This window comes from Acomys minous (assembly GCF_964271855.1).
Source record: "Acomys minous genome assembly, chromosome: 4".
NCBI lineage: Eukaryota > Metazoa > Chordata > Mammalia > Rodentia > Muridae > Acomys > Acomys minous.
In genome coordinates, this window is record NC_140486.1 from 72,241,264 (window position 1) to 72,312,443 (window position 71,180).

The 71,180-nt window shown below is 46.5% G+C and overlaps 1 protein-coding gene and 2 long non-coding RNA genes across 5 annotated transcripts; 2 read left to right on the forward strand and 1 right to left on the reverse strand.

The window, feature by feature from the left end:
* Positions 1 to 7,438: 7,438 nt before the first annotated feature.
* On the reverse strand, positions 7,439 to 54,654 carry GATA6 (GATA binding protein 6). Of its 3 annotated transcripts, none has more exons than XM_084780725.1 (8): positions 54,247 to 54,654; positions 41,343 to 41,453; positions 38,879 to 40,023; positions 34,696 to 34,862; positions 30,714 to 30,839; positions 29,359 to 29,446; positions 29,177 to 29,280; positions 7,439 to 8,760 (listed from the first exon to the last, which is right to left on the reverse strand). In XM_084780725.1, exons 1-8 carry the CDS (start codon positions 54,333 to 54,335, stop codon positions 8,593 to 8,595), a joined length of 1,998 nt encoding a protein of 665 aa, XP_084636851.1. In that variant the 5' UTR covers positions 54,336 to 54,654; the 3' UTR covers positions 7,439 to 8,592. The 3 variants fall into 3 exon arrangements, with proteins under 3 accessions (XP_084636851.1, XP_084636853.1, XP_084636852.1); XM_084780727.1 differs by lacking the exon at positions 54,247 to 54,654 and adding an exon at positions 42,637 to 42,641; XM_084780726.1 differs by lacking the exon at positions 41,343 to 41,453.
* Positions 15,238 to 17,319, forward strand: LOC311596872. Its single transcript, XR_014779015.1, has 2 exons — positions 15,238 to 16,422; positions 17,183 to 17,319. It is a non-coding gene; the product is annotated as an uncharacterized lncRNA (long non-coding RNA).
* LOC311596867 lies at positions 41,771 to 46,357 on the forward strand. Its single transcript, XR_014779011.1, has 2 exons — positions 41,771 to 42,869; positions 45,745 to 46,357. It is a non-coding gene; the product is annotated as an uncharacterized lncRNA (long non-coding RNA).
* Positions 54,655 to 71,180: the final 16,526 nt, after the last annotated feature.

The following is a 71,180-nucleotide window of genomic DNA, read 5'->3' on the forward strand; positions in this document are numbered from 1 at the left end:
AAACTCACAGACACTAGAGATGAAGATCACAATGTTTGATAACTGGCTCATTTGACTAAGAGAAAACAGACACTCCTGCGCACTGCAGGCAGGAATTTGAGCTGGGTAATCTCTGTAACAGCAACTTGGCAGGACAAGGAAAGGAAAAGTCAGGCTGGGATGTGGCTTGGCTGGCTCAGTGCCCCAGCTAGTGTGCAGGAAGCTGCAGGCTCCAGCGCCAACAGAGCAGCCCTCGGAGGGTCAGCCTCTGCTACGTGGCAAGTGCGAGGCCAGCTTCGCCTACCTGAGCCCCTTCCTCAGTGAATAAGCAGATGGGAGCCTCGACCCAGCAGCCCTGCCTCCAGACGCGCATTTTGCAGTCCACTTGCATATTGTGAAATGACGAAAATGGAATATGGATCGCAGCATTGCCTGAGAGCGCAAGGGCGGGAAACTGGTCAAATAATGGCCGCACCAAGTGAAAAAAGAAAAATGTGAAACATGCTTTGATGCGCTGCTGTATGCATCACTAACCAGTGACTTGCTACATGTGGCAAGTAAGATGACCACAGGACAGGCATGGGGAGGAGCAGAAGAGGAAAGAGAAGGGAAGGAGCGAATAAAAAAGGAAAGTGTTCCAGAAAAAAAATAATAAATTTTTGACACAACAAAGCCGGAAAGACTTCACACCACTGAGGTGTTCTATGATCTCTGGTGTTTAGTTTGGGGGTTGGTTGCTTTGGGTTTGGGGGGCTTGGTGTCTTCATTTCGTGTGGTATGTGCTTTTTGAGACAGGATCTCACAAAGCCCATACTGTCCTCTAACTTGACAAGGTTGACTCTAAATTTTGTTTTGTTTCTGTTTCTCCAGACAGGGTTTCTCTGTGTAACTATGTCCTGGACTTGCTTTGTAGACCAGGCTGGCCTTGAACTCACAGAAATCCACCTGCCTCTGCCTCCCGAGTGCTGGGATTACTGGCGTGCGCCACCATGCCTACCTGACCTCAACTTCTTGAGCCTGCCTGCCTCCACCACTCAAGGGCCCGGTGGTGAAAAGATTAAATTAAATGAAGGCACACAAGAACCAGACTGTAGGCCTGTGGGGGGGGGGGTGAACCTTGGCTTGCCTGTCCCTCAGGAGGCACATTCGTACAGCAGGGACTGTGCCTCTAGTTTATTTAGTCGGAGACACCTTGGTTTACATGCAGCACTCAGTATAGAAGTCAGCACACAGGCAGGGGAGATAGTTCAGTTGGTAAGGTACCAGCTCGCATGAAGACCTGAGCACAGACAGATCCCGGTGTCCACATAAAGCTCGGCTGTGTGCGTAACCCCAGCATGAGGCCAGCAGACAGATCCCAGAGGGTTGCTGGCAGGTAAATTTCAGGTTTGATGAGAGAGATACTGCCTCAAAGCTAAGATGCTTTCATAGGTTGTTCCCTCACAAGAAAGGAAGACACCTGAAGATGCTCTCCAGCCTCCTGAGTGTACAAAGCAACAATTGTACAGCCTCCCACATGCATGCACCACCCAAATACACACACACACACACACACACACACACAGGGGGGGGGGGAAATCATCACTATCAAAATGCCACATAAATTTACTATTTCCTCAGGCTGGTGTCTTGGAATGTTAATGGAAAAGAATTCACAGGAATATAGCTAAGAAGGCTGCTATATATCTCAGGAGGTAGAATACTTGCCTCTTGTGCACAAAATCTGGCTTTGACTTGCGGCACTGCAAGCTGAGTTTGGGGGCACAAACCTCTTAATCCTAGAATTCAGGAAGTAGAGGCAGAAAGAAGTGTCAGGTTCCAAGCCTCTACTACATGGGCAATATCAGGCCATGAGGCCATCTCAAAAGTGATTATATAGTGGGCATAAGAGGTGTGGTGCTCGGTGCTGAAACTGGAACACAGAGAGTGCTTTCCGAGCAGAGGCTTCTAAAGGAACAACAACCACATAGACAGAGATGGGGAGACAGAGGAAACTGCAATAGCTCAGGAGACACAGACAGGACACAATGAAAAGTTGGCTGCTTCTAAGAAATAAAGAGCTCACTAAAAGACACTGAAGCCATGAGCCAAGCCAAGCAAAGCTCGTTTTTCCTAGTTGGGCAGACCCTGTGGCTGCCAGACTTTTCCGCTTTCCAGTCTGGGTCTATATGGATGTGTACATTTTCTGTGAAGAGCCCACGACCAAACAGGTTCAAGGTGAGGGGCAGTGGCAAAGCTTACCAACCCATGCTCCTGAGAGCGAGAGAATAAGACCAGCGCCTGGGGAGGAGGCAACAGAGGGGAACGGAAGGACAGTCCAGTAATGAATGGGTCCTTGGCTTGGGGCCCTTCAGACTTGGAGACCCCAAACTGGGCTATTTGCTCACTATCGCCTCAGATGTAACCTTCCATGGGATGGTAGGACCCAAATGCAGAGGGAAGGAACCATGAAGACCCACTGCCACTTTCACTCGAGAAAGCAACTCAATCCAAAGCGGGAAGATGGCCAGATGATTATTTTAAGAGGGGTGGCCATTACTAACTGAAGTGGATGCGCTTCAACTAAGCAAATAATTTTTTTTTTTTTTTTTGGTTTTTTGAGACAGGGTTTCTCTGTGTAGCCTTGGCTGTCCTGGACTCGCTTTGTAGACCAGGCTGGCCTCGAACTCACAGCGATCCACCTGCCTCTGCCTCCCGAGTGCTGGGATTAAAGGCGTGTGCCACCACGCCCGGCTAAGCAAATAATTTTAATTGCTTTAGTTTAGCCACTTTTACAATACTTTTTTTTAAAAAATATAAATAAATAAATAAATAAATAAATAAATAAATAAGCCAAACAAAAATCTCTTTAACTAACCTGTGACAGCCATGGAAAAAGTGTGAGGCAGATCCCTGCTGCAGATGTAGGAAGCACTGCAAGGCTTTGCGGAGCATGGGTGCTCCCCTGAGAAGATTCAGCTTCGCCTGTGATGTTCTGTTCTTGAGGCGGGAACAGCAACCAGGATCCATTTATCCTGAGTCCCTGTGAACTTTCCCTGAGCCTTTGCCTTCCAGAAGCTTGTGCTGTTGAGCCAACCAGAATACTACATCCTCTCTGCTCTGTGTGACCCAGTGTCCAATGCCTCCTTGTACCTGACTATCACCACTCAGGTCACAAGTAAGGTCACCTGCTTAGAGACCAGCTGCTGAACAGTGGCCCGCACGATCCATCCAGAAGCCTCTAGCAAAATGTAGGTGCTAAATTTTGACTGACAAACTGTTTTCAGAAGATTTGGGCAGGAACTGGTAGCATAGGCAGGTAACCTCAGCTCTTCTGGAGACTGAGACAGGAGGTTTGCAAGTTCAAAGCCTGCCCGGGCAACTTAGTGAGGCTTTGTCTCAAAATAAAAAGAAAACAAGACAAAAACAGAGATGAGATGGGAGTGAGGGAAGAGCTAAGAGAGCCAGAATTGGCTAGAGCAGTTGCTCTCAACCTTCCTAATGCTGTGACCCTTTAATCCTCATGTTGTGGTGAACCCCCTAGACATAGAATTGTTTTGTTTTGTTTTTTAAATATTTTGTATTTAATTTATGTGCATTGGTGTGAGCGTGTCAGATCTTGGAGTTACAGACAGTTGTGAGCTGCCATGTGGGTGCTGGGAATTGAACCCGGGCCCTTTGGAAAAGCCGGCAGTGCCCTTAACCACTGAGCCATCTCTCTAGCCCCGACACAGAATTGTTTTACTGCTACTTCATAACTGTAATTTTCCTACTGTTATGAATTGTAATGAGACACTGTCTGAAAAGGGGGGTTAGGGGACCGTGATGTAGCCTGGTGGTCACTGGTAGAGCGCTAGCAGAACATGCACAAGGGCCCAAGTTCAATCTCAAGTACAGCCGATGTATATATTTGTTCTAGAACATTTACTAATACGTGTTTACCATTTGAAATCATCAAACTCCCACTACCAGTGATGGCTCAGGAGTTTAAAAATACTTAGTGTTCTTGCAGAGGACCCAGGTCCAGTCCCAGCAGCTCACAACCGCCTGTGACACCCGCCCCAGGGGATTTGATGCTCTCTTCTAGACTCCTGGGCACCAAGCGCAAACATAGTACGTATACACATGTGCAGGTAAAACATGAACACACAATAACTCCTTAACCTTCCATTCCGCAGACAGCGGGTGCTGCCAGTTGTCAGTATTTCAACCCAGGGGAACCTGATTATGATTGTGTGTGTCCGGTGCCTTCCCAGCCTCCCTTCACCCACCGGGGTCCACAGAACCCACGGACTCAATGCACCAAAGCCACACATCGTCTCAGACACGGAACTGGCAGAGCCACTGTGGCCCTCACTGTGCTGCCTCCCAGGAGCTAATTTATCTGAGATCTGAAACTGCCCAAATGTCCACGGCCTGTGGAAAACATTTCCCTTAAGCAAGAAGCTAATTTATTTACCAGGAGAAGTGAATGGCTGCTTTGCTTTACTGACCCTCCTCCCATCAGCACCAGGAAACGACATTAAGTGACCCTGAAGATAGACCCCAGACAGAGGCTCCACTTGTACAAGACAGTCTAAAACCAGCCAAGGGTAACAGGACATAAATTCTGCAACTTATGGTAATGAGCCTAGGGACCTTTTCAGCTAAGGAGCAACATCTATTTAAATTAATCCCCTATTGCAAACAAGCTGAGCTTGGTAGTGCACACCTGTAACCCCATCACTTGGAGGCAGAGGTACATGGGTTAAGAGGCCAGACTAAGCAAGCTACACAGAAATTCAAGGCCAGTCTGAAGATTATAGACCCTGTATTATTATTGTTGTTATTATTATTATAGTCTGTATTATTATTATTATTATTATTATCATTATTAATTTATTCAGATTACATCTTAATTGTTATCCCATCACTTGTATCCTCCTGTCCCTCTCTCCCTCCCTCTTTCACCCTATATGTCTGTGACAGAAGGGGACCTCCTCCCCCACCATACGGTCTCAGCCTATCAAGTCTCATCTTGGTAGCCTGCTTATCCTTTCTCTGAGTGCCATCAGGCCTCCCCACCAAACGGAAGTGGTCAAATACGAGGCACCAGAGTTCATGTCAGTCAGCCCCCACAGCTGTGGAGAACGTCCTGTCAATTGGCTAGATCTGAGTAGGGGTTCAATGTTTACTGCATGTATTGTCCTTGGTTGGTGCAGTAGTTTCAGCAGACCCCCCTGGGGGTCATGTTCTTTTTGTAGGTTTCTAGGACCCTCTGGATCCCTCTATTTCCCCATCTCCTATATTTCTCTTACCTAGAGTCCCAATAGGAAAACCCCACATCTATCCCAATGTCCTAGTAAGTGAAGACCTTCATGGGACATGCCTTTTGTGCTAGTGACCAATTATAAGTGAGTGTATACCATGTGAGTCTTTCTGCTTCTGGGTTAACTCACTCAGTATGATCATTTTCTAGTTCCATCCATTTGTCTACAAATTTTGGGATTTCCTTGTTTTTAATAGCTGAGTAGTATTCCACAGTGTAAATGTACCACAGTTTCTTTATCCATTCTTCTACTGAGGGACACTTAGGCTGTTTCCATGTTCTGGCTATTATGAATAAGGCTGCTATGAACATGGTGAGCATATGTCCTTGTTGTGTGCTGGAGCATCTTCTGGGTATATTCCAAGGAGTGGAATAGCTCGGTCTTGAGGTAGCCTTATTCCTAGTTTTCTGAGAAAGCACCAGATTGATTTCCAAATGGTTGTACAAGTTTGTACTCCTACCGGCAATGGAGGAGTGTTCCCCTTTCTCAAAAAAAAAAAAAAAAAAAAAAAAAAAACCCACTGTGTCAGTCATCAGACTTGAGGAGAACATGGTAAGACTGTATATTTGGAAGTAAGGGATTTCTACTATATAGGGTCTAGGTAAGATAGCATCATTTTAAAGGCCCAGATTAGCACTATTTTTTGTTTGTTTATAAAGACAAGGTTTCTGTGTTAGCCTTGGCTATCCTGTACTTGCTTTTGTAGACCAAGCTGACCTCAAATTCAGAGATCTGCCTGCCTCTGCCTCCCGAGTGCTGGGATTAAAGGCATGTACCACCATACCTAGCCAAGATCAGCACTATTAATTGTACTAAAACAACCTGCAAGAAATACCATCCCTTTCATCTACCTCTTGTTATTTATTTCTTGGTACCTAGAATTTTTTCCACCTTCTAAAGGAGGGGCCAGCAATTCTGTTGCATTTTAGAACTGGAAAGGGGTGAGACCCCCCCCCACCTCATTTGGAAACTTATGAACTTGAATTCCCAATTATCCAGAAGGCACTGGAAGTAATGAGACTTGTACAAGGAACAGGAATAGATCAGTGGCCAGGATAGTCACCCACAGCCTCCCCAATCTATAAAGCAGTTGGCACAAGGTGGACTGGACTTCACATATGCTCTGCCTTCTCCACCACAGCCCTAGGTTAGAGGTGAGGAGAGTACCTCCACCCTCTTTCTTTTGTTGCTTGGTTGCTTGGTTACTTGTTTTGGTTTTTCAAGACAGGGTTTCACTGTTCAGCCCTGGCTGTCCTGGGACTCTCTGTAAACCAAACTGGCCTTGCAGAGATATGCCTGCTTCTGTCTCCTAAGTGCTAGGATCAAAGGCATGCACACCCAAGGAGAGAGAGAGAGAGAGTTCTTGCCAGCTTCCTTTAAAGTCAAGTTAACACTCAATACCAGGCACTGTAATGGGAGCATTGCATGAACTGTCTCACAGCAATCCCACAAAGTCTAGGTGACAATTGGATAATTTATTACAGAACAAGTGACTGAGCAGAGACTTGAAGCCCGTGGTCTGGCTTTATACCCAGCACTCTTAGCCAGTAGTCTAGCCTGTGGGGCAGGGATGCTTCTGTGAATTCCCCAGATGGAGAAACCAACCCTGAGTCCCTACCAGCATTGTCTATATGTTTTCAACCATAAAAATTCATCTACCACCACCAAGGTACCACTACTGTTCTCTTACTCAACTAAGTCCTATAGAATATCTGCAATAAACTGGAGAAAAGAAGTTCAAAATGCCAGACAGTCAAAAAGACAAAGTTAAACACCACCATTTCAAGCTGTACTAACAGCCTCATAACTTCAAGAGAAAGAAGGTCATCTGGTGGGTGTCAGATCTACAACACTGAGTGTGCTTTGAGGTTTTTATGGCACTTCGTAGAAGGGAGGAACAGAGTACATTCATTCACACAAGGAACTCCTGAGCTGGCTGGGATGTCTCCAAGCAGTGATTCTACACAGAATGCTCAAAGTCTTGCCAGCCCAAATGGGCAGTGCTAAGTCACTCCATGTGCCAATTTCAAGTAAACCAAGGTTCACAATGGCCCCCAAAGGACAGCTCTTGTCAATGCAGGTCTCAAGGCAGTCTGCCACACCAAGTGCACTTGTTTTATGTCTAGCCATGCACAGCGGCAAAATTAAGATAAGAAGCAAAGAGCTCACTGTACAGAACACAAAACAATACCCTTTTTATTTAAAACTCTGGTGAAATAGGTTTCCATAGGACATACCATTAAAAAACTAACGTAAACCAACCTGTGGGTTAGTCACACAGTACAGACTTCAAGAGTGTTTACATATGCTCACAATATTTACAAATGCTACTCTTTAGGTAGTAAAGGTTTGTTGCAATTTCCAGCATTTTTCCTCAATAAAAGAAAGGGGGCTGTGTCGGTGTTCTTGTATAAAAATTCATAAATGGAGAAAAGGCAATTTTCCTGAGAGAAGATTTGTTCTTGAAATCTTTTTTTTTTTTTTAAACAATTGGGAACACAGAAATGGGCTGTGGGTGTAAGAAGCGTATGTCTAAGTTAACATTTTTTTTAAATTATTTTAAGTACCATTAAGTTAAAATGTTTACATTCATTATAAAAATGCTGTTAAATCTTATGCAAATGATTTAACACTGATTGCTGCAACGCAAATTGCACTTAAAAAATTATTGTGTACATGGAAGAAAAATATGTTTGCTACCCTGTTTACAAATTCCGAGTGACCCTCAGATCAGCCACGTTACAATGAACGTTGAGAAAAGTCAGTCAGCGTCTGCCATAATGCGATCTTGCAAACTAATATTCTTGTCGAGACCCCCAGGAACGCACTCAGCCTCTGGGTCGGTCCACATGGCTCCAATGCTCCTCTCCATGAGTGCTCGTGAAATGTGCACGGAGATCAGTCAGGTAGGAAGAGATTCTGGGAGAACTGAGGATGATCACAAGAAGCACGTGATTTGGGGCAAAATGCATATAACATTTTTTTTAAATCTCTCGGTATCTCTTAGCAGACAAGGCCCCAGTCATTGTCACAGTGTCTCCCACTGGTGTGGGGTGGACACAGAGGCAGGCCGGCGGGAAGCAGCCGAGGCTGGCAGGAGCAGGCCAGGTAGGTGCCTGCTGTTTGGCCCTTCATGCAAAAGCCCACCTCCTCTTACTTCAGTTAGCTTCTTGGGATATATATATCTCTTTCCAAACAAAGGCACAGAACCACCTATTGAAGGAATGTAGTGTCTGCATTTTTGTTGCCATCTGGGCTGCTGGACAAAATCAGACAAGGGGTATGAAGGCCTCAGGAACCCTCCTGGTCTCGTGGCAGCACCAGCTCAGGCCAGGGCCAGAGCACACCAAGAATCCTGTCGCACAGAGGATGTGACTTCCGCAGGAGAGGACAGACTGACACCTATGTAGAGACCATCTTGACCTGAATACTTGAGGTCGCTGTTCTCAGGGTTGGTGCTCTCTCCCACGGCAGACATCACTGAGGCACCCCCCTGGGAGAAGAAGAGAAAGGAAAGGCGAGATGGTTATACATCACTTTGTAAGCTGGTCCAATCCTCCTGCCGCAACACTTGGGAACAAAAGATATGGTTGGCAAAACTTAAGCCAGAGTTGATGGAGGTCTTGGGAGGAAAAAATAAAGCCAGCTTTTAAAGCAAGGGGCGTCTACAGACCCAAGCACTGCTAGCCAGTGCCACCCACCTGGTCCTGCTGACATTCTTAGAAGAACAGTGACCTTTAGAGCTCAGTGACCACCCAGCAAGATGCAGAGATGGATGGAGGAAGGAGCCCTGAAGGACTCCAGTGGAAACAAGCCATGCTGGAGAGGCCAACGCCACAGAAATCTAGACTAACATTTCCAGAGCATCAAGTAACTGAAGTCTGCTTAAACTGTAGTTTTAGGGACTTGTCACATGTGGAAGGCTTCCTCAAAACTCCAGCCACTTACTCCCTCCTCGCTTAAACCCAACCACCCACTAGTCCCCCATCTTTCTCTTTTTTAGCAAAAACTCAGGTAGACAAAAAGCTAGGAAGAAGTTGGCCTGGCGGCGCGGGAGGCCAGACGTCTGGGAGTTTAAGATCTGGAGCCAGGTATGGGAGTTAATGCTTGGAACCCAGCACTCAGGAGACAGTGAAGAAATTGACTGTGTCTAAGGCAAGCCTGGGCAACATAGTAGTTCTAGGCTAGCCCAGATTATAAAATAATACCCTGGAGAGAAAGAAGAGAGGGAGAGAGCTGCAGTTAAGGAAAGCCAACTGTAGCAACTTAGCAACAGCCAAACTCAAAAGTAAACATGAAAAAGAATAGAGTGTAGAGAGGAAAAAGAAAAGAAATCCTTACTCAAATTTTAGTTTAAATAGTATATGCATAAAGACTAAAACTGATACATTACATGCATCAGGAAGAATCGTGTGGGGAGGGAAGCAAGCTTCACAGTCATTAAGAGGTTAATTTTTTGGTTTTTGTTTGTTTTGTTTTGTTGTTGTTTGAGACATGGTTTCTCTGTGTGGTCCTGTCTGTCTGTCCAAGACAGACAGTCACTCTGTAGACTAGGCTAGCCTTGAACTCAGAGATCTGCCTGCCTCTGCCTCCCATGTGCTGGGATGAAAAGTGTGCGCCAACATGCTGACTCCAGATGTTTAAAATGTCATACAAATTCTTGTGAAATTCTTGAAATAACAGCAATAACGCTGTCAAACAATTAAGTGCTGCCGATACTCAGACTTGAACTCTGAGTAACTTTAGATCCTAATTCCAGAAATTCCATTATAAGCACATCTAAGGACAGAGTGACATACTAACAGTAGCTTCGGTAGAACAATTTCTGTCACATTTGACTTGTCAATCCACTTATTCCAGAAAGAGCAAATGTACTGTTTTCTGACTGTGTCCGGCTTCTCTGAAGCAAGTGTTATCTCTGAGAAATGTAGACTGTGCTTGGATTGCCCCGACAGCTAGTACAGCAGAGAGCTCCGTGCACTAAGGCACCCCACAAGGAATGTCACTACAGAAGCCCTGGCTAGGGTTGGGCCTAGCTCCCAGGAGCCAGGATGAAAGGCTAGCTAGCAAGTAGCTCACCGCCACTCTCAGCTGATGGCTTAAATGGTAGGGCAGGCTGGAGTCACAGGGGCCAGAGGTTTCTGGATTAGGACCTAGAACAGCCTGCTTGGTGAGGGCAGGTTGAATTCCAAAGTTCTGGGTGGGTCACCTAGGGTGCAGTCACCTCTGCATACTGGTTGCCAGACTTAGGCATAGCTCAGGAGAGTATATCCTATCAACAAGATGCCTTGCCAAGTAAGCATTCTAAAGGGGAAGCTATGCTATTTATATCAGGGTGTGTATGTGTGTGTGTGTGTTTGTGTGTATGTATGCATGTGCACATGTATGTAAAGGCATGTGGAAGTCAAAGGAGGAGGAGTTACAGGGAGGAGTAGGTTCTCCCCTACTACCCTGGGCCTTTCCTCACTTTCCCACCCACTACTGTCATCAGTGACCTTTAATCCCAGCACTTTGGAGACAGAGGCAGGTAGATCTCTGTGTGAGTTCGAGGCCAGCCTGGTCTACAAAGCAAGTCCAGGACAGCCAGGACTCTGTCTGTTACACAGAGAAACGCTGTCTCAAACAAAACAAAACAAAAACCAAAGCGAATACCTAAATTCACCCATGTTGGAACATTATTATCAACTAACATGCCTGTATCTAATCTGTGGTAAGTACCTGAACATAGTAAGGGGTTAATACACATGGTAAGGACCAACATGCCTGTATCTAATCTGTGGTAAATACCTGAACAGGTATTTACCTGGAGAGGGCCAAGCCAGCCTGAATTACAAAATGAGGTCCTTTGTGTGAGTGAGTGTGTGTGTGTGTGTGTGTGTGTGTGTGTGTGTGTGTGTGAGAGAGAGAGAGAGAGAGAGAGACAGAGACAGAGAGAGACAGAGAGAGAGAGAGAGAGACAGAGAGAGACAGAGAGAGACAGAGAGAGAGACAGAGAGAGAGAGAGACAGAGAGACAGAGAGAGAGACAGAGACAAAGACAGAGACAGAGACAGAAACAGAGACAGAGAGACAGAGAGACAGAGAGAGATTAAAGCACACACAGTTAGAATAGGCATGGCCCCATAGAATGTTTGGCCTATAAGGAGTGGCACTATTAGGAGTTGTGGCCTTATTGAAGGAAGTCCGTCACTGTGGTGGTGGGCTTTAAGGTCTCCCATTTTTAAGCTACACCCAGTGTGGCGCACCCCTCCCCCTCCTGCTGCCTGCAGATCAAGATGCAGATCTCTCAGCTCCTTCTCTCAGCCCCAACTAAATGTTTTCCTTTATAAGAGCTGGCATTGGAGCTGGGCTCAGTAGAGAGCACTTGGGAGGGGCAGAGGCAGGCGGATGGATGTGAGTTTGAGGCCAGCCTGGTCCACAAAGTGAATCCAGGACAGTCAAGACTACACAGAGAAACCAAACACCCCTGCCCCCCAGGCAGTGATGGGACACATCTTTAATTCAAGAACTGGGGAGGCAGAGGCAGGTGGGTCTCTTGAGTTCGAGGCCATGCTGGTCCAGGATAACCAGGGCTACACAGAGAGACCCTGTCTTGAAAAACAACAACCAACGATGAGCTGCCAGTCATGTAATCTCTGCATAGCAATGAAGCCCTAACTAAGGCACTAAGTAAAAGCCAAGTAGGCTGGCAGTAAGCCCAGATCTAGGAAGATGGAAGCAAGAGCGTTAAACCCTACGCACTGAAGTCCACACGTTCAAGTATATGCAAACACACACATAAACATGTGATACCACATACTGGGCTACAGCCCCATTCCAGGGAAGTGTTAATGCCTTTAGTGTTCTTCCAAGTTTCTGAGAAATAACTATCTTCTACATGAGTATGAAGCTGTACAGGCAAGCTCACCGTCCTACAACTATCTTCTCCATGAGTATGAAGCTGTATAGGCAAGCTCACTATCCCACAGAGGGCCAACAAACCCCAAAGTGCAGAAGACGTGCTCACCTGAAAACAGTCCTTTGGGAATTAAAAGAAGCAACTACATCTCTGGAGAAATACAAAAGAATTTTGTGTCCAAGACTTCATAACATTTTAATATGACTATGTGTGAGGGGGGGAGGAGTGTGTGTGTGTGTGTGTGTGTGTGTGTGTGTGTGTGTGTGTGTGTGTGTAAGAGAGTGTATATGTATGTGTGTGTGAGAAAGGGAAAGTGTGTGTGTGTGAGAGAGAATGTGTGTCCGAGAGTGATTGTGTAAGAGAGTTTGTGAGAGAGTGTATATGTGTGTGTGAGAGGAAGGTGTGTGTGTGTGTGTGTGTGTGAGAGAGAGAGAGAGAGAGAGAGAGAGAGAGAGAGAGAGAGAGAGAGAGAAAGTGTGTGTGTGTGTGTGTGTGTGTGTGTGTGTGTGTGTGTGAGAGAGAGAGAACGTCGTATATGTGTGTGAGAGAGATGGGGTGTGCATGTGCCACAGCATGTATGTGGGCAGACTCATGGAATCGGTTCTTTTTTTTTTTTTTTTTTTTTTTTTTGCTTCTTTCCAACTTGATATACTTCCTAGGCTCGAACTCAGGATGCCAGGCTTGTAACGCAAGCCCCTTCACCCACTGGGCCTTTTCACTGGCCCTGAGTACATGATATTTAAACATGAAACACAACAGAAGACATCTGGGGCCCTGCACATGTACCCGAGTGGAATATGCTCAAGGTAACACTAAGACTCTGGGTTTTCTCTATCACCACAGAAGAAAAAATAAATTTAAAGTCTTTACAATGCTACAAAAGGACGGTATTAGGTAAATATGCCAGTCCCTTTGTCTATGGCCCATATGCTATATTTTATCTTTTTTTTTTTTTTTGATGAAAGGCAATTAACATTAGTGTCCAAGGCCACTGAGAAGCTTATGCCCTGTTGAACTCTGTGATTTCACTTCTGGAAATGTATTAAAAGGAAATAATCCAAAAGAAAGGAAAGGTGCCACAAGGGAAGTCATCCATTACTAGGGTGCTTTAAACAGTTGAAACCATGGGGACAATCTACTATGGAATGGTCTGGAAAAGCTGGGTCATCCGCTCCATGAACTATTATGCAATTATTAAAAAATAATAAGATCATCAACCAAGATGGAAAAAACCACACAATACAATGGAGAGTGAAAAACATCAGGACACGAATACTATGTCTTTCGCATAAGCAGTATCAGGGCAGGAGAAGGACATTTTCCTCAGCTGCAGACCGGGTTAGAGGCCAATCTGCACTATGATGAGACACTGTTTCACATAAATGCAACAACAATAATACAAATTATCTGGAGACAGAGGCAGGTGGGTCTCTGAGATGCCATCATGATCTGATCCCTTAGTTATAGGCCAGCCGAGGCTACATAGCAAGACCCTATGTCCAAACAAACAAATCCAAGAATTTCCATGAGGTAACGTTTTCTCATATCTAAGTGAGCCCTTCAAAGGACTTTATCAAATGGCAAGCCTCTCAGGGACTGCAGAAAAGAGCACTTAGAAGCAGCCTTCCTCCCTTCCCCAGGCAGACAGGCAGCTCAAGCCTGGCAGAAACCCCCTCCTCTCTCCAGATCAAAGTGCGATGAGGGTAGAGTAGCAATCTGTTCTGTGTTTCCATTCACAGCTTATCTGCCCTACACCCTCCCACAGACAACTGAAAATGGAGGCACTTCCTGTTGAAAGAATGTGTTATCAGCACCAGACTCAGGCTGGGCTTAGCCAGGGTGGCTGGGAGACAGCAGTACTGCCAGGTGGGACGCAAGATGCCCCTGGAAAGGAAGGAGGGATTCCAGGGAGAGGGAGTGGTGGAAGACGCCCATTTGCCTATGAGGCAGGCACAAATCCCTCATCACCCAGTTACTTCCCTTGAGACTAAGCCCGCTGTCTCTGGACATGACTAGCTAAGTTAACAGATTCAGATTTGATACACTCAAGCAGCCAGATGCTTGTCTCTAGCGGCTAGCTCCCAGCAGTAACACTCTTCTTGCCCCGGTCTTGAGGTCTTCCAGGAATGGAAAACTAGCATGCCCCCATACAAACTGAAGGCAAGCAACACACCAGAGGAAAGAAACTCGAAGACGGTCCAATGGAAAAAGGAAAACATAACTACTCAAAGTTGTCCTCTGCAAGTTATGTGAGTGTGTGCTTACACACACACACACACTTTAAATAAGAACACAATGCTGAATTTGGTGGCACGTGCCTTTGGGGAGGCAGAGGCAGGAGGATCTGTGAGTTCGAGGCCAACCTGGTCTAATAGTGAGACCCTACCTCAAAAAGAAAAATGAATAAAGTAGAACAAAAACCAACAGTTCATGAAATTGTGTGTGCGTATGTCTACACACACACCACACACACACACACACACACACACACACACACATGAGATGGGGCTATGCTATGAGCCCAGGCTAGCCTTGATCTCACTCACCATCTTCCCTTCCCCACTTTACAAGTGCTGGTGTCACAGCTATGTGCTATTATATATAGCATAAATTTTAATTTTGTAAGAAAACCCAAATAAAGAGGTTGACTAGACAGCCCAGTTGGTAGAGTGCTTGCTAAGCTGCAAGAGACCCTGGGTTCAGCCAAGCGGTGGTGGCGCACATCTTTAATCCCAGAATTCTGGGAGGCAGAGGCAGGCGGATCGCTGTGAGTTCGAGACCAGCCTGGTCTACAAAGTGAGTCCAGGACAGTCTAAAGCTACACAGAGAAACTCTGCCTTGAAAAGCCAAAAAAGAAAAGAAAAGAAAGCCTGGGTTCAATCCCTAGCCCCACCATGCCCAGTGTATGTGGTGCTGCTGACAAGCCAGGGCGGGAAGAAGCAAGATCAGAAGAAGCTACAGACCAAGCCACAGCCAGCAGAGCTACAGCCTTCCCCACCCCCCCCACCCCCGCCCCCCGAATTAAACAAACAACACAGAGCAATGCTGCTGGTAGGCCACCTCCACTCTTCCTGTGTCCAGGCCGGCTGTAGAGCATGTGGTCATGCTCTGGACTGTGGCTCTGATGGAGAGCACACCCCTAACTTCAGGACTCTGATCTGCCTCCCCATGCACGAAGGAGTCCTGGGTATGAGGGAGAGCCAGGCATTCCTTGGCAGAGATCGCTTTTGTAACCTCTAGGCTGAGTCTAGCTCTGCTCCGCAAAAGACAAAACTTATTATGAGTCCCAGTAAAGGGGAAATGCTTGCATGGAAACTTTCGCTTCTGCTTGAAAAGCAAGGCTCATTTTGACTCACATAGAGACAAAATAGGAAGAGAGTCAATAAGTTTCCACGTGAAAGCTACAAGAACACATATTCCATGAGGATGTCTGAGAATGTCCCGCACCTCAGAGGCCGCAAATGCTTCCTACCAGCATGTCTGTCTGAACACCTCCCCTCATCTAGTCAGTCACCTTAGCTGATGGCCTTCCTGGAATCTCACTGCCTGTCCCTGGCATCCCTGTTACAACCATGCTCTGGCCTGCTGCCCTTTCCTAGGAAAAAAGCCGCAATCCATCCTGGGCAAAGGAGCACGCTGTTCTCTGCCTGCCTCCACTCTAAAGGTGGGCATGAAGTAGGGGAGGCAGCCAGTTCAAGACTATGTGGGCAGGCAAATAAAAAACTGCCAGGCTCTGTCCGGAAACACTCTAAAGAAAAGGCTCGTGAAGTCAGAAGGGATTAGTCTATTTTAGTAATCAAATGAAGCTCTATGGGACCCTGAGGCAAAATTTTTAAACCCTGTGAGTCACCATTTTCACGGGCTTCTCATGAGAGACGGGTGAGCATCCTAAATGCTGAGCTTCATTCAGCGTGAAAACACGAGCCAGGTCAGAAGAGCAGACACACAGCCACCACGGCGGGAACTAAGGAAACGCGGACTGTAAAAATGCTACCAGAGAAATAAAAGTCTTGAAAATATGGCTGCTTCATACAACACGGGACCCTACATCTTTACGTTTCCCTCTTATAAAAATAAAGAGTTATTTCCAGTGTCTTTGGGGGAGGGGCAGGAGGGTTAGAGTGCCATGAAGAGAAAACAGTCTATTAACATTCAAGCTTCTATTTAAGCAAGGCTCTTGCTCTTGGGTTTCAAAGTAGTCTGTGGCATCTCCCATCTACTCTGCACAGTACTCGAAAGGACCAGGTGGGAGGAATCAGTCTTCCCTTGCGGGAGGACAGGCCTGGCCGGCTCCCTAGAGTCGCAGGGAGATGCAGCTAGCTCTGGGCTCCTGAATCTGGGTCCCCGCCCCCCCCCTCCCAGCTGCCAGCCCAAGGACCCCAGAATAAACTTCAGATTACACTCAGGCCTCGGTGCAATTCAAGCACTAAATTCAACGACAAACAGTAAACAAACTCTTAGTGCTTGATACAATAAAATACAGCTTGTAACTCTGGTGAAAGCTGGCCATGCCAGCCCACTGTTGGGCAGCAGCAGGAGTTGACACCCCGCTTCCCCCCCCCCAAATATCTTGGAGTTCTGTTTATCACATGACACCGACATGGTGTCAGATTCCTGTCACAGCTCTTACTAGGTAAAAGCACGGAAAAAAAGAGATCCTGGGCAGCGTCAGCTACACAGCAAGTCTGAGGCCAGCCTGTGCTGTATGAGGTTCTGTGGCAAAAAGACTCAGAAACTGAGTACTAGGCCATCCTAAAGCCGCGTGTGATGGTAGCTGAATTATGAACCATTAAGCCTGACAACACCTGCCTTCCAAAAGTATTGGCATTTAAGAGAAAAGCAACAGGTAACGCTAACCCTGAGCAGGGCAATCAGACTGCGTTTAATTAATTTAGTTCATTTTGCTGGTAACCCTTTTGGCACACACCCATGAAATACATAATAAATTACTTCAATTCCAGGAACGGAATTCATTTTCTTCAAAGATTCATTTAGCATTTCAGATCATCCTAAGCCAGTCTTCTTGTATTTAGCATTGTTTTCCTGTAACATTATTTCATGTTTTGTGACAATTTTGTGTATTTTTATAGAGGTGGGAATTAAAAAAAAGACAAGTTGAGTCTTTAATTTGAGCCAGGCATGGTGGCTCAGGCCTCTAATTCCAGCACTTGTGAGGCAGAGGTAGGCAGATCCCTGTGAGTTCAAGGCCAGCCTGGTCTACACAGCAAGTCCAGGACATCGAGGGCTACACGGAGAAACCCTGTCTCGAAAAACAAAAAAGAAATTTTAGTTTGTTAGATAAAGTCTTCAAAAACCTCATTTAAAGACGGTTTTCTTACTTTAATGCTTGATTAACAATGAGACAGGTCAACTCCTGGCAACACCCACCTACCTCAAAGAAGATGATGAGCATCAAAGAACCTACTTATGGAGATGCCTTCACATGTGGCAAAGCAGCCACTGGGCAAAATGTCCTCATTTTGGTTACAGAGAGAATTCTGCCTAAAAAAGTGCAAGCTTGGATGCAGGTAGAGTCAATGGGCAAACTCTGCCAAGTCCTCAATAGTTCCTGCCACACAAATATGTCTGTAAGATACATTGGGCCAGGAGGCTGCTGCTGCTGCTGCTGCTGCTTCTGCTCCAAAGTTGTAGGGAATTTGGGGTAAGTGTTCAGGCAGCAAATTGTCTCTGTCATCTTCTCATTTTGGAAGCTGCTAACCTGTACTCCCTGTACACTCAGGAATTATATTCCTTCTCAAGTCTCTGATGGGGTTGAAAACCAGATAGTTTAGTTTCACAATTAAGCTTAGTTGTTTAGGGGTTGTGATGTTTTTAGGTCTAGACAGATGTTTTTAAGTGGATAATGATAAGATATGATAGATATTGACTTACATTCAGAATTTTGGACTCACCAAGATAGAAAAGATGTTTTCCTCAAGGTTGCCAAGTACAAATAGCCCAAACACTATGAATGTAACGCTTATATAATTCCTGATTGTTTTTGTGGTTCTTCTTGCTGTAGGTAGTTTATTGTACATATGTGTAACAATGTAAATGTATATGTAAAAAGTAAAAAAATATTAGCAGCAGGGAAGAAAGCAATAAACAGAACTGAATAAAAAGGTTTGGTTTTTTTTTTAATCTTTAATTTGTGCCATACAAAAAGGCAAATAACCTCTGCCTGTGCTGCTTTCTGCCTAACTCTGACTTTTAGAGCCATAAGTAGCCATGAGTCACTATTAAGAGATCCCCAGCTCCGAGATAACATAGGTGGGTGGACACACACATTGGACTGTTTTCTAATATATATTCAAAGCCATAGGATATTATTTTCTTACTACCTCCATGCCAACACACACACACACACAGAGAGAGAGAGAGAGAGAGAGAGAGAGAGAGAGAGAGAGAGAGATGGGTGGAGGGGGAGTAGGAAGGGAGGGAGAGAAAGGGAGAAGTTTAGAAAATGAAAGTAGTTCAAATCCTTATGGAAACACTCTCTGCAAGGGTGACTTTCTGTGAAGGCCAATGTGTTCAGATAGGGCTGTAAGTTACTAGAAAGGCTGTGAGCAAAGAGAGAGAGGGTGCCTGGTACATAGGGAACGCGAAGATAAAATGCCAGCAAGATATTTATGTTCATGGTGCGGCAAGCGGGATATTAATAACTAAGTTGATTAGCCAACTCCCTAGGAGGGGTACGAGCCCAGACTGAGGAGCCAGGAGACGTTGGTTCCAGTCCCCACTTCAACACCGGCTTGTTCTGTGACCTCGGGGAGTCACGCAGTGTCCTGTTTATAAATGAGTGCCTGACCCCAATGCTCACCACCACTGTGAGAGACTGACAGCTTTTTAACTCTTTTTTTCATTCTTTAGGCAAGAGTGTTTGAGAATATAACTGCCGGAAGTAAAAATGGGCACTGGCCGACTACAAAGTGCCTGTTGAATGATTTCATCAACCTGAGGGTTGGTGAGAACGGCACTTGCTACATCAAGCCTGACGACCTGAGTTTAACCCAGGAATCTGCAGGGTGGGTGGAAGTTGAGAATGGACTCCCACAGGAGCCCTCCATGCACAGCCGTGGGCCTATGCACATGCTTATGCGAGCTTTGTCATAAAGATCTGAAGAAGTAATTATTTAAAGAGCAATTTACTGTTTAATAACACTGTCAATTTTACTTTTACAAATAATGAAATAATTTCTACATAATATCTCCCTGCCATATTCTTAGTACAATATATAAAACATCTTATTTTTTATGTTGATTTACATTTAAATTAAGAGGATGTTTTCATTGGTAAAGCCCTTGCTTAGGGTGCACACAGTCTTGGGTTCAACCCCTATGACAAAAAAAAAAGCAATAAATGTTATGAACGCATGCCTACAAGAGGCAGGGAGATTAAGAGTTCAAGGCCATGGTCTGGAGAAATGGTTCATTAAGAGTCTTGCTACTTTGGCCAGCTGTGGTGGCACACGCCTTTAATCCCAGCACTCAGGAGCCAGAGACAGGCGGATCACTTGTCAGTTTGAGGCCAGCCTGGTCTACAAAGCAAGGCTAACACCCTGTCTCAAAAGAACAACAACAACAACAAAAAAAACAAAAACAAAAACAAAAAAAAGTCTTTCTACTTTGTCCTTAGGTTCATGGTGTGGTCACCATCCTGGAAACCCCACTAGACTGCTCCCTAGCACCAGGCCCAGGCCCTCCAGACACCTGTGCTGGGACATATGCACCTGTGTATACACACAAGCAGACACACCCATACATGTAATAACACTAACTAGGACTGGAGAGATGGTTCAATGGGGAAAAAACACATACTGACTGCTCATAAAGAAGAAAGAACCAAGTTTGATCCCCAGCACCTAGAGAGGGCGATGCATGAAGGCATCGCCCCTAAGGCCAAGCACATACTCTCAATTCCAAAGGAGGAAGAGGCAGACAGAGCTGTGACCTTGAGCCATCTTGGTCTACATAGCAAGTTCGCAGTCATCCAGGGATGCCTAGACCAGACATAGCTGTACACAGAGACGCACGTGGCCACTGTTCCCCACCCTATTTTATTGGGAAGATATTTGAGTCTTTAATTCCTCATTAAGATCAATCGAATGCAAGAAAACATTATGTATTTTGTCTAAAGATTTTGAAGAAATCAGCATTGTTAGTAGTCACACTGGTTACCCAAGCCAGACCTGGCCCCAAATCCAGGTGCGGCCACCACCACAGGAGCTTGGGCCTCTCCCTTACCTCTGTGTCCAACTCAGATGGATGAGACATAGGAACTACGCAGTTGCCCTGTGCCCACTAATGTATGAGGTCATTGGGGATAATTTTAAGGCACGGGCTGAAGAGATGACTCATCAAGAAAGAGCACTTGTTGCTTTTGCAGAAGACACAGATTTTCTTCCCACACATGTGGTGATTCACAAGCATGCAGTTTTAGGGGTTGGATGCCCTGTGAGCTCAGTGGGTACCAGGCACGTGTGTGGTAAATAGGCATACATGTAGGCAAAACATATATACATAAAAAGCAAAAACAACAGTACTTCCCAATAGAGACTGCAGGGGTGCAAGCTAGGGGAGGCGGCTCAGGCCGGAGATCCTAACACTAGGAGGCTACGGCAGAACTCCTATGACTTTTAGACTAGCATATATGTGCATACATACATGCATACATATGTACACATACACATGCATACATATATGCAAGCAACACTCTCATACTCATAAAATAAAACAATTCTTTTTTTTTTTAAATTAAGTACAAGACTACTATACGGGTTTAGTTTTCAAGCACACTCTGAGGCTCTCACAGAGAGAGAAAGAAACGCTAGTGATGACTGACCGTGTACTGTTTTTTAGCTTCTGGGGTGGGCAGAGCTGAGACAGGAGAATCACTTGCACCCAGGAGTCAAGGCCAACTTGACCAACATTGGGAACTTCCATTCTATCTGGATAAATAAGTAGGAGGCATGCTGGAGAACGGCCCTGTGTTGTGAGTACTTACTATTTTTCTACCGTCTAATTCAGTTCCCAGCTCCCAGCACCACATCAGCTGGCTCAGAGCCACCTGTAACTCTGGAGGATCTGACCTCTTCTGGCCCATGGACATACACATGTGTGTGTGTAATACATACACATAAACAAAATAAAGTATAGCAGGCCTGGGGTTGTAAGCACTTGCCTAGTACCCTCCAGGCCCTGAGAGAGGTCCTTGACACCAAGGAGGACGAGAAGGTAGGAGAAGTAGATATGGTGTTAGCTTGCTGCCCTAGGGCCAGCAAAAGCAATTCACACTGTTTGTACGGGCTAAGTACTTCATGGATGTGCCTTGCAGTTCCTGTGAGGGACTACTACTCTGTGTCCTGCAATAACATCTTGGTAAACCCAAACTGGTTCCAACACAGCAGAGGAAACCTCACACCAGTAATCCAAGCACTCAGGAGGCAGAGGCAGATGAATCAGAGTTTGAGGCCAGCCTGGTCCACAGAGTTCCAGGGCAGCCAGGGCTGCAGAGAAAGCTCTGTCTCAAAAATAGAAAAGAAAACAAAAGGCCAACCAAACAAAGAACCTTGAGTGAGAAGTGAATCGTGAGCTAAGAGATGTTTTCTAATTTTACCTCAGGTTGCAAATGTCTGTACAGAATTCTAGCACCTGGGAGGTAAAAAGCAGACAAGGAGCTTAGAAGTTCAAGGCCAGTAAATGCAAAAGATCTCAGGGACTGGAGAGATGGTTAAGAGCGCTTGCTGCCCTTGCAGAAGACCTGGGGTTCAGTTCTCAGCATCCACATGATGGTTCATGACCATCCTTGATGGCAGTTAGAGGGGATCCAATGTCCCCTTCTGACTTCTAAGGCACCAGGCTCACACACACATACATGCAGGCAAAATACACATACACAAAAAAATAAGCTAATCTATTAAAGATGTCTATGAAAAGAACTTCAAATATTAACCTACCCAAGCATCTACTCTCTCTTCTGAAGGTTTCACAAAGTTTATGTTGGTCCAGCCTACGTAGTTCCCTGTCCCTGAGCCACTGCTGCTGATAAGCTCGTAGGGGTACCTGCAGCAGGGAAGGCAGGCCAGTGACATACAGAGCACCCTAGAGCCTCCAGAGAGACAGGAACACAACAGCCATTAATATTCTGAAACTGATCCAAGCGAGGTTGAGGCCATCAAGACTCAGACAGTATTGGGTATGGGGGTTCAGGCTTTTCCGCCTCTTTTTGTGTGTCTGTCATGAACAAGAAACACAGGAGAGGAAACACACCACAACTCCTGTTCCTGTTAGGAGGTGCAGCAGAGCAGCCCCCAGCCCTCCCCACCCTCAAGCCTGAGGCTCAAAAACTTCAGGGCACATGCTGCTCCAGGCGAGAAGGAAAGCAGGCAGGAGCATGCTGGCATTGTTTATTTCGTTTATCAAAATACTCCCAATCAAAACTACGCTAGTTGTTGGATTCTAACAGACAGACAGAAGACACGCCTGTCGTGGAAGCTAGGGTCAGCTAAAGTTCATTATTTACAAAGGAACATAGCTTGGGCTCTCCTTACTGCTGACTTGACAGGGATTTAAAATGCTTTTTAAAATCTTTTAGCACCAGCCTCCCCCACCCTGCCGTGTGCACACAGACAGACAGACAGACAGACAGACAGACAGACAGACAGACAGACACACACACACACACACACACACACACACATTTTTTTTTTGAGGCCTCATTGCTGCCTCTGGCTTCTAAACATCCAGCCCCTGCATTCTAGCCACACCAAGTGCAAACAACCGCCCTGCGGCACCGTGGATGGCTAGCCCACCTTCCTGGACACCACATTTTGTTTTAGCTCTTGCTTTATTTATGGTGGGGGGCAAGCTTGAGTATGTTGCGTGTGAATGTGGAAGTCAGGACAACTTTGGGGAGTTTTTCTCTTACTTCCACCACCTGTTCTGAATTCAAGTCCATCGTGGTAGGCTTTGAGCAGCCTTACCAAATAAACAGCCTCACCAGCTCCCTAGCCCTATTTTTTCCATTCAAAAATCTGACCCAATTGGGGAAGGGGATACAGGAACAAACACATGATGCAAAACTCTCAGATGACTACATGTTTAAATTCTATTTTTATTTATTTTGGTTTTTCAAGATAGGGTTTCTCTGTTTTAGCCCTGGCTGTCCTGGAACTCACTCTGCAGACAAGGCTGGCCTCCAACTCAGAGATCCACTTGCCTCTGCCCCCCAAGTGCTGGGATTAAGTGCGCTGTTACCACTACCTGGCAGTGTGTGTGTGTGTGTGTGTGTGTGTGTGTGTGTGTGTGTGTTGAGAAAAAGATTCAGGCCCAACTTGCGAAGCATGGTAGCATGTGCCTGTCATCCCAGCTCTTGGGAGTAGAGGCAAGGAGACCAAGAGCCCACGGTCATCATGGCTACAGGTACTGAGTGACATGACACCCTGTCTTTAAAAACTAGGGCTGAAGAAAGGCCCAGCACTGTTCCAGAGGCCCCTTCTGGTGAATCACAATACACCTCCACTTCCGGGAGGTGCACCCTCTTCTGCACCCCTTCGAGGCCTCCTTGGGCAGGACACACACATATGCATAGCAGGAGCACACACATAGCAAACACCAGCCCATACACATGAAATAAGAGTTTGAAAACTAACCAAATATCATCCAATTACTTCAGGGTTCTTCTAATTCTATAAGTCCTTTCCCAACTCTGCAACTAGAGCACAATGCTCCCCTTGGGCACCCTCTACTATTTTGCTAATCGTGGCACTTTTAAGTCTGACTGGCAGAGAAACCCCCACGTACGTGTGTCCCTGACACTCCACCACCACCTCCACAGTATGAACCAGTCCGGGTGTGAGACCTTGTTTTCCTCCTGTGTAAAAGGTGCCTCCTAAACAGCAATCCTCAACACCATCCAGCCAGGCTGAAGCAGACCAGATGTTTATCAACGCCAGAGTGTGGCGTTACAAGTTGAATGGTGACTAACTAATATTATGGCTTCAGTATAATCTCAAGGGTCTTGTGTTTGTTTTGGTTTTGAGACAGGGTTTCTTTGTGTAACAAGTCCTGGCTTGGAGCTGGATAGAGAAGGTCAGAGGTTAAAAACACTGGACCCAGATCTAGAGGCCCCTGGTTCAATTCCCAGCATCCACATGGCGGCTCTGTAAGTCCAGTTCTACGGGACCCTCACACAAACAAGCACGCAAGCAGAGCACCAATGCACATGAAATAAAAATAAATCATAAAAAAAAAAACTGGCTAGGCAATGGCGGTACATGCCTTAGCCTGGTCTACAGAGTGAGTTCCAGGACAGCTACGGCTACACAGAGAAACTCTGTCTTGAAAAACAAAGCAAAACAAAAAAACAAGCCCTGGCTGTTCTGGGCTCACTTTGTAGACCAGCTTGGCATCAAACTGATAGAGATCTTCCTGCCTCTGTCTCCTGAGTTCTGGGATTAAAGGTATGCGCCCCTATACCCAGACAAAAATAAAAATAAAAATAAAAATAAGTAAATAAAAATAAAATAAAAAATTTAAAGACATGGTCTCACTAAGTAGCTCCAGCAGACCTGGAATGCTCTGTGTAGAATGGCCTTGAACTCAAATCCACCTGAACGCTAAGATTAAAGGCAAGTACCACCATGTCAGCAGATTTTAGTGTATTTATATTCCATGGAGAATAAATGCCAAATTCTGGTGTCAATTTATGTCAATTAAATGTATTTCAATAAACTTACCAATAAGAAAAAATTTAGGCATAGTAAAACAGACGATTGTCATGAAATTTCAAAGGTTAGATTTACCAAATTTGCTAGTAAGTACAAGTAACACAGTGCATTGTTTTATTAATGCCAAACGGCATGGTAAGGAGTCTCTCCAATACTAGGAAGGAAAATACTGCCTCCCTTCTTCCTTCAGTCCTCGAACAGCTTCCCAAAAGGAGAAACTGAGTCACAGAGTGATCAGGTTATGACTAGATTCCCAAAGGGCTCATTAAAGCACAAATCAGAGCAGGTATATAAAGCTAAGACAAAAAAAAAAAAAGAATAAACAAAATAAAACTCTGGAGCAGGGCAGGAATGCTTTTCCAGGCACTGTGCTTACATACATGGGAGAACAGTTTGGTCTAAACAGGGTGGGGGAACTCAGGAGGCTTGCCGGGAGTTCCAGAACAGCCAGAGCTACACAGCGAGGCCCTGCAGATAGATAGATAGATAGATAGATAGATAGATAGATAGATAGATAGACAGACAGATAGACAGAGAGACAGAGAGACAGCTGTAACACAAGGACTTGCTACAACCCCTAGTTCTGCAAAAAAGAAAACAATTTAAAGGGTGGCAGTAAAATGGGCATCTGGAAACTGCTTGTTACCCAAGCCTGACTACCTATGTGATCCCTGGAACCCACAGGAGACAGAGCTGACTTCCCGAAGCTGTGCTCTGACCGCTACATGCTCACTATGGCGTATGCACATATACGACATAAATACACGGTAACTAAGTTAAGTTAGTAACAGAAAGTGAGAGACAGAGGGCTCCTTCCAACACCCCATTGCTACTGGAAAGGGACCTGGGGCCCAGCTCAGGCTTACAGCGGTAGACAAGACAGCCTCACTCTAGGACCTCAGCTCCCAGGGTCCCATGGCCAAGAACCTGGTGCTGTGAAATGGTCCACAGGCAAGAAGCCAGCTAGAAATGCCACCAGGTGGCCTGCCACCACTGGTTTCCCAAAGGAAGACTAAGAGAACATGGGAGCTGTTGTAGCCCTGTGGAAGTTAGTGAGTGAGTGAGGGAGTGAGTGTGTGTGTGTGTGTGTAATGCATAAGCACTGAAGAAAGCTAGACGTGCTGTCTTGCCCATCTCTCAACATCTGAGATGTCCCTCCCTCTCGTAGTTGCCTCACTACACACACTCCACCCCCACACTGAATTTCTTACTATACCATTCATCACAGGCAGTGGTGGAAAACAGTGGGGGTGACCCATTCTTTTGAGATTTGTGCCCTAACCCAGGGAAGACTCAGCCTTGTATGGAAATCTTCAACTACAGTATGTCATAGAATCTCTAGCGAGCCAGCTTACCACAGACACTTCTCCCGCATAGGAAAAAAGACACTCTGTCAACATGGTCGCCTTTTTGTAAAAGTGCTTCTGCCAACTGCTCACAGGTGATCCCTCCATAATTAGGTCCACAGCCTGGCAGCCACCACACTGGTTGTACCACAGAACCACAGAAGGTCAGTGCAGCTAGAGAAGGCGGCACTGGAAAGAGCCGTGCAAGGGCCTCCTTGAGAACACCCAAGCTTCCTTCAAGTGGAACAATATCCAGAGGTGACATGTTTCCTCACAGCCACGTCTGGAGCAGCTTGTGGGGACACCCGTGGTGGCACTGCCATGCATGGTAGGGAAAGCCTGCTCACCTCAGTGGCAGCCTGGCAAGGTCTGCAGAAGGCTGGCCAGGAGCAACCCCACCCAGGGCAGATGGCAGACGCTGTCACCGCCTCACAGCAGCTACCACAGGCTCTCCAGATCCCATGGAGGTTCCAGACCCAGGAGCTTGCAGGTCTGCAGGCTTGAAGGGCCCCCCTGGAATCCCCACTAAAACCCTTTACTATGTGGTCTTCCTCGGAAGGGCCCAGGCTGCCAAAGAGGAAGCCTAGGATCAGCCTACAAGTCCAAGGACCTTCATCCAGCCAGAGTAGGGTCCTTTTCCAGCTTTTTCATTCTCTTTCCAACAGGCTGGATTTTATTAAGAGCAATTTTGAATTTTTACATTACAAAGCCACAAGAGCAAATCTGACTACATTCACAACAGGTCCACTCCCCAAGCAAAGGTAAGAAGCCTCTGGCATTAACATTCAAACTACGTTTTTGCTCCACAAACTGGACACTGTCTTCACCACATTAACTCAAGTGGGCTGACCAGAGACAAGACACAGATAGTGGCCACAAACCGAGCTGCTCCTTAATACGACAGAAGATCCCAGACATCATTCTGTCTCTTTTACCTACATACTGTAATCTGAGGACTAAGGACTGCATAACCCTTTCCCAACAAGTAACAAAGTCTATTTACCACTTCGGATAATCCGACATGCACGCACCAGTCCAATTTAATTAGCGCCGTAGTCAGAGCTGGATCAGCTATCTGCGCTCTGCTCTCAAAACCCGCGCAACAGTAGAAACAAAACAGACTCCACAAAGCCGTCTTCTGACTTCCACATGTACAGTGGCACACGTACATCTGAGCACACAAATATCCCACATATATATCTCACACACATGCAATTCTACATACACACAACACACACTACCATCCACATTTAGAAAAGTTTTGTAGCAAACAGAACCAGCTGGAAGGCTGGGGACATGGCACCCGCCTTTAATCCCAACAGAGGCAGAGGCAGGTGAATCTCTTTGAGAAAGCTTGGTCTGTAAAGAGCCCTGGGCCGTACAAGCCTAAGACACCGGTCTCAACAAAAAAAAAAGAAAGTAAAGGCTTTTTTGCATCTTAGCATTATTCTTTCACCATGTCCACTAGTGAATATTTATAGGAATGGATTATTATATACCAGTTAGAATGGTTTTTTTTTTTTTTTTTGGTTTTTTGTTGTTGTTGTTTGGTTTTTTTTTTTTTTTTTTTTTTTTTTTTTTTTTTTTTTTGGTTTTTCGAGACAGGGTCTTTCTGTGTAGCCTTGGCTGTCCTGGACTCACTTTGTAGATCAGGCTGGCCTCGAACTCACAGCGATCAGCCTGCCTCTGCCTCCCGAGTGCTGGGATTAAAGGCGTGCGCCCCCGAACACCTCCAGTTTTGCCTGTGGCTAGTGTATGGAAACACAAATTTCTTGGCCTCACACCCAGAAATTTTGACTTTAAAAATCCAGGGTATGTCTCGGAAATAAATGTGCAGTATTTTTAAGTATCCTACACAATCCAGGGCCAAACAGAATAAAGCAAAACAGCTTCAAGGTAAGCAAGGGTCTATTTATTCCTAGTCTAGTCCTGGCTGGAAGGGAAGAATTTTGGCTGTACACACGAGTAGAGTCCTGCCTGAGGGCTGCATTGTATCTCAGGTCAATCCTGAAAGAGCTTCTGTGGACCTTAGTGTCTGAAGGCTGAGGAAGGCTCGAGTAAAACAGAGTTCCCATCACACAGGCAGCATCACTTTTCAAGTTGCTGAAGTGACCCTTGGGAATTAATGACCACTGGAAAACGGCAAGGTCTCCCAGCAAGACGGCACAGGTTACACACAGGAAGAGCAGTGGGTGCAACAGCCCAGGACCTTCGCCTTTGATAGACACCTCCGTGTACCTAGTAATTTTCCTAGTCATTTTTCTAATCTACACCAGAAATACAGTGACTCTGGCTTGTGTGTTTGTGTGTGTGTGTGTGTGTGAGAGAGAGAGAGAGAGAGAGAGAGAGAGAGAGAGAGAGAGAGAGAGGGAGGGAGGGAGGGAGGGAGGGAGGGAGAGAGAGACAGAGACAGAGAGAGAGAGAGACAGAGAGAGACAGAGAGAGAGAGAGAGAGAGAGAGAGAGAGAGAGAGAGAGAGAGAGATGTAGCCAGTTGGTGGTGGTACACGCCTGCCTCTTTAATTCCAGCTCTTAGAGTCAGAGGCCAGTAGATCTCTGAGTTTGAGGCCAGCCTGTTCTACAGAGTTTCAGAACAGAGAACTGGAGAAACTGTCTTGAAAACAAAAAATAAATAAAAAGGAAAAAAAAAGAGTAAAGTAAAGTAAATATGACCAGCCTGAAGCTTTTCTTTCAACACGTCTTTCTTGTCCTTGGGTTAATCTAACCGCTAAAAAAGCTAGATCCTAATTAAGAGGTTTGTAAAGTACTTAAGTTTTGTCATTTTGTTGACATTCAAATATCATTTCCTTTAAAAACTATTCTTAGGTACCAATTCACTAAACTGTTGCTTCAGATTATTATACTACTGATAAGATAAAATTTAAGATAATTTAATGGAGAACAACCCACTCAAGAGTGCCGGCTGTTTCTATACTTACCCCTGACGCGCTGGGTTGTGTGGAAGGAGACGTAGTTTTGGTGCAGTCATCTGAATTAGAAGAGGAGGAAGCTGGAGTCATAGAAACAGAGTTGCTGCTGTTGCCTGCAAGAGACGAGGAGTGAGTTGTGCTGCCTCTGCTGGCAAAGCCGTCCAGATAACACGGCGTTTTACTATACTTACCAGAGCAAGCCTTTGACTTGTTTATATTTTTAGGTTTTCGTTTCCTGGTTTGAATTCCTTCTTTTTTCATAGCCAGTGGCCGAGGCACCTAAAAGATGTGCACACAGGTCTTATGTATAAGTATTGTACTGAAGGAAATTCTGTTATGTGTTCAGTACTGAGAGCCCTCATTTGAAACTACCTGGGAATGTAGCTCAGTGACCAGACTATGAGGCCCTAAGTTCAATTCTCAGTACCACAAGAAATACGTAATTTTTTTTTTCAGTACTAAGGACTTGGGTGTGTTATAGAAGCCCGAATGAACTACACTTTGGCAAAAATTTTATCTACATATATATGTGTGTGTGTGTATGTGTGTGTGTATACATATGTGTCTATATATGTATGTTTATATATGTGTATATATACATATATGGATATTTACTAATACATATAAATATTTATGTGTATACACACATGTACATATGAGGAGATTCTAAATGCATAGAGATTTTCCCTTTTTCCAACAAATAAAGATTCTTTCAGAAAAAAATGTCATTTATCATGGACAATTTAATATTTTTTAACTTTATGTTCATTATCTGAAATAACAATTATAGAGCAAGTATTCCTTGTATGAATCTTTGTTTTTAATATCCTTATTTAAAAGCGATCAAGTACCTTCTCCCTACAACACAGGGTATTTACTTTGAAAGAATGAGGTGTTATCGGCCAGGCTGGTGGCTCATGCCGAAAACCCCAAAACTTGGAAGGCTAAGGCCAGTGAGTTGTAGCACCCTAGGCTAGTGAGTTTGAGGTCAGCCTGGGCTGTAGAATAAGACCTTGTCTCAAAAACTAGACAAACAAAGACAGGTTTATAATAACTTATACAAGCCTGTAATGAGGCTACCAAATACAGTTTCTTCAGACAAATGCCTTTGCCAAATTCTTTAAAACTTATGAATTATAGTAGTAATCATTATTTTGTCATCAATTCTGAAGTGTACATTGTACTTTTTTTTCCTTTTTTCTCCCCTTTATACGAGATTTCTCTGTCTAGCCCTGGCTGTCTTGCGTTAAAGCCATGCACCGCCACAGCTGGCTCATTTTTACATATCTAAAATTGAGGTGTTTTCCAATTGCTAACGTCAGATTAGTTGGTGGTGGGTATAATCTCTTGGCTGCTTTGTGGCTGAAATGATTCGTCCACATCACAGTGAAAAGCAGCTTGGATTCGACATGTAGTACATGCACAACCCACGCTCAGTTTTTCACGCTTTGCATCTCTTTTTTCTCCTTTGCTGATTCTGTCTTAGAACTAAAATTTTACAATCCATGTGCTAAGTGTCTATTCCTAAACAGAGTAAGTGATGTACCCCATGGAGCTTCATATAGAGTCCGCAAGCGTTGCACACAGGTTCGCCCTCGGCATTTCTGCGCCACAAGGTAGTGGTTGTGGTGTGACAGTTGGCACAGGACAATCCAAGCCGCCGCGATGAAGGCTAGAGAACAGCAGGAAGACAGTAAATGAACAAATGTAATTTTACATATTTTAATGATTTTTATCCACACATCAAGTTTTCAGTTAATTATACACGAAATGTCCCATCAGAAAAACAAACAACAGCAACACCAAAACTCTGTCCGGTATAATTAGGCCCACCTTCCTAGACCAGAAACCTCGAGGTCTGCAGAGATGCTTAATCCCATGGAGAAGAATCTCCCGCCTGTTACTGTATGTCGTGCAGTGCCCTGGAAGGAGTCACACACTGACCATGGGAAGCCACCACAGCATCATGCCTATTGCCATGACAGCTGCCCCTCCAGGGAGCCAGGTTTCCACACATTGCTGTTGGGGAATTAGATTTTCTTACATCTAATAATTCTAGAGCATCGACTACACCCACCCGCCAGGCAGCCTGCTCAGCTGTCACAATTCTGGTGTGAATCATGAAACACAATCAAAGCCACCAATGTGCTAAATGGCTTTGGGTCATCTAAGAATTAAGAGATAGCCACATCTATTTTCCAGGAACATGTACAGAAAAGTCAACCAAAAACCATTGGAAAAAAACAAAGCAAAACAAAACAAAAACAAAAAACTGCCGGGCCAGAGTTGGCATGTACCTTAATCCTAGCACTGGGAAGGCAGAGGCGGGTAGATCAAGTTCTAGGCCAGCCTGGGCTACACGGAGAAACTGAGAGAGGGAGAGGGAGAGGGAGAGGAAGAAGAGAGAGAGAGAGAGAGAGAGAGAGAGAGAGAGAGAAAGGAGCAGGGAGATGAGTAAGAAAGAAGCGGCAGGGATCTGAGTACAGATATGTGCTTATAATTCTCATCCTGGTTCCTGCTTCTGTTTTGTCTGCTTTACAACAGATTCAAGCACATTTGACAACATCCTTTTAATGTTAACACTGCCATATAAACAGTTAACTGGTATCGCTGCTCTTTATCACCCTAACATTCTTAAAAGAATAGATTTCCTCCAAAGCCCTACAAGAAAGGTTGGGGGGATTGAAAGCAATATAATCCTCTCCAAGACAAAATATAATTTGTTTTTATTTATTATTTTATTATTATTTATTTTTGGATTACCATATATATATATATTTCTTATGATTACTACAAAAACAAGTTGTACCATGCACCAGGTCTTTTATGTATATATTGAAAACTTGGGAATCAAAGCAAAATTTAAGTAAAAAAAATTCCATTTTTAATTAATTTTAGAAAGATAACAATTGGCCGGGTGTGGTGGCGCACACCTTTAATCCCAGCACTCGGGAGGAAGAGGCAGGTGGATCACTGAGTTTGAGGACAGCCTGGCCTACAAAATGAGTCCAGGACAGCCAAGATAACACAAAGAAGCACTGTCTCAGAAAGAGAGAGAGAGAGAGAGAGAGAGAGAGAGAGAGAGAGAGAGAGAAGTAACAATTTATTTTAGAAAGGATTATAAGGAATGGAGGAATATATATTGGGTATACATTGAATATTCAAGGGTCAGCAAATCAGTTTTCTAAGTTCTTTGCAGATAAATACAAATTGATTAAACAGGAGTTTGCATTTACAATTCACACCTGTTCTATTATGTCAGCCTCCTCTACAATCAAGTTGTAAAAATAGAGATTTTCATGAGCCCTTTAACCCTGCAACATTTCTAAGAACTCGGGGCTAATAATTCTCAGAATTTGGTGAAAATGCACATACTTGGCGGAGAGACCTACTTGAGAAATTGCTTTGCTTAAAAAAAAAATAGCAAATCCGTACACACCCGATGATTTCTTTTCTCTTGCCCCTCTTTGGGGCTGAGGGAAAATAAATAAGTTTCCAGGTGAGCATTCCTTTCTCTCCATAAATGTGAAATTAATAAAGGAGGGACAAAATGATCCGTTTTATAAACGAGCCATTTATGACAGTTTAAAGTGGAGTTTGGAGCCAATGTGGAGCAAAATTGTTATCGGATTTTGCCATTCTAACAAAGAGCTTTATGACTGTCAATTGCAGCTTATGAGTGAAGGCAGCCTCCATAATCATGGGAGATGAAGGTGAGCAGGTTATAAAAGTTCCTTGTAACAAGCCACCTCAGTTCCATTCCTCACTGACAAAGAATTCAAGTTACACCATAAATCTCTTATTTTGCAATGTATTACAAGTTCAGATTCAGGATTATTGGTTCTGTTCTGCTGGCTAAACAAGCTGGGGTTCAATATGCTGTGTCTGAGAACTAAGCCAGACACACCAAAAACCATAGCCCACAAAGAGAACTAATTGATAGTGACACGCCCTTCAATTGCTATCATTTATAACTCATTCACAAAGCATATTGGCTGACCTTGGTACCGCCAAGACACCTGCCACACAGAAAGAAAACTAATTGATTTACAAACGTTTAAATTGGTTTTTCTTATGAGCGAAATAAATGGCGCTCTCTAAATACAGTAGTTAGTTAATCAAGGTTTTGCTCAGTTTTGAAAAAAAAAAAGTTATCTTTGAGAGCTCAGCTAGAACTCTGCGTGAGTTTACCTTTCCCCTGTAAAGTAATGTTTCCTTGTTCACGCTTTGTCTGGGAAATGAACAGTTTCTGACTACTTTCTTTTTAGTAAAATATATGAAGCTCTCCCAAGCCAGCTGGTCACATCCTGAATTTAAGGATAACCTTTAAAGAAAACCCTAACCTGGGGAATTGTAACAAGCTTAAAGCACTTTCCACTCAAATCAACCTCAGCTACTTTATTTTAAACGCATTAAAAACAAAACAATCATAAAGCTAATTGCCTCTCCTTAAGGTGTCAGACTTACGCAGTGATGCAATTTCGCTCTAATCTATTTAACACAAACAACATGTATAGCGTTTGTTCTGCTAATTAGAGCATAACAATTAAATAAATTACCTGGGTCCTTAAGATGTCTGGCACGCAATTGCAAAGCATCTACTTTAAATGACATTTAGAATACTCTCATTTGGGGCTGGACAAGTGTTAGCCTTAAGGTGCAGTTGATGACAGCTTTAATTTCAGCTTTAAATGTCCTAACAAATTACTAATGGCTTAATCACAGGAGAAAAAAAAAAGATTCCCTATTTAAAAGATGGCAAATGTTTGACTTGATGGAGACGTTCACGATTTGAGAAGACTCCACGTTCTCAACTTCTATTTGGTTATTATCTGCAACAGCCAAATTTCAAAATAACTAATGTTTGAGCAAATAAAATTTCACTACACTGAGGGCGTTTTAAAAAGCGGAGAATACCTAGCTCTGCAAGAAAAGGCAACGTCCCAGAGAGGTAGTGCAAACACCAAAGGACTGAAGAACTAGGCTGACCCAAAGAAGAGTCGGGGCGGGCGGGGATTTCCGTCGTATTCCTTTGGCTGGTCAGATATAGAAGGGCCTGCTTTCTCTAAACAAGCTAAGGGCACAAAGCCCATCTTCCTTTGTCTAATTTTGCTCCGCAGATGTCACCTGCCGCCCCAACCCTTAGGGTATCCATTCTGTACACTGGCTAAAAGTATCTCAAGAAAGGCAAATGTATATGTGTGCTTTTAAAAACAAAAGAGGTAGCAACGGGGCTGAGGGTGCGATTTGGGAGCAGAGCACTGCCTTGCCTAGAATTGGGTTCAAATGGTACAGGGAGTGTAAGGGAGACTGCTACCAGCTACCGGCTACTTCTCTCTCTCTCTCTCTCTCTCTCTCTCTCTCTCTCTCTCTCTCTCTCTCTCTCTCTCTCTCTCTCTCTCTCTCTCTCTCTCTCTCTCTCTCTCTCTCTCTCTCTCGGAAAGGTCTAGTTCTCTTAGGGATTCTGGCGGATGAGGAGGTGGGGAGGATGGAGGTGGGGCAGATCCGCACCGTGCTGTAACACTCACCACGCGCTTCTGCGGCTTGATGAGGGGCCGGCTGAGGCCGTTCATCTTGCTGTAGAGGCCACAGGCGTTGCACAGGTAATGGCCAGTGCCATCTCGTCTCCACAGCGGTGTCTGGATAGAGCCACAGTTCACGCACTCACGGCTCTCCGACAGGTCCTCCAGCAGGTCTGAGGGGGGAGCGAGGAGCAGAGGCTCTGCTTACACCACTCTTCCCGGCCACACTCTGCGCCCTGGTTGGGGGCCCGAAACTGGAGGCCAGCTCCAAGCTCCCCTCCCTGGCCTTGGCCGCCCTAGAGTCCCTACACTTGGGTGTCTCCCCCCCTACTGGGGGACCTAGTAGAAACCTCAGGGAAGTCAGAGGCCCAGAGAATGACACGATCTAGGGGAAACTGGCTCTGGTACCCCGTACTGCTCCTCGTGGGACTGTCTAGTTTTTACAACCGAGGTCCATCCTAATTATAAAATGTGACTTGCCAAAGGGATCCGCGATTGCCGCCTTCCCAAGCGACCCACAAATACCCAGGACTCTGCCCATTCTTTATTATCAAGTAATTTAAAAAGTATTTTGTGCTCATCACATATCCTTCTTACAAACCATATTTTAAAAAATTGCTCTTAGCACTCATATTAACTGTAAATAAGACAATAAAGGCTTTTCTAGGGAGGGAGGGCATGCTATTAAGCATTGAGACTACATTTTGTTCTCACACCATGAGGATTTAGCACTGAAATATCCTGATTTCTATCTGAAAGCCTATTTTAAATGCATGTTACCATCTTTCAAATCCTGTGGCTGCCTTTTGAAATTCGAAATTAACCTAAAGCCAAGTAAAACAAATCCAAAATAATTTTAATCAACAAAAATAATAACATTTGCTATTTCTCTGCAAGGAGGTAAAATAGAAAAGAACATCAGTTCTCTAAAATGAGATTAAATGCTATCACATATAAGCCTTGTAAAAAGATGTGGAGAGGCCTTCTTGTTACAGAGACTTTGAATGTTCTAATTTGGCATTCTTCAAGAAATATCTCAGTCGCTTAAAAGTGACTAAACATTCCATTTTAGCATTTTATTTGAAGACTGCCCTGCCAGCCCCTCAGCCCGATGCCCATAGTTTGTATCTGCAGTTAGTAATGCGGAAAAGATATTTTAAATATGGTTTTAGCATTAAAATGCTTTCACCATTAATTTTAACCTTACAAAAAACCAAGTGTCCTTCATTTCTAGAGTTATGTCTTAGATTTAAAGGAAACTAACGTCCCACACAAGTGAGTTCAAAGTTATCCTGGGGACACTGGGGCTTACAACACATCACAAAGATTTATTCTTCTCTGCCCTAAAAGCCACTATTGACCACAGTAATCAGTGAAATACTCAGGACTTCAAGGACACTGAAGTTAAACAAGGCTTTTGCCTTTGTTGTTGACTTTAAAATGTTACCTATCAGAAAGCCCCTCCAGAGTGGGGCATTCCCTGGAAACTCTGGCCGGAGGTCTGGCCTCCTTCACTCAGCTAGGAACAATAAAAAAGGCTCCCTGGAATAGACTGTGTGAATGCCCCAGGTAGAACAGTCCTCGGGAGCCCCAGAGACAAAATTTGAAGTTCTAGAAAAAAAAATTAAACTAAATAAAAATTCTTAGCCAGGAGGTGGGAGGCGGAGGATCTCTGTGAATTGAGGCCAGCCTGGTCTATAAAGCGAGCCCAGGACAGCCAAGGCTACATAGAGAAACCCTGTCTTAAAAAACAAAAAAAAATCTCCTGCATCCCTGAGAGGGCCAGACAGCAATAATTCTAAAATGACAAAAGAAAATACACTGTAATTTAAAAATTTGGTTGTGCCTGAGGTTGGCACCTCTGTCCTAAGTGGTGCTTCTGGGAAGTGACAGACTCCAATCAGGTGTGGCCCCCTCCCCCAACCAAGGCACTCAGCTCAGCTCTGTAGGAGCTAAAAAAGGCCAAGGGGACAGGGGCTGAGGACCCAGGCTTAGTGTACTGTGAGGGCCAGGGCAGAGAGGAGGCTTCTTACTGTGCAGGCTGCTAAAGCAAGGCACTCGGTTTTAGCCAGGGTGTTTGCACAAACCCCTTACAAAATCTACCTCCAAATGTGATTTTCAATACAGGTAAAGAAACAGGGTGCCCATGTGGTCCAACTTGGTCCAGGCTCCCTCTCAGTCTGCCTGAGTTGATTTTTTTCTTAGCACACTGCAAACCTAGATGTTCCCAAATCCCATTACTACAACCTTTTTTAAAAAAGAAACCTGCTCAAATCTACAGAAGGTTTCCCCAACTTTGCAATGCCCAGAGACTGGAGAAGAAAAAAAAAAATCAAGGAAAATATAGGCTAAGTAAGTTCAGAGCCAAAAGAATCTTCTTTAGTGCCTTAAGTGCATTTCTCTCAAGAACTCATTACTGTCAACACCTAGAGACAGAATTCTGCCTCCTCTGTACAGACTATCTCTCAGTCAGATGCAATGATCATTGGCTCAAGCCTACAGACAGGGGCTTTAGAGGAGGCTAAGGCATGCGCCTGTCCAGAAACAGGCAGAGCCAGAGCAGTGTGGTAGGCTCAGACAGTGGGCACCCACCCTGCCTGCCTGCCAGAACACAGGCTTTGGGAATCCCTACTCACCTCTTGACAGAGGCTTCACACCCCAGCCACCACCCCTTGGTCATCCTTTGAAGATCTGTAGTCTCTCAGTCTCTGCCTTGGGAGCCCAGGACCACCTTTATGTGGTTGGAAGGGTGACAGCCTCCTACTCCAGCCCCAAACTATCAGGACATTTTAACAGGGTCCTTCCCAAACCTCTTCCAGTTTGACTGTCAACGTGAACAAGAAAAAAGGGGGGGAGGATGAGGAGGTGCCTGAGAGCCGCTGTGAAAACAGACTTCCCTTACCAAGTCTCTTGACCTCTCCCAGTGTTACTAGTGAGGAGCTGTTCAAATCAGGTTCACTTTAAGCCACTAGGTTGGTTTTCTGAATACAAACCAAACAGGGGCCCTGAAAGGGCTGTCACTACTACACAGAAGGGAGGAAGGGACCCAGAATGAAGCACAAAGTTTCACGGGACAGAAGGACAGTTTGAACTAGTGTGCCTCCATTATTCCTGAGACTACAATTTTCCTCATAGGAACATTTGTCAAAGGGGTGAAACTCCAAGGAAGAGAGCCCCAGGGATGAACCCAGGCGTTACAACAGCTTGGTCGAGGAAAGACACCAAGCCAGGATCATACCTTCCCCTGCTAACAGAAGAGCCACGTCCATTGATTTTTGTTTTCCCACTTCACACTTAAATAGTCCCTGGCGCGGGGAGTATGAGTGTGTAACTTGGTTGGCTCAACTTTGAAGGTCCCCCGGCCTGGCCAAGTGGGAGCTGCATCCCAGAATCTCACCACGCAGATGCCAAGCCTGAAGGCCTGTCCACCAGCTAACCGTAGGGATAAAGTCACAAATGACCAATCTACGTTTCTCCTCATCTTTCCCTGCTCCTATTGCTTGGGGGTGGGGGTGGGACAGGAGTGCCAAGTAAATGGCTAGACCTTAGGGCTTTGCCTGCCCTATGTAAACGCTCCCCATGGGGACAAAGCGCCTCACCTTAGCTGACTGAGCCAGTTGAGGCTAAATATGTCCACGCGTCTATCTGATCAAGCACCCGATATTCCAAATGCATCCAATTTTGGAATTCCACTCACAACTCAACCCAAACCAGAATACACGCAAAGCTCTCCACTAAAATAAAGGTTTTCTCAATTGCATGATCCTTAACTACTCAGGAAGCTCCCCAGCCCTCCCTACTCCAGCCCGCGCACATGCACATCCCCTCCCCAAGACCCTTAGGTAATAGCCGTTCATTCACTCTCTTTCTTAGTTTTTTTTTTTTTTCAGAGACAGGGTTTCTCTGTGTAGCCCTGACTGTCCTGGACTGGATTTGTAGACCAGGCTGGCCTCGAACTCACAGCTATCCACCTGCCTCTGCCTCCTAAGTGCTGAGACTAAAGGCACGCGCCACCATACCCGGCTTCACTGTCTTTTCTGGACAAGAGTAAATCCCCACGCGACATCACAGCTAGCTTCAGAGTAGACTGCCACTGACATAAAAAGAAATCTTTGCTGAGGCTAAGGGGCATCCATACCCTTTGCACCTTAGCGTCCCCTGCCCTCATGCCCACACTGCGACCCTATACCTGCGCTGGGGCCTCGCGGCACCGGGAGTGGGGCTCCGGCTCGGCTCTGTAAGCTGTGAATCACCGGCGTTTCGAAGGGTCCCGCTGGCCAGGCGGGCGTTAGCGGCGCACCCATGTAGGGCGAGTAAGTCGGGTGGTGGTGATGATGGTGATGATAGGTCCCGTTCAGCGGCCGCGCCGCGGACAGAGAGCTGTACTGGTGTTCCCGGCCTCCCATGGCCGCCAGGCTGCCGCCACCGCCACTCACGCTGCCGGCGCCCGCGCTGCCCGCAGCCACGTAGCCCCCGGGGTCCCGTGAGGCGCCGTTGGCCATGGGGGGACTAGGCGAGTAGGGGAAGCGCGCAGAGGCGTGGACTGCGGCCGAGCCTGCACCCCCTGGTCCCGCCGCCCCGCCGCCGGCTGCGCCACCCCCGCCATACGGGGGGCTGTCCGCGGAGGCCTGGGGCCAGCCCGGGTGAGCGCCCGCGCTTCCCGCGTGGTTGCTGGGCCCGCTGCCCGCCCCCTGTAGGTACGGCAGGCCGGGCAGCATGGAACCCACGCGCGTGGTGGGGACGTAGACTGGGGAGCTGGCCGCCGCGGCTGCCGCGGCCGCCGCGTGCACGAAGCCGCCGGGCGCGCCGTCGTAAGCGGCAGGCCCTTGGCTGGACAGGGCTGCGAGGGTCTGGTACATTTCCTCAGGCTGCTCGGCCGCGAAGGGGCTCAGCTTGGCGCCCCGGCTGGACCACAGCAGCTTGCTGGCGGTGGCGGCCTGGTCTAGGTCAGTGAAGAGCAACAGGTCCTCCCAACTCGACAAGGCGCTCCCGGGGCCAGCGACCCCGGGCGCCGAAGGTCCGTGGGCAGCCGCGAAGGGATGCGAGGCGTAGGGGCTGAGCAACAGCGAGCGGCCCGGAGGTCCCGCCACGGCCTCGGTGTCGAGCTGCGGCGTCCTGCAGTTGCTGGCGCCGCAGGGACCGCGATCCCCTCCCCGGGAGCAGGAGGAGGACGAGGAAGAGATGGGGGAAGGCGGAGAGGGGGGCTCCCGCGCTGGAAAGGCCCCGGAGTCGCCGGCGTCCGCAGCAGCGGCCCCGAAACGCTTCGGCAGGCACCAGCCGCTGTCAGTCAAGGCCATCCACTGTCCGGCACTGCTCCAACCTGACTTTTGATTCCTAGTGTGGGATTGAGGAACAAGACAGAAAGACCGATAAAATGAGCTTACCAAAAGCGTACGCTGTCTACTAACATGCTTTACTCCCTCACCCTCTCTATCCCAGCTTAGGGAATTCCTTAAAGATCCTGCTTCTGCTCCGTGCTTGAGGGTTTAGGAAACGAGAATTGGACTCTATACAGTAGACACAAAGTCCTCGACGACACCGGTGCCCTCCTCTGGCCCCCAGGAAGCGTTTCCCAGCGCCCTCCCATCCCACCCCTCCACAGCATCCTTCCTCCGCAAGGCGCGCCAGATCCCAGAAGTGACCACGAAGCTGGCCGAGGTTTCCCTTCTGTCCCAGAGTGGATAACTCTGGGCCTGATGACACGAAAGAACTTAATGTGTGTCAGTGCTGCCTCTTCCTGCCCTCCCAGTGAGTGTCCCTCTTTTGCGATGTCTCAGTGAGAGAGTTCCGCTCGTGAAAATAGCTACCAAAGGCAACCTGCCCTCGAAAACGAAACCAGCGCCGTTTCTCCGAGCTTCCCGGACCTCGCTGGCCAGATCCAATGCGAGCTCCAGAAAAAGTCACCCAACCCAAAGAAAGTGGGATGCCAGGACAGGCATAGGGACCTGGGAAATAGTGCCGGAAGCCCACTCGGCAAAGCCTCACGCCCAACCACGTCCAGGCCGATCGCACACCTTAAATACAGACAGCCTTATGGCCACCAGCGCGCGCGCTCACCCCGGCCGGGCCACCCCCGGTCCACCTCCATGGTCAACCCCAGCGGGGAAAAGGCCAGATCATTCCGGAATTGGACATAGTAGGGTGGAGCAGAGCGCAGAGAAAAGGAGGGGGAAACACAGAAGGGGAGGGGGTGAGACCGCCCTAATGCCGAGGCCACCCCAAAGGGGAGAGCAGGAAGAATGACAGGGAGACTTGGAAGGGGGTGGGGAGTCAGGCAGGCCTCCACTGGGCTGGTTTTCCAAATCGCTTCAGCTCATCGGAGATAACCACACTAAAATTAATGCCCACACACACACGGGCAAGATGGCCAGAAAGAAGTTTCTCTGCCCACTGGACTACGGGCTCCCGCCCCTTGACGCTGAGATAACTCGGAGATAAGGCTGCGGGCAGATAAGCACTGGGGGGCGGGGGGGCCTGGTCCGCAGTATCCGGGGAACCAGGGAGTCCCTGCAATCCTCCTGGAGAGAAGGAGGGGGGACGCCCTCGGAGCCGATCACTACCGGGGAAAGTCCGGAGAGCTGGAGGCCCAAAGGCGGGCGACTGGTAAGGTTAGGAGAGGAGGGGGGGACGAACAAAGGAGGAAGCAGCCGAACCTCGGGCGAGCGACTTGCGTGAAGAGCGGCCGCAGCGGAGGGTGCTCCCGGCGCGGAGTGAGGCTGAGGGCGCCGGCAGGAGAGCGAGTGTCCGGGGTCTGCGAGTCGCCGCTAGTGAATAAAAAGGAGAGAGGAGGCGCCTCTTACTGCTCTGCCGGAAAACTGCAGCCTGCGCTCCTGATTGGACTCACCGAGCCCTAAACAAACAGCGCTCGCCGAAGGGTGCCAGGCTGTGGGTCGGAACTGCTCTCCACAAGCTGCTGGGTGCGGAGGTGAAGAGAAGAGGGAGGGATCGAGGGGGAGGAGAAAGAAAGCGGGTGGGGAGGGAGGGGGAGGAGAGTGCTCAGCCCTAGCAGACAATAAGCGCTAGGCAGCCTGCGGGGCGTGGGCTGAGCAGCTATCCTAGACCCCAGAGTGAGGGTGAGTCCACCCAGGGGGCGCCTAGCTAGAGGACACTAGAGGAGAGGAGGGGACAGCAGCAGGCTTGACTTAACCAACGACCCATATTCACCCAGCAGTGGGACACATCTTCGAGTCCCCAGTTACACACACACACACACACACACACACACACACACACACACACACACACACACGAGGCAGAAGGGGGAGGGAAACTTGGCACAGGAGGAGCTGGATGTTCATTGCCCCGCACTGTCTGCCGCCGCAAAGGGAGGGGCGCGCCACCTCCTAGGTCAGCGCGCCCCCAAAGTCAGCGGCGGCGGGGGCTGGCGGGCGCGGGGGGGGGGGGAGCCCAACTGGCCTTCCCAGCTTCTCTTTTCAAATTAATCTCCCTCCCCACCGCTCACTTTACTCCCTTACAGTTGCTTGTGACTGACCTTAAACTTTCCCGACCCTGTTTCGGGATGCTCAGGTCGTTGGGGCCTTTTGGGATGCAGGCTATGATCTGGGAAAGGTGCCCTAGTGCATACTCCCTACCTCGCCCCTGCTCTGAATATACTGAATTCCTGGGAGGTTTGTAGAGCTCAGGACGACATTCCCCAGCTAACCTTTGGGGTCGTGGTGTACGGAAAGGTTGACTCTATGAGGGACTAGGGACTCGTCATGAATGAGAAACACTGCAGCGTCGTCCAGGGATGCTAGTTTGGTTGTTGCGATCCCTCTGAGCTTTCCCTGGACTTCTGTTAAATCGAAGATAAGACCTTGAGAAGGAGCGGGGTACCCTCCCTGAACCCAGAAAGAAATACCGTTTCTCCACCCCCAATCTCTCACACACACCCCCCTTAGAGTCGCTCCCTCCAAATGGTTATCACAACTGTGTACAAACTGATACCGTCCTTAGAGGGCCAAGGACTGGAAATGAACGTTGGCGGGGTTATCAGTGTGGATCTGTCAGCAGCGAGTCGCACACTGCTTGTCCCAGGCAGCAGCAGTGATATACGTCTTGTTCCTTCGGGCTCACAAAAAAGGATTTCTTCCGACAAGCTAGACACTGGCAGGCTGCGGAAAGGGAATTGAACAGAAGGAACATTCTTATGGTGATGGATTTTTACATACACCTTCCAGGTAAATCATAGTAAATGCTTTTTCTACATCTTCCTGAAAGCATTTGAGCTCTGGTTTTGTTGTTGTTGTTTTAGTTTCGTTTGATATTTATTTTTGTTGCATTTCCAGTTGGAGAAAGGAGAGAGGTCCAAACAGAGTTGAACATTAATACATAGGTGCGCTGTAAACTACGATTTCGAGAGCGTTTGAGACCTTGTTGCTAAGGGGACATTTCCTTGAACTATACCTGTGCGCCGCAGGAGACGGGAAAGGACGTGCTGGGGAGGGGGAGGGGGCTCCGAGTCCAGGAAGTTAGCGAGAATTCTCTCGTTTTCATTCTTCATTGTAAATTGCGGCCAAACACTTCTGAATTTTTAAGCCTGCTACCGAGACGGTCTATAAACCGTTCTTGACTAACTGCGTCACTTTTACAACGTTCCTTCTTGCCTCCCCCCAGTCGCTGTGGCTTTAGCCCCAGTCGCTGTGGCTTTAGCGTGGCTGCCTCTCTGTAAGGCTGAAGGTGGAAAACTCCCGCTAGCAGCAGGAGCAGGACTCCAGGCTTTAAATTTTAACCCGAGTTCGATCGAAAGTTACTACCAGCACAAGAGACTGGCACGGGCCGGCCCAATTCCCACCAAGTTTTCAGCGGCTTGCTTTGCGTTGTTCGGTAAATTCCAACAAAAAATTTTAAGCTGACTTGGCTCTTCGAAGTTCATTTGTAAGCAATTCATTAAAGCTCCGGACATAGTTTTTCTTTTGAGTCCAGTTGTTCCGAAATACTGTCTCCAGTTTGCTCTTAAAAAGCAATTTTTACAGTTCATATTTGCTAAAAATAATAAATGACTTGGCTAACTAAATTTGGCGTCCTGGCTGTGAGCGGCCTTCAGGGCTGAGGCAGATGGGAGTTCTGGGGCAAGATCGGTTCCTGTCCTGTAGCTGTTATTTCTGTTGTTGTTGGCTTTTTTTTTTTAAGTTAGGGTGAGGGAGTGTTATCTTGCGTAAATTTTCTGGGACAATAGCAAACCCCCACTGATCTGCTTTCCCGCAGCTAAGCAGCCGAGCCTGGAGAACACACTGGCCCTGGCGCCGCTAGGACAGAGGTGAGGGACTCGACCCATCTTGACAGATTTGACAACGTTCGGGCTCTAGGAGCTCGGGGAAGTGACCCATAATTTTAGCCTCCAAATTCCCAATCATTTTAGTAGTGCCAACAAAGGAGGAAGATAGATCTTTTTTTTCTTTCAGGGCCATAAAATTCACACACACACACAGACCAAAAAAAAAAAAAAAAAAAAAAGAAAGAAAGAAAAGAAAAAAAGAAAAAGAAAAAAGAAAACTGGCTTTTGAAGGAGGAATAGGTTAGAGAAATATTTCTTCATGTCAGTTAACGTGAAAATAAAACTGTTTAACCTGTCCATTTGACTAAGACACAAACCTATGCTGCCTACAGACTCCAGTTTGCTTTTTTTCCGGCTCTCGGACTCAGGCGACAACACCCTTGAGGCAAAGGCACATTTCAAAGCCCTCCCCCCACTGGCCTCTGGCTGGACGCTCCTGGGGAAAGGAAGGCCAGCGGGGCAGAATGGGGGTGCGGAGGAAAGGGAAACACCCCAAACTAGGGGGAACCCATGTTTGTCTTCTCCCTCTCTCTCTCTCTCTCTCTCTCTCTCTCTCTCTCTCTCTCCCTCCCTCCCTCCCTCCCTCCCTCCCTCTCCCCTTTTTTTCTTGTGCCCTCCTGTTTTTCCTCCCCGCCTTTGCTAATCTTGAACGAAATCGTTTCGCTCAGAACTATTTAGACCCGAACCTTATGCCCAAAAGAGGGCTGGCTCTGGGGCGCGGCCTGACCTCGTAGACTCATTTATTTGGGCCGGGCCACACCACCATTGCCTTTCAAATCTAGCAGCCAATTGAGCAGGGGCCGGGGACCTTGTGTCGCTCGGCTTCCGGGGACACCACAGACCTGGGCCTGAATACGTGTAGCTGTACACCTTTGGCCTTGCAAACTCAAGCTCGTTACCTGTCACTGCCTGAAGCTTCTGTCTGCTCCCACACCGACTCAGAAAGTGTGGAGGGGGCACACACACACATGCAATTTTTGTCTTAAACATGGCTTGAACTTTAGTTTTAAAATATTAGGCTGGACCTATATAACTCACTGGTAAATTACTTAATGTTCAAGGATGTGGGTTCGATTCCCTTGTCGATTATATTTCTTACTGTGCTATGAACTATCTCATCCAACGATTCGGGTCACCTTGACTCCTCATTTTCCCCAGTGTCCCAGTCCAGTAGATGGGTATGGACTGTGTATTCCCCGACTCGGAGCGCCAGCCATCAACCCGGCTACTCCTAACGACTTGTTTGCCTTTCCTTTCCCACCTCCTCTCCCTTCCCGATGCTTCCTCTTTTTCCATTCTTTTCCCCTTCCCCTCCTCCGTTTTATTCTTATTTTCCTATAAACAAACAAACAAAATCGCTCCAGGCGCGATCATGTGACGGCGGAAGAGCGAAGGTCGCCGCGAGTTGCACTGTCCCTTCTCCTCCGCTTGGCCTCGGGCCTCAGGGCTGGTGCTGGTCCGGGGAGGTGGGAAACCCAGTAACGCGCGAGACCCGACCTCGCTCCGCGGCCCCGCGCGAGAGCAGCCCCGGGTGACCTCGGTGAGCCGCCTCCAGCTCAGCGCAGAGGTGGGCTCGCAGCTGCCCGAAAGGTCACTGAGGTGGCCTCCCTCTCCGTGCGCTGTTTACGTGACTTAATGTACTTCTTACGCGGCGGTAAGTCGCGGCGGCGATAAGGGGGCGGCCGGGGAGGGTCGCCGTAAAAGCCCCACGCTGGGCGCCTGCGGCCCACCCTCAGCCATTAACCTTTTTACTTTCTTCTTTCCTCTCTCTCTTAAAGCTTGTTATCTGGGCCACCCAATGACCGACGAAAGATCTTCCCTCCCCACGTCTCCCACCGCCGCTTTAAACCAAATAAATTTAGCTATTAAGGGCCGAGATGTCTGACAAAAGATCGAAAGGTGTCTCTCTGGGATCGCTTAAAGAAGCGGAGAAGCTGGCGGCTCTCGAATCCCGATAAAGAAATTCCACGCCGGCGCCGGCCTCCCTCCTCAGCCTGCTTGCCTCCCGACACCCTGAGATCGCGACCTCAAAGGTCCGTTGGGATCTGTAGCTCCAGTTGAGGCATTGTCTCAGGTCCCCTGGCCTGGGGATGCCCAGGCATTGGGACTCACCCTAATCCTAACCCAGGAGCCAGGCCACCCAATGCAGTCCTGCCAAGCTTGCAGAACCAAGGTCAATGAAACCCAAAAATACCATTTAAATTTACTCCCTCCGCACCCCCCTTTAGACAAAGCCTTCTATTATGTATGGCAGACCGGCCTTGAACTCATGATCCTCAAGCCTCAGGCCAGTGAGAGTATTGAAATTTCAATTGTTTGTAGCCTTGTCCTATCGTGTTTTGTTTTGTTTAATTCTCTAATACTAATAAAGACAAAACCAAGCCATGCCTAGCCACCTTTCCAATGGTTCATTTAGGACCATATCTCCTGGGGGTCATGGCGAGAACTTCTGAAGCCCTGGCAGACGTGACAATAGGCCCGCGCCCTGAGATTGAACCCAGGAAGGGTGTAGACTCTCAAAGGTTGGTTTGGTCAAATACAGTATTTGGAATCATTAATTACAGCTGGCATGGCTAGCCAAAGCCATCACTTCCCTCTCAAAGGGCGAAGCCAGGCAGACCCACTTGCCAGACTCTGGACTCTGAGAGTCCTGGTGGGGGTAGGAGGAGCCATTGGGATGGTCAGATAATGATTTGATCTTTTCTGGTGCTTTGAAACTAGTAAAGTCTGAACAGTCGGAGACTGGGACACCGCCGAGAGCCAGTGCTGCCCAGAGGATAGGACTTCTACTTTTTCAGTCTACTCCCCGCAGCATGCTGTGCTCATTCCAAAAGGCATTCCCGGTTCTTCTGTCTCTCACCTCACGCTGGGGTGCGAACATACAGACATCCCCTTTTTCCTAGCCCTTACAAATAGTTGATTTCCCAAACACTCTCTTTCTGTAGCCTTGCCCTCTAACCCAGCCTCTGAAGGAGAAAAGGATGCCTTGAAAAGAAAAGGGAACTTCTGCTCCCAAGAAAGTAAGACCCACATTTCCAGCCCCATGGGGTGAGTGAGCTAGATCTGAGGTCTCCTAGTGTGCCTTAGGCATGACAAGAGCGCAGGCCTCGTGAGTTCTGGGGTCTAGACCCCACTGCGCAGACCCGTGTCAGCTCAGAGCCCGTCCTCCTGTTAAGTAGCTTTTCCTTCCTTCTTTCTTTCTTTCTTTCCTTCCTTCCTTCCTTCCTTTCTTCTTTTTTCTGGCAGGGATTGATAAAGAAGGGGGGAGAGGAAAGAGAAAATTAGCTTTGCTAAGTTATAAATGCCATCCTTGATCCATGAGAAGGGAGTCACCAAGAAAAAGCTCCTACTCAGAAATATGACCTCTCCATTCAGCTATGTTGCAAATATGCAAAGAATTAGGACCAAAGGGTTTGTCTACCACTGCGCAGCCCTCCAGCTTCCTGCCACTCGCCAACAGACGTGTCCTGAGTATGCACTGCGGGGAGAGGAAACAGAAGAGGCAGCTCCAAGCTTGCAAGTGTTTACAGTCTAGAAGGTTGGCACCTCACAGGCAGCTTTGTGGTAGGACCTGGGGGAAGCTTTGGCTTGCTCTGAGAGGGCACTTAGATAGCACTTATCCTCCAGGCTGCAACGTGGGGTTGGAAAGGTGAGCGGTAGTTCTTCTAGTTCATCCACTGCGACACTTTGTAAGAGACACTGGAGTATCGAGTCTCCTCTTGGTAACTTGCTATCCTTCCTCTGAGTGCCGCAAGGCCTCCCCATCCAGGGGACGTGGTCAGAAAAGGGGCACCAGAGTTCGTGTGAGAGTCAGATCTCACTCTCCACTCAACAGTGGAGAATATCCTATTCATCGGCTAGGTCTGGGTAGGGGTTCGAAGTTTACTGCCTATATTCTCCTTGGCTGGTGCCTTAGTTTGAGGAGGACCCCAGGACCCAGATCCGCCTGTCATAAAGTTCTTCTTGTAGGTTTCCAGGACCCCGTGGGTCCTATTATTTCCCCATTCTTCCATGCTACTCTCACCTAAAGTCTCAATAGGATGTCCTCTCCTCTGACCAGACATAGGGGAGGGGAGAAGGGGGAAGTGGGAGGGAGGGAGGAATAGGAGGAAACAAGGGAAGAGCTAACAATCTAGATGTAATATGAATAAATTAATTTTAAAAAAGAAAGCTACTATGTACACTTTAACCCATGCGGTAAGAATATTATTTGATCGTTTTTCTCTTCTGAAAACTGGGTAAGCCATTATAACTTCAATTTTCACAAAATAAGATGTTGTGGGGCTGGAGAGATAGCTTAGTGGGTAAGAGCACTGTCTTGCTCTTCCAGAGGTCCTGAGTTCAATTCCCAACAACCACATGATGGCTCACAACCATCTCTAATGTGATCTGGTGCCCTCTTCTGTCATGCAGGTGTACATGCAGATAGAGCACTCATATACATAAAATAAATAAATAAAAATAAATTTTTTTAAAAAAGAAAATTAAAAAAAAAGAGAGAGAGAGAGAGAGAGACACTGGGCCAGCCCAGGACTTGGGGCCGCTGTGCCACCTCCTAATACCACTATCTATTTTCTGTGTGATGAGGTTAAGTCGCCCAGCTTTTCTATTCCAGTTCCCTCTTCTGTAAAACACCCTAAAAACCAAAGTGGGGTGTGCTGACTATGCCTACAGCTCAGAGCTGGGGCAGGACTATGATTCTCAGACCAGCCAGGACTACATACACAGTGAGACCTTGTCTCCAAAAACGGATGTGGGGGTGGGGGTGGTGGCTCAAAGACTTCCTGACAGGACAAACCAATGGCCTGAGCTTCACTGAGACACACAATGGAAAGATACTCAACTCCCTCAAGTTTTTCTCTGACCTCCACTCATGTGCTGTGCCATGTGTGCATGTGTGGGCACACACATATAAGTGTAATGAAAAATTTAAAGAAAGACTAGAAGGAAGGGAAGGAAGGAAAAATAAAGAAGAGAAGAAGAGAGGGAGAAGAGGGGAGGGAGGGAGGGAGGAAGAGAGGGAGGGAGGGAGGGAGGGAATAACTTATGGGGTCACTGCAAAGACTAAAAGTCTTGGTAGTAATGCTGGTAAGCTCCGTGACGTCTTACTGACATCCTCACATATTCTGCACCAAATATCAGCTTCCCATGTGACCCAGCCACCTACCAAATGAATTCCCAGGAAAGCACTCCTATTTGACTTGCGGGGGGAGGGGGGGGCTGCTTTGAGCCCTCTGTGTACCAGCACCAGGAGTTTATTTATTGCATTATGGTAGGGAAGAGGGTGAGGGGTGAGACAAACATAGGTCCTCTGCTGGCTTTTGGTGCCTTTGAAGAGGGAACATTCCTTCTTCCCCCTTGCAAATGCAAGCAGCAGACTCCATCTTCTGCACGGACCAAGATAGCAATCTTGAGGCTTCTCAAAAAAAAGAATCCCAGTCCCCCACAGCAGCCCTCCCTGCCAACTCCTCTCTGGAGATCATGGAAGGAAATTAGCACACAGCCATTAAGGAGAGCAACCGGGGAGATTGGCCCTAGCTATTAGGTGTTTCTATTTAAATTGACTTGCGTGCCACCAACCTTACACTTACTTCACTCAAGTGGTGGTTCACTTTTCAATTTAGTGTTGTAGGGTTTTTGTTGTTGTTGTTGTTATTGTTTTAGGGTTCTCTCTCTCTCTCTCTCTCTCTCTCTCTCTCTCTCTCTCTCTCTCTCTCTCTCTCTCTCTCTCTCTCCCTCTCCCCCTCCCCCTCCCCCTCCCCCTCCCCCTCCCCCAAGTCCTTTTCATTTTTCTTTACTTGGTCCTGGAGTTGGAAGCCAGGGCCTCATGCACACACACTAAGCAAGTGTTCTGTCTGAGCCATGCACACCACAGGACCACGTTATCAAACACAGGCCACTCTCAATATCTTCAGTCTTATTTTTCTTTCTGGCCCTTCCCTTCCTTCTCCTTCCACTGTGTATTCTAAAACAAGATCCAGACCTCAACAAAGAATACTATTATCTAGATAAAGACAGTGAAAGAGCTGCATCTTCCACAAGACACTGCGGGTCTTTCTCTACCTCTCTGCATGCTTTTTTTGGCCCCAGTTGGGCCCAGAGACTGTTTTCCTCTGGTCTTTGACAGTCCTGATCTTTTCTCTGTTTGATTTACTGAGTGCTGTCATTTTTCAGCTCTTTACTCTCACAATCACACATTCAAACCTGATAAAGTTCAAGACCCTGAGTGCTTGCAGCTTCCCAGGATTGACAGTCCTCCTGCCCTCCACCCCAGCCAGCAGCTGAGGCTGATTGAATCCTCATGGACAGAAGCCTGCAGGGGTCAGGAGCAGCAGCTAATCCCGGAGAGGGCCCGGATGCTCCTGTTCCCCAGCCACCTCTGCTATCCTAGCAAGCCTCCGTCCCTCCTTTCCCCTTTCCTGAGACAGATTGTCAAAAGCCTTTGGGTAGGGGAGTGAAGGACCTGAGCTTGCCACACACAGAACCAGTTAAGAGGAGATGCAAAAATTCCAGGCAGCTGTCCTGAGAGCCGGAGTCCTGAATCTACAAAACAGCAGTGGAATCAAGGTGGAGACACTTAACCTCTAGGTGCCTCAGTTGCTCCATCCATAAAATGGTAAAAAATATTGCTTGGCGCAAACATTCATCACAGACTAATGACCGGGGTCCTTCTTGCTGCATGCTGCCTTTTAGCCGCCACGGAGACAGCATGTGTATATCTGGCCTGGCTCTTTGGTTCTGTCAGGTTCAACACAGGTTTAGACGTTAATCTAAATACCACACTAGTGGGTTAAACAAAAGGAATGATTCACGTCCAAAGGCCAAACAGTTAACTTGAACTCAAGGTTCCAGATCACTGAAATGTCTTCCAATGGAAGCTGCTTTCTAAATACTGTTTTTTTTTTCTGCCCATAAATATAAGTGAACAAAACTGAGGAACGTAGACTACAGGTGGTCACCAAGGACGGAAAGCTTTTATTCTTAGTGTGGGTACTGTCAGGGCCTTGGAAGGACTAAGCACTTATTTATTTATTGCTCAAATTAATGATTTCATTTATCTTAAAGTATCAGAATTTTCTAGGGTGGAGGTGTAGCCCAGTGGTAGAACACATGCTTAGCGTGCCCCAGGCCCTTAGCTTAATACCTTGCATCGAAAAATAAACAAATAAATTTGATTGAGGTTACTTCATTCAGATAGTAGTGACACAACTGAAAAGGCTAGCAATCTGAGTGTCCTCACTTTGGTGACTACAGAAAAGGAGAGGCGATACCCGGACTGACAGGTGCTGCTGTGGCCCAAAGAGCTCACAGATCCTGAAAGCTGTCCAGTCTCTCTGAAGAAGATGATGCCGGCCAAAGTGAAAGCCTTCAGACAAAGAAGGTGAGACGCCCAGGAGCAAAGCACCCGGCATTCAGTGACTCCTGAAACAACCACGCTGAAGAAGCACAGCTCTGAGACAAGGCGGAGGCTGCAGGATATAACAAACTTCCAGTCGAGAGAACGAAGGAAGCCAAGGAAGACTCAGGGAAGAGTACAAGCACAGTCCTCGTGAGCACTTGTACTTCTGAGTCCAGGCAAAAACAAGTCTTAGAGGAACAAATAATCAAACCATGCAGGTAGGAATGCTGGTTACCCCAAGATTCAAGAACAGGAGCAGAAGGCCACCTGCAAGCCTGTGGCCAACTAGGATTATGTAGTGAGACCTTTTCTCAAAAGAGGAGAAGGGGGAAGTGGAGGAGGGGCAGGAGTAGTGGCGTGGCGTGCCAAGAGTACGGACCTTTTTCTATTTTATTTATTTATTTATTTATTTTTATTTTGGCTTCTTTGATTTTTTTTTCTTTTTTTGAGACAGGGTCTCTCTGTGTAGCCTTGACTGTCCTGGACTTGCTTTGTAGACCAGGCTGGCCTTGAACTCACAGCAATCCACCTGCCTCTGCCTCCCAAATGCTAGGATTAAAGGCGTACGCCACCATAGCCCAGCCTGGCTTCTCTGATTTTAAAGACAGGCTTTCTCTGTGTAGCTGTGGCTGTCCTGAAACTCACTCTGTAAACCAGGCTGGCCTTGAACTCTCAGAGATGAGCCTGCCTCTGTCTCCCAGGTGCTACGATTAAAGGCGTGCCTCACCACCGCCCAGCAGGACTATGAATTTTAAAAGGGATAATCTGTCCCTCTAACTAACTCATGGCCTAAAGCTAGACAACATATAAGGGACAACAGTGCTATAACTATTAATGTCAGTGTTAGGATCTGCTTCAGGCCACCTGCCTATGACGTCATTGCTTGCCAGCCACGGGGGCATGACCCTGTCCAGGGCCATATCAAAGGATAAACCATACATGTGGCCCCCTCTCTAACCTCTTTCTCTTCTTACTTTTCCTGTCTCTGTCTCTGTCTCTCTCGGGTATCCCTTCCCCCTTTTCCCTCTCCTCCCATGCTCATTTAATAAACCTCATATAACACAATATCTGGTGTCTTGTGTCTATCATGGTCTAATTATGAATCATAACAGTCAGTGCCATTATTAGCTACTTTGTTTAGAAGGCACCTTTTGTCTGAGGCTGATGCTGGCAGTCTGTAAACCCCAGCACTTAGGAGGTGAAGGAAGGTCCGCACATAACCTGTGAGAGGCTAGCTGTGGCTGCTTGGGGCTCGTCTTTAAAAAGTATTAAACAGTCAGGTGTGGTGGCACATGCCTTTAATCTCAGAAGAGTCAGGCTGATCTCTGTGAGTTCAAGGCTAGCCTGGTCTACAAAGAGTTCTAGGACAGCCAGGGCTATTACACAGAGAAACCGTGTCTCAAAAAACCAAAAATATAAGGCAGGCATGGTAGTGCACGTCTTTAGTCCCAGCACTTGGGAGGCAGAGGCAGGTGGATCACTGTGAGTTCAAGGCCAGCCTGGTCTACAAAGTGAGTCCAGGACGGCTAAGGCTAAACAGAGAAACCCTGTCTCGAAAAACTAAAAAAAAAAAAAAAAGAAAAGAAAAAAGAAAATTGTTAAATCTTTTTTAAAAGAAAATTAAAACAAAATCTCTGTAGTCAGCAGATTTTATTTGCGTATTACCAAGTTGTTCCTTCCTGACCAGAATGCTGGCCTCTGTAGAAGTTCTAAAGATAGACTGATATCAAATGACTTCTCCTGGCACATCCTGAGTCAGATTACTACTCTGTTTATGGTACCACAAATTAAAGGCATGTAATTACCTAACAAAAACAGTATAAATGTTACATCATTTATAAAGCCTACCCCCCTAGCAGTTCCTCGATAAAGTCTAGCCAAAACCACAGTGTGGTCCAGAGATAAAGCAAGCTTGTCAGTCTTCAAATCTATCTCTTCCTTCCTTTCTTTCTTCTTTTCCCTTCCTTCCTTCCTTCCTTCCTTCCTTCCCTGTTGTTGTTGGTGGAGTTTTTTCAAGGCATGGTTTCTCTGTGTAGCCCTGACTGTCCTGGAACTTTCTCTGTAGAGCATGCTCCTCAGACACACAGAGCTCTGCCTGCCTCTGCCTCCTCGGCCTCCTCATACAGCAGCCTGGCTCAGCCTTCAGATGGCAAAGGATTTCTCTGTCAAGAGTTCAGCATGTACCAAGCAGCCGTGGAACTGGCTGGGTGAGCAGAAAGGAGAGATCCTGTGTGAACCAGCATCTGAAGGTGAGAAAACTCACAGCAACCAGCATGAAAGCCTAGAGCCATGGGTTCAAACCCCAGAGATACAGCTTGCTGTCTTTTTCTGGCTGTGAGGCCTTATGAAATCACTGAATCTCACTGCTTCTCCTTTTCTTTGTCTATATGGAGGAGATGGAAGTGAGGGAAAGGAGATGCCAAGAGCTCAGAGTCTGGATGGAGGTAGGTAAGTTGACCAGAATCATGCAGAGAAGGCATGAGACAAAACTGTTGAAAGGATAAGCTGTGACCTATTCGGGGGTCACTGAAAGCCATAAACAGCCTAAGTGTGCCGATGCACACCTACAATTCTAGTGCATGGAAGTCTGAGACAGGAAACACATTTGAGGTCAACCTTGACAACATAACAAACTCAACAACTTCTCGACCAATGGATGGTTGTGGCCATTCAGCAAGTAAAAGTGGTTACTACCGAGCTGAAAGTATTAGTCACTGTTGTCTAGGAAGCAGATCTGATAGATGCATATGTATGCATTATTATAATGTCATATATATGTACATATATCAAATCATATATGTGCATGTATATAGAAAATCATATATATGTATATATAGTAAATCATATACATGTATATATATGATTTAATAGATTGACTTACAGGATACGGTCCAAGGAGTCTAACGAGGGCGGTGTCATACTGGAGCATCTGAGAACCTGGTGGCAGTCCATAACGCTGGCAGTCTTCATGTTCCCAGTCTGGCATCACAAACATGGGGAACCGCTGGTACACTGGAAGCTCAAAGAAGGCAGCTCTAGTATCAGCAAAAGAAGAAGATGGCAGGGATACACAGAGAAACCCTGCCTCAAAAAAAAAAAAAGAAAAGAAAAGAAAAGAAAAAAAAAGGAAGTAGATTTGCCTATCAGGAAACAAAGCAACCAAAAAATACCGCCCACTTTTGTGTGTGTATGTATGTGGGGGTGTTGTTTTTGTTTCTCTGAGACAGGGTTTCTGGTGTAGCCCTGACTGTCCTGGAACTCCCTTTATAGACTAGTTCAGGCTGGCCTTGAAATCAGAGATCCATAAATGCTGGGATTAAAGGCGTGCTTTCTCCGCCCCCCCCCACTCCCCACCCCATCTCACCCCCCACCTCACTCCTGGCCTGTTTTTGGTGGGATTTTTTGGTTTGTTTTCATTTATTTTTGATTGTTGTTTTGTTTTATTGTTGTTTTGTCTTTTTTTAGGAGAGCATTTCTCTGTACAGCCCTGCCTATCCTGGACTGCTCTGTACATTAGGCTGGCCTCTAATTCAGAGACCTACCTGCCTCTACCTCTGAGTGCTGGATTTAAAGGCTTGAGCCAGCACGTCTTAGAGATAACACCCACTTGTAGGAGAAATCTTTCTGCTTCAAATTGTAAGATCAAGAAAGTCTTTTAAAAGAATGCCCAGAGGCTTCTATTTTAGTAATTTCCAGATCCAGTCAAGTTGGCAAACAAGACCTGCCAGAGTTCCACTGGTGGTGCACGCCTTGAATCCCAGCACTCCCGAGTTCTATCCAGGGGACCAGCACAGCAGAAACATGGATCAACTCCAACCTCCACAGGAACATCATGGTGTAAGTGAGAGTGTACACTCAAGTGCATGTGTGCACAAACAAAATAAACAGATGTGCTAGGAAGCAATTTTAAAATCCTTGACCCAGTACGACTCTGAGCATGTGTGACCATGCACTCCATGGGGCTTCAGGCCTCGGGAGGATTTGTGAATAGAGGCAAGAGGATCCGCTCAAGAGCATTCCTGAGCTTTGAGCATACTGAGTTTGAGGCCAGCCTAATGTATATGAGATTAATCAACCAATCAATAAACCAACCAATAAAAGAAATGAGGTTATGAGACTTTGATGTATCAGCAAATTGTTTCACTATAAAATGTATTATACTTATCCAGGTGTGATGGCACATGCCTTTAATCCCAGCACTCCGGAGGCAGACAGAAGCAGGCAGATCTATGTGTAAGCTCTACCTAGTGAAGTCCAGGGTAGCCAGGGCAACATAATGAGACTATGTTCCCCCCCCCCAAAAAAGCCTGGAGCTGTTTCCTAATAAATATGTATATAGAAAGGGCTGGGGATGCAGCTCAGCTCACTGAGTGCTTTTCTCAAATCCATGAAGCCTTTGGGGTCACATATCAGCTTGGTAGCAATTCAGAATGGTAGCAAAACGGGGCAGTTATGAAGTAGCAACAAACCAAACTTTCTAGCTGGGGTCACCACACCATGAGGGGCTATATTAAAGGGCCCCATCATTGGTAAACTTGAGAAGCACTGAACTAGAGATTTTCAGTAAATCTTGTTAGAAGAGGAAAATAGATTAAATAATTATAGATTTGAGGGGAGCTAAAACAGGAGGATCAAGTTGGGAAGGGCAAGGAGGCTGAGGGAAGGACGGTGAGGAAAGATAGCTAAAGTTAAGAGGCGTTTGAGGGGTCGTATGGAAACCTAAGGCAGGATAGAGCCCCTAAAATACAGACATATATGAAGGTGACCTAAATGAAACTGCCAAATAGTGGGAAAGAACAGCCGTAACTTGTCATTTGTCACCAAATGAAGCATCCAGTACTGGGTTACAATAGTTATAGTTGTTGTCCAAACGGGGTTACAACTGTTCCAGGTGTTGGCCAAAAGGGTCCCACGGGAGTCCCCAACAACCCAGGCTGTTGCCTAGACAATAGGTTGTTCTCTATCAACTGACAGTAAGGACGCATTGCTGAAGACAACACCCACACAGCTCACTGAACACGAACTGGTGACTACAGAAAGCCTTCACTCCTGTGTTACAGTGCACCTATGAAGGTGTTCCGTGTGCTACCTAAAGAGAAAAGTAGCCAGGCGTGGTGGTGCATGCCTTTAATCCCAGAGCTCGGGAGGCAGAGGCAGATCTCTGTGAGTTGGAGGCCAGTCTGGTGTACAAAGTGAGTCCAGGTTGGCTAGGGCTACACAGAGAAACACTGTCTCAAAACAACAACAGCAACAACAAAAATAAACAAAAAAAAAATTACAATGTCATCCTGCTGCAGGAGATGCCAGATCAATGGTGGCACAAAGCTTGTGGAAGTAACCAGCCAATATGTGACTTGACTTGAGGCCCACTCTAGGGGATGAACTCCGTACTGGACACTGCTTAGGTGAAGAAGCAGAGGACAGATAGCCCAGCGACTTAGAGTAAAACCAAACAGTACTTACTGTAAAAGACAAACAATCAAGTGAAACAAAACTCACCCCTAAAAAAAAAAACAAAAAAGCTTGTGATGAAATGTCTCTACTAGCACTGTGCTGTGTTCAGATTGGTGCCTTCCTGGGCCATCTTAGGGATGGAACCAAATGCAGAGATCCACAGCCAGACGTCACACGGACTGTGAGACCTTGACACGATCAGCCCTAAATGAGCTATCTCCATCAGAGCTCAGGGAACCCCCTCAGAAGAGGAGGCAGAGATGAACAAAACTCGTATGAGCTCAGAGAGGCTGGGGCAGCATGCACACACAGGGCGTGCACAGGTCTGCACCCGGTTCTCTGAGCTCACATTGTGGCTTCCTGCTTTAGTATTTTTATGGGACTCTTGAGTGTGTGAACTGCAGCACCTCTGATTCTTGTACCTTCTCTTGGGCTCTATTCTTTCAGTTGGTTTGTCTTGTACAAGTTTGATGTGACTTTTTTTTTTCTTTTTTCTTTTATCACGCACCTGCCACCAAGCATTCCTGCCTGAGTTAAATCTCCAGGACTATATAGTTGAAGGAGAAAACGAACTCCCACAAGTTGTATTCTGATTTCCACACGTGAGCTGTGGCACAGGTGCTCACAGCCATACACATGCATACATACACATACACAAACATGTCTATACATGCACACGAAAGATAAAGAAAATGTAATGCCCAGTTTAAACTCAGAACTGCCAGGAGATAGAGGAAGGCAGATCTCTGAGTTTGAAGCCATCCTAGTGTACAGAGTGAGTTCCAGGACATCCAGGGCTACACACAGAGAAACTCTGTCTGAAAAACCAAAATAAAATAAACATAAAACATAGAATAAGATCTGGGCATGTAAATCAATGACAGAGAATTTGCCTTCTATAAAGGCCTGAATTCACAGCCAGGTGTGGTGGCACACACCTTTAATCCCAGCACTCAGGAGACAGAGGCAGGCAGATCGCTGTGAGTTTGAGGCTAGCCTGGCCCACAAATCTAGTCCAGGACAGCCAGGGCTACACAGAGAAACCTTGTCTAAAAAAAAAAAAAAAAAAGAAAGAAAGAAAGAAAGAAAAAAGAAAAAAGAAAGAAAGCATTGAGTGAGCTTGCATTTTCACTGTGACCTATTATGAGAAATCAGATGCAGACTTTTCCACTTTGGTATTGGATCAGCACTTCAAAAGTATCAGGGTCTTTTTATAACTAAAAATTAATATATGTTTTTTGAGGCAGTCTGTAGCCCAGGCTGGTCGCACACTCACTATGTAGCTGACAATGACCGTGGGTTCCTGATCCCCCTCCTTCTACTTTCCCAGGGCTGGAATCCGGCTTGCACCACCATGCCTGGTTTATGAGGTGCTGGGGATGGAGCCCAGGGCTTCCTGTGTGCCAGGAGAGCACTCTGCCAACTGAGCTCAAGTCCCAGCTCCAAGTCTCGGGATTCAGTCCGTTTCCACCTGTCTATCCGTAGACACATTGAATGAACAAGTATAATCAGGCGTCAGCTTTAGTAAACCGCCAGCTTTACCCATTGGCTGACGTGCAGAACCCGCTCACTGTCTGGTGACTGAGTGGACTCATGATTGAGGCCAAAGGATATTCTCAGCTAGGCACGTACCAGCTATGGTTCCAACAGGTTTTGTTTCCTACTTGCACCACTAAGCATGCTTTTATGAACTCTACAGGAGGCCCAGGGAAGCTACTGGAATTATCTAGAGTTATCAGCTAGCTCAGTGACAGAGATGGACAAGCTTCTAGCTCCAAGGGGTGGAGCTCCGAGACCCTTTCATGCTTCCTTTTTCTTCTTTTTCTTTAGTTTTTAGACAGTCTCATCAAGTTGCCCAGAGTGGCCTTCAGCTGGCAATCCTCCTGCCTCAGCCTCCTGAGCAGCTGGATGGCAGGTCTCCAGATCACCAGGCACATAAAAGTCTATTTTCTGTTCAGTGAGAGGAACTGAGTTGAAAGCCTTGCACATGCTGAGTGCCCAGTCATTTGCCTCAGCCCTTGCTGCGAGGTTTATGCCTAAAACTTTTGGTTTTGCTATTGTTTTAAGATAAGGCCTCACTTGGCTGGCCTAGAGCCTCAACTCAACAGAGAGCCACCTGTTTCTGCCTCCCAAGGGCTATAATCAAAGCAGTGCCTCCACACCTGAAGAAGGCTTCCAAAGGCCTGCTATGGATTCTCCTGCCCCATTAGCAACTGAAGCCAACTCAGAAGGCTTAGTGGAGCCATTGGTTAAGCCTGTGCTTTTTCAGGGCATGCCCTAGTATAAGCCTTTAATCCCCACCCTCTTAGGCCAAGGCAGACAGATCTCTGAATTCAAGGCCATCTGGTTGCATATCTAACTCTCAATGAGGGCTGCACAGTGAAACTCTGTCTCAAGAAAGAAGAGAGGGCTGAGGAGTAAAAGCCTATGGAGACCAAGCTACCAGACCAGGGACACAGTGCACTCCACAGGGAACCTGCTTCACAGCTATTTGACTCTGATCAGTTTGTCTGGTTTTGGTTTTGTTTTAAGATTTATTTACTTATTTAATGCATATGGATACTTTGTCTACATACCAGAAAACGGCATCAGACAGTTGTGAGCTGCCATGTGGGTGCTGGAAACTGAACTCAGGACCTTCGGAAGAGCAGTGAGTGCTCTTAACCACTGAGCCATCTTTCCAGCCCCGCTCTGATCAGTTTTATATAATTGATCTGTGTAATTTAAAGTCATCTCCTTACAAATGTGGTAGTTTTCATCCTTGAGCATATTGGCTTAGTCTCAGGAACTCAGAAAGCTGACTCCAAATGCTCAGGAGCTCTACTCAGTTTATGATACACTTGTCAGTGATTTTCTAATGAATCATACAGGCATCCTTTGTCTGTTTGTTTGTTTGATTTTCGAGATAGGGTTTCTCTGTATAATAGCTCTGGCTGTCCTAGACTCATTTTGTAGACCAGGCTGGCCTCGAACTCACAGAGATCCACCTGCCTCTGCCTCCTGAGTGCTGGGATTAAAAGTGTGCGCTACCAAAACATGAGCCAAAATAAGCCTTCTTTCCCAAGTTGCTTCATGTCAGGCATTTTGTCACGGCAATGAGAAAGTAACCAGCACGGTTTGGAGTAGTTTACCATGCGGCCCACAGCAGTTGGCGTTGTGCAACCCAAATTAGGAGTAGCACAGTTGGTAGTGGATTAGGGTTGCTTTCTTAACTCGCTGTGGTTTTAATCTTTCACAGGTGTTTGGAGACAGGGTCTCAGCTAGCCCCAGCTGCTGGCTGCTGCTGACCTAGAGCTTGTTGGAACTGCTGAACCTCCTCCTCCCCTGCCTGAGGCCTCGGGTGGCAGACATCATCATGCCTCTGTCAGGATAAATTTCCCTTCTTGTCACCTTCCCCTCCTTCCTCCTCCTCCTCCTCATCTTCCTCTTCCTCCTCTTCCTTAGATACGGCCTTATTGATTTAGGGCTGACATCAAATTCACTATGTAGCCAAGGGTCAATTTTACTTCCTGATCCTCCTGCCTCAGTTTCTCAAGCACTGGGATTATAACATTAAAAAAATTAAATTTTAGCCAGGCAAAGTGGCACACGCCTTTAATCCCAGCACTCGGGAGGCAGAGGCAGGCAGATCTCTGTGAGTTTGAGGCCAGCCTGGACTACAAAATTGAGTCCAGGATAGCCAGGCTACCCAGAGAAACACTGTCTCAAACAACAAGAAGAAAGAAAGAAAGAAAGAAAGAAAGAAAGAAAGAAAGAAAGAAAGAAAGAAAGAAAAAGAAAGAAGAATTTACTGCAAATCATAGCATCTCCAGGCATAGTGGAACATTTGTCGCCTCAGCATTCATGAGGTGGAGGCAGGAGGACCACCAAAAGTACAAGGCCAGAGTGTGGTCTACAGAGTGTGTTCCAGAGCCGGGCATGCTGGTGCCCGCCTTTAATCCCAGCACTCAGGAGGCAGAGGCAGGCCAATCACTGTGAGTTCGAGGCCAGCCTGGTCTACAAAGTGAGTCTAGGGCAGCCAAGGCTATACAGAGAAACCCTATCTAGGAAAAAAAAAACCAGAATGTGTTCCAGAGCCAGCCAGGACTATACCCCATGCACGGGAAGCACAGAAGGACCTTCCATTTTCTCTGCTGAACACAGAACACAGCCCTCTTGTTTTTGTTTTTGGGTTTTTTGTTGTTGTTGTTTTTTCAAGACCGGGATTCTCTGTGTAGCCCTGGCTATCCTGGACTCGCTTTGTAGACCAGGCTGGCCTCGAACACACAGTGGTCCGCCTGCCTCTGCCTCCCAAGTGCTGGGATTAAAGGCGTGCGCCACCACTGCCCAGCAGCCTTCTTGTTTTAAGCTGCTTCTTCTTTTTTTTTTAAAGCTTCTTCATGCTAAGGAATCAGTCTCAAGAACAACTTTCCAGCAGCCTTAATCCATATGAACTTCTGTAACAAAAATTCAATTAAAATATGAAGTGATGCTGGGTGTGGTGGCACACACCTTTAATCCCAGAATTCGGGAGGCAGAGGCAGGTGGATCCTGTGAGTTCAAGGCCAGCCTGGTCTACAAAGCAAGTTCAGGACAGCCGGGGCTACACAGAAAAACCCTGTCTCTAAAAACCAACCAACCAAACAAACAAACAAAAACACAAAAAACAAAAAAACACCAAAAACAAAAATCCAAAGTGATGTTAGGGTTGTTTTCTCTGCAACATTTGTTCACAGACGCAAACAGCGCATGAGTGTGTATTCTCCAAAATGATGAATTTATTGGGCTGGCGTAATGAATAGCTCAGCTGCTGAGGGCATACTGCTCTGCCAGAGGAGTTTAATTCCCAGCGCCCCACACCAGGCATCTCATAAACATTTGTAACTCCAGCTTCAGGGGATCTGATGTCTCTCTGGCCTCCTGCACATGTGTCCACACACAATTAAAAATAAAATAAATCTTTTACAAAATGAGGCCAGCTTAGAAATTAAATCAAAATGTTACCTAGTGGGGCAAAAAGAAAAGAGCCACTTCCTTTTGCCATGAGATAAAACATAAAGAAATAGAATGGCCTTGCGAAAACAAACAAGGATGAGGTCACACCACAGAAGGAAGGGAGAACAGAGCACAAAGGTCACCCTGAAGAGTTCACTCAAATACAGTGTCAACTTTCTTTCATTTTTGCTGAAGTCAGCATAGGGCCATTTACTGCTTACGTTCCCATTGTTTTGTTTAGGGTAGTCCAGCTTTGTCCAGGTCTGGGAGAAGTGTCCCCTGTGAGAACCAGTGACCTATTTAAGGAAAGCCATCCATCATGAGCATCGACCACCTTCCTTTCCTGGAAGTCCCCCAAATGCGTAGGATATTTCCTTCCACAGGGCAGGGCCTGCAGAGGAAGCTGGATTCACACATGCTCCTTTTTTTTTTTTTTTCAGGTTTTTAAGACAGGGTCTCTCTGTGTATCTTTGGCTATCCTGGACTTGCATTGTAGACCAGGCTGGCCTCGAATTCAGAGATCCACCTGCCTCTGCCTCCTGAGTGCTGGAATTAAAGGCATGCACCACCAGTCCTGGTCACACACTCTTAAACTGCAAGAAACACAAGTATCTCACACAATCCTGTGGAAAACTATCCTGAGGCTGTGTGTGTGCTTTTTCCTTGTTTGTGTTTTGTTTTCTTTTTTTAAGACAGGATTTTTTTTGTATGTAGCCTTTGCTGTCTACAACTCTCTTTGTAGATCAGGCTGGCCTTGAACTCACAGAGATCTACCTGCCTCTGCCCACCACTACCCTAGTGCTGGGATTAAAGGTGTGTGCCACCACTACCTGGCCTAGATGTGTGCTTTTTTGTTTGTTTGGTTTGGTTTGGTTTGGTTTTTAGAGACTGGGTTTCTCTGTGTAGCCCTGATGCCCTGGACTCACTCTATAGAGCAGACTGGCCTTGAATTCACAGAGTGCTGAGATTAAAGACATGTGCCAACATGCCTGGCTGCTAGCTAAATGCTTTTAATCCAGCACTTTGGAAGTAGGGACAAGGGAATCAGCAGTTCAAGGCCATCTTTAACTACACGGCATAATTTGAGTCCAGCCTATGAGACCCTGTCTCAAAATAGATAGATAGATAGATAGATAGATAGATAGATAGATAGATAGATAGATAGATAGAAAAAACCAGCTGGACAGTGGTGCTGCATGCCTGTAATCCCAGCACTGAGAGGCAGAGGCAGGTGGATGTCTGTGAGTTTGAGGCCAGCCTGGTCTACAAAGTGGGTCCAGGACAGCCAGGATTACAAGAGAAACTCTGTCTCCAAAAAAACAAAAAACAAAACAAAAATCCCCAATAAGTAAATACATACATACAAAAAACAGCCCCAAATAAAAACCAAGCAAACAAGCAAAGGTGAGAGCTAGGCAGGGTGACTCACAGCTTTAATCCCAGCATTTGGGAGGAAGAGGCAGGCAGATCTCTCTGAATTCAAGGCCAGCCTGGTCTACATAGTGAGTTAGAGGACAGTCAGAGCTACATGGAGGATATTGTCTCAAAACCAAGAGTTGGAGGGGAAAAAAAAATCTGCTGGTTTCTTTTTGACACCCGGAGAAAGCCCTAGGCAAAACCATGAGAGGGAACAGACTGGTTTTGGCTCTCTGTGCTGTGTGGTAACTCTCATCAGATCTCTCTGCTTGCCTGCCCTGGACCCATCACACAACACACAGCAGCCAGCTCTTAGAAGCTGACTGCTGCTGGGAGGCAGTGGGACGTGGACAGCTATGATCAGTGGAATTTCACGTGGTTGGTAGAGTCTGAGGCTTTGGAAGACTCTGGGGAGAAGAGTCCCTTTGTAACATCCAGCTCCCTGACGAGTAAACAGCCACTGTCCTACCTCTAGAGAAAGCAGGTTGTGTAAATGAGGACTGTTTACCTAATCTCTTTTTTAAAATACCTCTTTGTGAAGGGCGTGGTGGCACACTCCACGGCACACGCCTTTAATCCCAGCACTCTGGAGGCAGAGGCAGGCAGATCTACAGCCTGGTCTACAAAGCCAGTCCAGGACAGCCACTGCTACACAAAGAAACCCTGTCTCAAACAAACAAAAGAAAGAAAGAAAGAAAACCATCCTACTTTAAAATACCACATATGTCTGGGTGTGGTACTCCACACCTTTATCCTACCACCTGACGAGCAGAGACAGGTGGATCTTTGTGAGGCCCCTGCCTGACCTACAGAGATCCAGGACAGCCAGGACTCTGTTGCACAGAGTCTCAAAAACAAAAGCAAAAACAGAAAAACACGTTGGGCAGTGGTGGCACAAGTCTTTAATCCCAGCACTCGGGAGGCATAGGCAGGTGGATCACTGTGAGTTCAAGGCCAGCCTGGTCTACAAAGCAAGTTCAAGACAGCCAAGGCTACACAGAGAAACCCTGTCTCAGAAAAAAAGAAGAAGAAAAAAAGCTGGATGTGGTGGTGCATGATTGTAATCCCAGCACTCGGGAGGCATAGGCAGGAGGATCACTGTGAGTTCAAGGCCAACCTGGTGTACAAAGCAGGTTCAGGACAGCCAAGGCAACACAGAGAAACCCTGTCTTGGAAATACAAAACCAAACAAAAACAGAAAAAAAATAAATAGAATGAAAGAGAATTCCACTTATAGGCACTATATATTTTTATCTGGCCCCCCAAAACCCCCTCCAATCCCCCATCTCTGCAGCCTGTCTCCCTCCCAATTTGATGGGTGATAATAGGTCCCAGGGTCCAGTTAGTGCAGACCATGCAGAAATGGCTAGATCGCTTGTTTTTTAATGTATAATTTAAAAATTGAACCAAAAGTATTATGAACCTTTGTGTTTCATTGTTCAAAGCATCTAAAATCAGACGTCTATTTCTGTTCTTAGAAAAAGCCCCTGCCTCATGGCTACATAGAGAGTTGGAGGCCAGACTGGACTAAGAAGACACCTCTTGGTCTGAATCATGTTTGGAGAAGAAAGACTAATAATGTCTGTTTACTTTTGCTTAGAAATTAGTGTTAACTTTTGCTATTTGATCCTCTCAGATTTTCATAAAAATGACAAACCAGGAAAAAAAAATGAGGTTTTGGTAACAAGGTAGGCCATGTATAAATATTTAGTGATAAGATGCCAATACAATACTAGAAGTTTAGAAATGATTAAAATAGCCAGATGAGATCTACCTGCCTCTGCCTCCTGAGTGCTGGGATTAAAGGCTTGAGCCACCATTACCTGAGATCTTACATTTTATTTTGTAAAAATTATTCACTTTATTTTGTGTATGTGTTTGTATGTACCTATGAAAGTTATGCAAGTGTGTGCGGGAGGTAAGCCTGTGTGTGAGACTAGAAGAAGGCATCAGATCTTCTAGAGGTATTCACCTGAGATATATACACATGTGTGTGTGTGTGTATACACACACATGTATATATATATATATATATATATATATATATATATATATATATATATCACCATGTAGCCCAGGCTAGCCTTGAACTTTCTATTTCTGCATCAGCTTCTGGTATCACAGTTCTACAATATTGGGTTTGTTTTTGTTTTGTTTTGTTTGTTTGTTTGTTTGTTTGTTTGTAGCCCTGCTGTTCTGGACTGGTGTTGTAGACCAGGCTGTCTGGAATTCACAGAGCTACATCTGCCTCTGCCTCCAGAATGCTGGGATTAAAGGCGTGTGCCACCACACCCAGCTCAATTTATTATTATATTTTAATCATTTTTAAAATATTTTTTTTGAGACAGGGTTTCTCTGTGTAACATCCTTGTCTGTCCTAGACTCTCTTTGTAGACCAGGCTGGCCTCGAACTCATAGAGATCTGCCTGCCTCGGCCTCCCCAGTGCTGGGATTAAGGGCATGTGCCACCACGCCCGGCCCTTTTTATAGTTCTTTTGTTTGTTTGGTTTGCTTTTTCAAGACAGGATTTCCTTGTGTAACAGCCCTGGCTGTCCTGGAATTCTCTTTGTAGACCAGGCTGACCTTGAACTCACAGAGATCCTCCTACCTCAACCTCCCAAGAGTATGGCCACCATGCCTGGCTCTATTTTCTCTTATTCTTTATGTCTTTTGGGGAGATGATGTCCTTTGGTTTGTTTGAGAGTCCTGCAGTGGAGTGTCAGGGATTGAACTGAGAACCTCATCCATGCTGGGCAGCAGCAGCTGTACCATGGAGCCATACCTCAGGCTTACCACACCTCAGACCCACAAACTCTGCTGGTCCAGCTGTACCACAGAGCCACACCTCAGGCCCACAGACTCTGCTTTGCAAGGCTCTGAGCATGTTTTACATTTGAGCTGAGAAAAACAATTCCAGGAATCCAGAAAAGCCCAAGCTGGGCCCCTGTCTTGAGTGGGAAGTAAGTCAGGTTGCCAAGGGGTCAGCAGGTTATTCAGCAAATATTTATCCAGTGCCTATTCTGCTCCAGGAGTGGGGGGTGGGGTGGGAGGTAAACAGTGGCACTGATGACTGTAAAACAACCTCCAGATGGACTGTCACTGAGGCCGACTTCCACCGCCGCCTGACTGTGCCTGAGTGTAAAACCTAGAAGGTGTGAGCTCAGAACCGGAAAGTTAACATAAGCAGGAGGATCGAGCACTCAAGGCCAGTTTGAGTTATATAGTAAATTTGAAGCCATTGTGCTATCACAGACAATGGACCCCACCCCCACTCCCAAAAAAATCCCAGCACTTGGGAGCCAGAGGCAGGTGGATCTCTGTGAGTTCAAGGCTAGCCTGGTCTACAAAGCAAATCCAGCACAGCCAGGACTACAAGAAAAACCATGTCTGGAAGCAGAACAACAACAACAACAACAACAACAACAACAACAACCCAACAAAACAAAAAGAACTAAAAATCTCTCAGCAGCCGGGCGTGGTGAACGCACGCCTTTAATCCCAGCACTCAGGAGGGAGAGGCAGGAGGATCGCTGTGAGTTCGAGGCCAGCCTGGTCTACATGGCTAGCCCAGGACAGCCAAGGCTAACACAGAGAGACTCTGTCTAGAAAAACAAAAACAAAACAAAACAAAAAATCTCTCAGCACTAGTTAGCATTCACTCAGCTCTTCACTTCTGACCTAGGGGGTGTCTCGACATCCTGAGTTTGTTTTGCTTTGTTTGGAGACAGGATTGAAGTAGCTCAGGCTGGCCTTGAACTTGTCATTGACTAAGAATGACATTGAGCATTTGAGTCTCTGCCTCTACCTCCTTAGTTCCTGGATTACAGTGTGCACGATCGACCACTCTTGGGTTCTGTGTGGTACTGGCGATGGAAATTACGCAAGCTAGGAGAACATGGTACCAACTCAGCTGTCTCAAGCCCTGAGGTTCACTTGTCTGTTGGGTAGAAATAACAATACACATTTTTCCTTTTGTTTTGTTTTGGGGTTTTGGGGGGGAGATTTTGTTGTTTGTTTGTTTGTTTGTTTTGGTTGGTTTTAGTTTTAATTTTAGTAAATTAGTTTGTTTTTTGAGACAGAATTTTTCTCTGTGTAATAGCTCTGACTGTCCTGGAGCTCACTCTGTAGATCAGGCTGGCCTCAAACTCACAAAGATTAGCCTCCCTCTGCCTCCTGACTGCTGGGATTACTTTCGAGATGCAATCACACTATATTGCTCTGAATGATGCCCAGTTTACAGCAGCTGAGGATTCCTACCCCAGGTTCCAGGAACCTGGGGTGACAGGCATGTGCCACTACCCAACTTAAGTCCTGCATTCTTTTTTTTTTTTTTTTTAAGATTTATTTACTTATTTATTATGTATACAGTGTTCTGGCTGCCTGAACACCTGCACACCAGAAGAGGGCACCAGATCTCATTATAGATGGTTGTGAGCCACCATGTGGTTGCTGGGAATTGAACTCAAGACCTATGGAAGAACAGACAGTGCTCTTAAGCTCTGAGCCATCGCTCCAGCCCCGAGTCCTGCATTCTTTGTAATGCCTTCCTCACACTTCAAGTTCTTGTTCCTAAAGTACTATCGGCAAAGCTGTTACTAATTTCACACAAGATTCCTGGTCACTCCACTGTCCTGTACAGCCAGCATACTGTCACCGTGGGCTGGCTAGTCCTGTCATACACCACCAGGCCTCTGGAAAAAGTGGGAAACTGTCCTCTGAAAAGACTCCACCCACTGGGCGTGGTGGCACATGCCTTTAATCCCAGCACTCGGGAGGCAGAGGCAGGTGGATCATTGTGAGTTTGAGGCTAGCCTGGTCTACAAAGAGAGCTCCGGGACAGTCAAGACGACACAGAGACCCTGTCTCAAAAAACAAAAAAGAAAGAAAAGGCTCCACCAAACGGCAGATGGAAACAGAGGCTGAGGTCCACAGCCCAGCATTAGGCGGGGCTCCCTGAGTTTTGTGGAGGGGGGTGGGGAGGATTGAAGGACCCGGGGGGAACAGGAACTCCACAAAAAGACCTACAGAGTCAACTAGCCTAGGCCATGGGTGCTCACAGAGGCTGAAGCAACGACCAAAGAGCATTCACCGGCTAGTCTTAGGACCCCAACATAGGTAACTGACGGGCAGCTCGGTCTTCATGTGGGTCCCCTAGGAAGTGGAGTAGGGGCTGTTTCAGACATGGACTCTGTCGCCTGCTTTCGATCCCTGGCCGGGACGCCTGGTGACCTCAGTGGAAGAGGATGCGCTCAGTCCTGATGCTACTTCATGCGCTGGGGTGGGTTGGTGCGGGACCCCTTGTCCGAAGAACAGGGGCAGGGGAAATAGGAAGAGAGTGGGAGGGTGGGACCGGAAGTGAATACATACATTTTATATTTTTTTAAGAGCAGAAAACTACACTGGGACTTTCTGCATTTTTTTTTCTTTCTTTTGGTTTTTGAGACAGGGTTTCTCTGTGTAGCCTTGGCTGTCCTGGACTCACTTTGTAGACCAGGCTGGCCTCGAACTCACAGAGATCTACCTGCCTCTGCCTCCCGAGTGCTGGGATTACAGGCCTGCGCCGCCACCCCCCTCCCTCTCCCCCTGGCCTTTTTCCTCCCCCTTTCAAGACATTCTTTCTCCGTGTAGACCAGATGGGCCTGGAACTCACAGAGATCTTCCTGCCTTTGCCTCCGTGTGTGCTGAGATTAAAAGTGTGCTCCCAGCCTGAATCATTCTCCTGTAAGATGCCACTCTCTAGATTTAACAGGCCTGGCCAGATCCTCAGATCTTCATCCTTTGCTTTTCTCAAAACCCATTTCCCTAGAACAGCCCAGTTGCTTGAGGCATCCTCTGTTGACAACCAGAAAGTAACACACTCCTCTTTACCTGTTACCATAGCAATGTGTCTGTAATAAGATATGAACAGACTGTTAAGGGTGTTTGATCTTCCTTCCTTCCTTCCTTTGTTTTTTTGAGACGGGCTTTCTCTGTGTAGCCTTGGCTGTCCTGGAACTCAAGAGATCTGCCTACATCTGCCTCTGGAATGCTGGGATCGAAGGTGTACGCCACCACACCCAGCTGGTTTCGTTTTTTTTTTTTTTTTTTTTTTCGTTTTTGATTTGATGGTCTTTGCTTTCCCATAAGCCCGGAGCAGTTTAAGCTTAGGAACTAAGCCTCCACCTTTTCTGAGACCACAAAGCTAACAGCACTTGCCTCCAAGCACGACAACCTGAGTTCAGTCCCCTTAATTCATACAGTATAAAGAGAAAACTGACTACCCCACAGGTTGTCCTCTGACTTTCACATGTGAAGTGTGGTACATGTGTGTGCTATCCCCAAATACATACACGGAGGGAAATAAAAATAAAGATAAATGCCGGGTGTGGTGGCTCACACCTTTAATTCCAGCACTCAGGAGGCAGAGGCAGGTAGATCTCTGTGAGTTCAAGGCCAGCCTGGTCTACAAAGAGATTCCAGGACAGCCAAAGCTACACAGAAAACCCCTGTCTCAAAAAAACCAAATCAAACAAACCAACAAATAAGAGAGAGAGAGAGAGAGAGAGAGGGACAGAGACAGAGAGAGAGAGAGACAGAGAAAGTTACCAGCCATGCTTAGGGACTTGTTCTGGATTTGGTTGTGTGTGGTGGAATGTCCCAAGAAATTTGGAAGAACAGGATTCAGGGGTGAATATGGTTAAAATTCATCACACACATATATTACATTATCAAATAATATACATAGTGTTTGTTTATTTATACTATTAAGGTACTTCCCTACTCCAGTGTTTTGATTGTTTCTACATTAATAGCAAGTAATAAAGGTAATTAAGATAAGGCATTAATGAGCCAGGCATGCAGTAAGCATCTTTAGTGCTCAGGAGGCAGGTGTGCTCTTTCTGAGCTCTAGGCTAACCTGGACTACAAAAAAGGTTAGTGGGTGCCTGAGGGACCGGGCTACAGAGTAGAACCCTTTCTTTAAAAACCCAAGGTAATTCATGTCTCCGTTGTTCAGATTCTATCTGAGCAGGGAGCCAGAGGAAAGGGGTGTTGCAGTGAGACAAGGCGCCAGGGCCCCACGGCAGGGCCTGGCAGCTGCTGCTGTGCTCAGACACCAGGCGCAGCGCCCCACCTGTGTGCCTTCTGTAGCTCTAGCAAAGCAGTGAAATGTAACAGTGTAGTAGGAGGAGGGTTGGGAAAATGCTGCCAAAAACTAAGAACTCTAAGAATCCCGTTCTGTTCTGCTTTGCCTCTGAAACATTCTGAGTCTTAAGGATTTCCTAATTCAATACTGTTTATTTATTGTTTATTTACTTATTTTTGAGGCAAGGTTTCTCTATGTAGCCTTGGCTGTCCTAGACTCCCTTTGTAGACAAGTTTGGCCTCGAACTCACAGCAATCTGCCTGCCTCTGCCTCCTGGGTGCTGGGATTAAAGGCATGCGCCACCACACCTGAGTATTTTTATTTTTATTTTGTATGTACTTTGGTGTTTTAACTGCATGCATGTCTGTGTGAGGGTGTCAGATACCCAGGAACAGGAGTTACAGACAGTTGTGAGCTGCCATGTGGTGCTGGGAATTGACTCTGGGTCCTCTGGAAAAGCAGCCAGTGCTCTTAACTGCTGAGCCATATCTTCAGTCCTAATTTAAAAAAAAAAAGATTTATGGCCAGGGGTTTCTCTGTATAACAGCTCTGGATGTCCTAGAATTCACTCTATAGTCCAGGCTGGCCTCAAATTCACAGAAATCCACCTGCCTCTGCCTCCTAAATGCTCAGATTAAAGGCATAAAATACCATGGCTCCCGAGGTACACGCCTTTAATCTCAGCACTGGGGAGGCAGGTGGATCTGTGAGTTCAAGGCCAGCCTAGTCTACAATGTCCAGGACAGCCAAGACTACACAGAGAAACTCTGTCTCAAAAAATAAAATAAAATAAATAAATAAAGAAAGACTTATTTATTAGTTTATGTGCATCTATGTTTTGCCTGTAA

What these genes read in the sequence shown, in the direction of transcription:
- GATA6 (XM_084780725.1), bottom strand. Translation starts at nt 54,335, where the DNA reads ATGAAGACTGCCAGCGTTATGGACTGCCACCAGGTTCTCAGATGCTCC. An exon ending in ACGCAAGTCGCTCGCCCGAG is followed by an intron (nt 40,024 to 41,342) that starts GTTCGGCTGCTT and finishes ATCCCACACTAG; the next exon opens with GAATCAAAAGTCAGGTTGGA. An exon ending in TCAAGCCGCAGAAGCGCGTG is followed by an intron (nt 30,840 to 34,695) that starts GTGAGTGTTACA and finishes GCTGTTCTCTAG; the next exon opens with CCTTCATCGCGGCGGCTTGG.